The sequence below is a fragment of the Zonotrichia leucophrys genome, chromosome Z (assembly GCF_028769735.1).
Source record: "Zonotrichia leucophrys gambelii isolate GWCS_2022_RI chromosome Z, RI_Zleu_2.0, whole genome shotgun sequence".
NCBI lineage: Eukaryota > Metazoa > Chordata > Aves > Passeriformes > Passerellidae > Zonotrichia > Zonotrichia leucophrys.
The window spans coordinates 53,203,603-53,264,550 of record NC_088200.1 but is presented as its reverse complement, the minus strand read 5'-3'; the positions used below and the strand labels follow the sequence as shown (position 1 = coordinate 53,264,550).

The 60,948-nt window shown below is 37.7% G+C and overlaps 1 protein-coding gene across 2 annotated transcripts; it reads left to right on the top strand.

Moving 5' to 3' along the window:
• Positions 1-1,305: 1,305 nt before the first annotated feature.
• Positions 1,306-17,347, top strand: DIRAS2 (DIRAS family GTPase 2). Of its 2 annotated transcripts, none has more exons than XM_064736325.1 (2): positions 1,306-1,434; positions 13,315-17,347. In XM_064736325.1, exon 2 carries the CDS (start codon positions 13,354-13,356, stop codon positions 13,951-13,953), a length of 600 nt encoding a protein of 199 aa, XP_064592395.1. In that variant the 5' UTR covers positions 1,306-1,434; positions 13,315-13,353; the 3' UTR covers positions 13,954-17,347. The 2 variants fall into 2 exon arrangements, with proteins under 2 accessions (XP_064592395.1, XP_064592396.1); XM_064736326.1 differs by lacking the exon at positions 1,306-1,434 and adding an exon at positions 1,464-1,620.
• Positions 17,348-60,948: the final 43,601 nt, after the last annotated feature.

Genomic DNA, 60,948 nt, shown 5'->3' with positions numbered 1-60,948 from the left:
AAAAAGCAAACGAAATATATTTTAAATGCCACTGAAGGTGCCATTTAAGCTGTAAGAAGCTAGCTGCTCAATTGGTCAGTCACAGCAAGCATAAAAACTGGGTTCTGGGTGCCACCAGCCCTCCACAGGGCAGTGCTCCTCAAGATGGACACAGAGCCCTTGTATGTCACAACTCAGCTACATGTTGGCAGCTGGCTTAGAACAGCCATAGTCCCTGCTATTTGCTTATAAAGGCAGCATCTCACAGATCACACAGTATTCTGATCCACAAGGATCCCCAAGTCCAACTCCTAACATTCTTCTTGTGGGATTGAACCCACAGTCCTGGTGTTTAAGGCACCATACTCTGACCAGCTGAGCAAATCGAGGGCTCCACACACCTTCCCTGGGGATTCACCCAGATTCATAGAGAGACCCTGTACCAATGCTTCCTTTCTGCAGAGACAGTTCAAAGACCTTCAGTGGACCTCACTGTTAGCCTAGAAAGAAAGGTGTTAGAAGCTGCTTTAAAAATAAACAGCTGAAAGAGACACTGGCTTTTGCATTTGGATTTTTCCACAAAAAAAAAAAAAAAAAGACCAAGCAAAAAAACAAAGCAATCAAAAAAAACCCCATCAAAACACGCCAAAACGCAAAATACCAAAACCAAACTAACAAAAAATCCCCAAGCAAACAAACAAACAAACAAAAAATCCACAAAAAAATGTCCACACCATTTAAAGTGGAGAAAACAATTTATCTTTGTCTATAAATCTCAGCAATCCTGTTTTATCCTGACAGTGCTGTCAGGAAATAAAAAAATCTGATTTGTTTCAGATGACTTAAATTCTGAGGTGCTATGTTGGACAAAAGCTATTTTTAAAGGCACGTTTTTCGCTCTACTGGTTTGGATTTTGGTTTTGGGGTTTTTTTTTTTTTTTTGGGGGGGGGGAGGTTTGGGTTTCTTGTGAATAAATATGAGACCTAAGGGATTAAATTTCCAAGTAATAAAAATCAGCACAGCTCCATTGATCTGAATAGGGCTATGCTGTTTTTTGCCCGGGGGATTAGCCTCACCAAAGGCTTTGTAAGCTTTTTTAACTTAAAGAGACAGGCTTGGTCTGTTTCAGAACTGAAACAAATGGAGAATTGTGAGCTCAGGTTAGGGTAATCTACAGCTTTAAATGACAAACTAGAGCGTGTGTCGAGGCTTTAGAGACTAATTGTAAAAATCTACTACATTGGTTGAGGGAACCTGAACATTACAGCCTATGTGCACATATGCCCACACATAGATATATTCCACAACTCTTCAGTAGGTGGCAGCTGAACGCCTGGACGAGCTTTGCAGTCGCCATTTAGGCAGCAGCACCGGCAGCGGCTGGAGTCAGCGCGCCCGTAGGAGCAGGAGGAGGGAGCTGCGATCCAGGAGCAGGAGCGGTGCCCAGGACCCAGGTACGGGCGGGCGGGACGGAGGGCGGGCAGCGGGCACAGGGCAGCGGGGCAGGGAAGCTGCGGGCGGCGGAGCGCGGCCCCCGGTGCCCCTCGCTGCTGGAGGGAGCCCCGGGCAGAGCGGGAGCGCAGCTGGTGCAATGACGGGCAGAAACTGAAGAGCGTTTGAAGCTTTCTGTTCCTACACAGGTAAATTTCTTTCCGTTGTTTTTTCTACACTGCCTTGCGCAATAGGCATAGCTCTGCATGGAATTTCGAGGTCTTCCCTTTCTTCAGCCAAAATCCACAATGCTCGCTCGGGCGGAATTTCCTCTGAAGTCGGTAGAGTTTTGCCTGAGTTGCAACTGAAGGATATGCTCTAAGCTAAAATCTTTTGTGGAGAACATGGCATGCTGTAAACTGGGGCTAGCAAGGAAGTCAGATGCTGGTCATAGACACACTGGCCAGTTAACTATAATTTTTCTCTGCGCTGGGGTGCTAGTAATGACCTTTTTTTCAAGCTGCCTTTCATTAAAACTCAATGTGCTGAATTTTGCCCTAGTTTATAGAACTGCCACTGCAGTGGCTTAAGGAGAGATTAATTTTTTATTTCTTTTAAATGAAAGCTAAATTTTAACTTAACTGATAGAAGAATATAAAAATGTGGAGTCTGAATAAAATAACACAAGGTGTTTCTTCAAGACAGATGCAACTTTGCAGCATCCCACTGACAGGCAGGATTTTTTTTCCCCTGTAGATTGTCCCTCTCCCAACTGAATGAAAGAAAATAAATCATGAAAGACCATTCTCAAGTGCCTGAGAGCTGCTGAATCAGATTTGATAACACTTTGTCCCTTTCTGTCCTCCCCATGAAATGTGGGATGCTCTGTATGCTGCACCACTTGAACACAGAAGAGTGAACACAGAATGGAGCAACAAAATTGGATGCATTTTAATTTTGAAGAATTTTCTGAATGTCCTGTTCTCATGAGTGAGACCCTAGTGAGAGGACTCACATATGCCTGTTTATAAATGCACACACATACAGCTATGTAGGCTGTGTACAGCTATGCACACCCCACTCCTTTCAGGGCAGACACGGCTGATGAAACTGACTGCTCTTGTATCTTTGCCAAGCTTTACAGTTTACCATTATCTGGAATGTTTGCAGGTCTCAACATATTTAACTCTGGCTTGTAGAGGGCTATCTTGGCTTGCCCCCCTCCCATTCCCTTTTTGACTTTTCTCACTAATGGACTTCAGTTATGCTCAGGAGCTGCTCTCTGGGGCTGTCTGTCCTCAATAAATGCAGTAGTACCCAATTAATGCAGAATGGGTTCTGTGCCATTGTTCTGGAGCTATGAAATGTGATATTCCTCCAGGCTTCATGCTCTCTCTCACACCACATACAGCATATCTGAGACTCTTGCATGAAGAACTGTACAAACATGAAACAAGTTCAGTCACACAGCTACAAATAAATGGTCCCTTGGGTCTGGGGAATGAGTGTGATGTGTAGCTATTTATCCTTACTCCTGGTAAGAGAGGAGAATGAATTGGTATAAATGAGCTGTGAATACACTTAAGCTGGAAGATTTCAAACCATTAGAGCAGCAAGGTTCTTAAATTACATTCTAGTTGAAGTAATATATAGAAAACCTTTTAAATACCTTTTAGTTGTAACTTGATGGAAGGGATTATGTGAAATGGTTGCCTGCAAAGCCAAAGCACTGAATCTGATAATCCAGTAAGTCTCTTCCAGTACTGAATACCATTTTTACTTTTCTCTGGAAGTTGCCTGCACTAAGGAGTCCCTTTGCAAACAAGTGAAGATACTCGGAAATACAGTTTTCCTGGCATGTCACATCAGTCAGATGAAAACATGTTTCTGCTCTGTGCTGCACTTTTGTTTACACCAGCAGACTCACAAGCGCTGATGAACCTCAGGCTGAGTAATATCACTTTCTCACAGTGAAGACCAGGGCTCTTAGGAAGTTGATTGGAGTTCAGAAGCTCCTTCTGGCCAAGTGGTCATGATTATGTTACACCAGCATTGCAGTCTCGGTAGTGCCAATAAAAATAGCTGTATATGAACTCATACTGCTGTCCTGAAGTCCTTACCAGCACTGTTTCTAGTTTCCTTTGAGGATAACCTGATAACTTTGTTTCCTGGATTTCTTTTGTGCTAACCAACGCAGCTACCCATGTAGACATCCCAGCATCATGTATGAAAAATCAGACTTGGACTTTCATTGTGACAGAGTATGTGCTATTTCTCCCACAGCCAGATTTTTAAATAAATGTGCAATAAACAATATTCTGGTTCAAAGATGCTCCTATAGAAAGACTGCATCCAATTTTATATTCTCTTTTTCTCTCATTATTTATGTTTATAAACTTATATTTTTTTCTTTTTTTTTTTAATGGTTTTATTTTCTACACTGATTGCATTCAATTCAGTGATCCTCAGTAATTCTTCTGTCATACATAATGAGCTGCATTTGAATGTGCCCTCTCCTACACTTACTGTGAGCATCAGGACATTTTTACATGTCAGCTGAAACAGTATTCACTGTGGGACATTTTGTTTGGTGTCTAGAGTGATTCCAAATTTTTATTAATTTTCCCTTAATATTTTGTATTACTACGACTAATTAAGCAATAATCAATATTAAATAGAGGAAGAAAAATGGCAATTTTGTAAAACATGGATAATAATATGATAATATTAATTTCCTTTTTAAATTACCAATATCCAAAAATGTACCAGGAGAAAATATTTCTAAAATTTTTTTTCCATTTGGGATTTTAACTTTAAATACAGATGTTTCAAAGTATCAAACAGATACTTTTCACTGCATTTTTATTGTGACATTAAAATTAAAACATGCATTAAATTATTTTACCTTACTGCTGGAAGAGCAGTGGAAAAGACCACCTGAGTGTCTATGCAGATGTACATACTAATTGAAGCAGAAAATGTTCTAGTTTACCTTGTTGAGAAAAGAAATATTGATTAGTTTTCAGTCACAAAGTATTGATAAAAGAATAATTCTTGAGATGGGTATCTAGTAAAAATAAAATGTGAAAAGGTGTGTGTCAAGTCTGTGACAAAGGCACTTTTGACTCACACTGAGGTCAGGAACACCTCCTCTTGACGAAATGACTTTAAGTTGAATGTTGATTTTCTCTATCTGCGATTAAAATCAGTGGCTCTGGCTATGCAGGTCTGCAATATGCTGTGGCAGGAAAACCCAGTCAGCATCAGCCTGACTGCAGATAATAAAATTGGTTTTAGCTGAATCTGAAAAGGTGTCTCAAAACTGAAGCTATTTCAGCCTTTCAGTTTCCTCATTCAAAATATGCATATATTAAAGAAACCATATGAAAAGGGCAAATCCATTCCTAGACTGGATTTTGTTGTTTCCTTCCCAAAATGCCCAATGGTTCTTATAATTAATCTGAAGCTAAGAAAAGAACACTTTCCCTTCTTTTATTTTTACTTGTTTGTTTTTTATATTCTTCCCTGAAAATTTAGCTGACAAATTTTATCTCTTCTGAAAGAGTTAATTATTTAAATAATCAAATATTGGCTGCTATCAGTAACTAAAATATTGCAGTTTACCCAAATAAATAACATTACCGCTTTCCCAGTCTGTCCACACAAAGCTTACAGTGTGTTACTCAGTATGTTTTTATCTTCAAAATATAATTTTTATGAATTTTTTTTAACACTACAATGAAAAGAAACATGCATCTAGAAAAAAATTCTCTTAAGGCTAAACCTACTTGTCTTACTTCAGAATTGAAAGTAGTGGAAATTGGAGTACTGAACATTTATAAACAATCAGAAAGGTGCTATTACTATATTGTAGTCCACAATTATAATTTATTACTGGTTTTCAAAATACTTGTATTTGCAGAAAAATTTTAGTAGAAGAACAGGCTTCTTAGTAGTGTCTGGAAACATATCAATAACTGCATTACATTGCTTAATTAATTATTAGGGATCATTTTGGGTCCTGAAACCCACTGCATTAACTGGTCCCAAGTTATTGGCCAACAAGCTTGTGGCAAAATGTTCTGTTTAAGCCATTGCTTTGAATGGAATATTGTGAAAGAGCATTAGAAATATTCCAGTGGTCAGGATAGCAATCTAGCTATCCTTCCAAGCCAGGCAAGGAAAATTAATGACAGGAGTTATGTCATAAAAAGATACTTAACCTTTAATAATTTTGCTTCTACAGAGGATTTACATAAGTAGTCTCAAATTACGTTAACATTACAGAATTGAGAACTACAGTGAAAGGCAAAATGGCCACCAGTCTTCAGTGTTTCCTCTGATGAATGGAAAACAGTCTTCCATGAATGTACAGTTCTTCTGTGTAAATACTTATACGGAAATAGCTTTTTGTCTATGCTGGGACTTTTATCTCACAATACTGAGATCCATAAGTCAGAACCTATTTTTTTTCGAGTGTACAGCTGGAGAAGCAGAAGTTCATGAAACATGTAAAGCCAAGCCTTTGCTCAATACCAGAAATGATTCTGCTATTAGAAACCAGAGGGGCTGAAAATTCACACTGAGTCTCTGATCCTGCATTTGCAGGTGTGACAAATTCTGGTTTCTAATCATACTGCTCTGTCCATTGGTATTATGTCTTACTTGTTGAAAGGCACACATATGATGTTTTCGTTTATCTTTCCATCTTTCCTTGGTTAAGTTAAATCAATTGAAAACTGAGGAACAACTACGGTATTTGGTTAATTAATTTGGGAAGAAAACTTAAAGCAGTTCCAAAGGGAGCTAAATAGAATTCTGGTTTTTTTTACATTTTTGTTTCTGTGTGTTAATTAATGCCTACCTAACTACACGTATGGAAACTCTTCTGTATAATTTCTTTCTGAGTTTTGATTATAAGCACTTAGAGATTAAGACACTGGTCTACCAAAATACTCAAGTAGATAAATCAAGAAAGTATCTGACATGCCTAAAGCAAAGCCTGAATTTAGACAGGAACTCTCATGAAATTCTCCCTTTTAAATTTTAAGATTAACCAAGCTGCTAAATAGGAAGTAACAACCAATAGGACACCTATGCATGGATAATCTTAGAATAATGTTTCTGGTTCTGCACAAAGTGAGGCTTTTTTTAATGTGGTAAATGTATTCACCTGTCCATCCTGGATAAACTTAGCATAATATTTCTGATGCTAACTGAAATTAAGGGGTTTTTTTTTGGGTTTTTTTTTGGTTTTTTTTTCACACAGTAACTGTGTTCAATGAAGCTGAATCTTGTTTTACAGTAATGGTTCATTAGTACATATCTGTTACAAAAGAGTTAGTTCTGGGGCAACAGAGCTCTCAGGCAACAACAGAGCAAACAATTTCAGTGTGTCCCTATGTGTAAAGCTCTTTGTTGGATCAGGTCCAGAACCTTCTTAATTTTCTGTACATGACCCCTCATCAGGGAAGGGAATCAACAGATCCTACTGCGTCATTCATTCTTCTGCCACCAGTCCTGCTGTCTTCAACAAGCAATGCCACTTTAGTTAAGCCTAATTCCAAAAATCCATGCTATCTGTTGTTCCTACAGGAAACATTGTCTATTTGTCTCTACCCTTTCTTTTTTCCAGTTCTTTCTTGCCTAGCAAAACTATTTCTGCCGCAACATCTGCTAGCCGTATGTTAGCCAAAGAACAAGTAAAGATTTTCCTACAGTCACAACTGTGCATGGGGGATTTCTTTCTTTTACCAAAGGTTTCATAATTTATTTCTTTTACCAAGCAATTTTGAAAAGGCATTGTTTTGGGAATGAGATTTTCAGCATAAGTGTGATGACTGCAGGACAGCACAGAGGCTGGCTTCTACCTCCTTTACATACAGCTGCTCTTAAGACAATAGTCTCCTGTAAATACAGAGAAAAAAATTGCAACAAATTCATCTGAAAACCTCCTGTCCTTTCTATTTCTCTTCTATGTTGGGCCAGGGTCTTGAAGGAAACCCACAAAACCTCTTAGGGAACTCTCTAAAAGACTTTGTGATGTTAATTTCAGTTTAAAGATTCTAAATTATTAATTTTCCATGCAAATTGAAACGTTTTCAACATTGTAGAGAACCTAGCTCTAAAATGAAATCTGTTTTGATTTAAACAAATTGAATTTTTATTTTGAATTTTTGCTTTCTATGAATACATTAAATAATAAAAATGTCTGATTTTATTCCTTACTTTCAGATAGTCAAGCAAATTTCACAATAAAGACAATGTGTCATAAAATCAGCAGGTTTATGACAGTACCTTTTTTGTGAAGAAGATGCCATTTTTCTAAGGAAATCTCTCTGGTCATCTTTCTATAGCTGGAAAGAAAAGCTATAAATGCTTTTCTCTCCAACGGTTGTTGAGAACAACATAAATAAAAAGTGCTACTGCATTTATGCAGTGAAAAAAAACCCATCATGATTTAGACTAGCTGGTCATCAAGAAGCAGACTTTCAAAGAACATTTTGTTTCACATAAGAATAAAAAGTTCTTTCCTTATGCATTAGAACCTCATGTTGTAGGAAAAAGTAGTTTTAACAGTTATCATTTGGTCTCCAAATGTGTCCAACTTTCCCTTGGCTTGAGAAGACCAAATAACACAAGCGAAGGAATAGAATGAAAAAGCAAGTCTTACATTAAAAGATGAAGGCACTGGAAGTAGCAAAGTCCCCATTCTTAAAGTGCATATTCATAGCAGACATTGTGAAAATACTCTCTGAGAAATGCCTCTTTATATGCACAACAAGAAAAAGATCCTTGCGGAGCTCTTTTCCTCTTTCATATAAATAATGTGACATTTTTCACCTTTGATATTGGGAAATGGACATTGATCTTACAGTCCTGCTGTAATCCATCTTATCTATAGCTACATTCTTCACCTTGCACCTCTTATCTTTGTGTCGTGGTGTCATCACTGGATAGCCTTACGGACTGTTAATTTAAACTGAGGCAAGATTTTGAACTAAATGTATTGCCTGTACTTTATTGGTTTTTCACAATAACAATGACAATATAAACAGAGACATCGCCTTAGAGCTTAAAAAAAAAGAAAAAAAAAGTCCATGACTGACATGAAATGGTTTTACCTGAGGAAAAAAAAAATTCAGGAAATTAATACACGGCATCTGACAACTGCTGAATTTCATATCAGACTGACATCTCAGTAGGACGTCATAAGACCTCAAGAAACTGGATCAGTTAAGATGTAATCAAAGCCTCTGACTCCAGAAAGCAAAGGCAACATCACACTGTTTTTTAAAATTAATGCGACACTAAAAGATATAATCTAGTAAAACAAAAATCAACTAAACTTACAATTTGTGACATTTTGTGGTAGTCTAACAATGCAAACGTGGTAAAAATCTTTTGCAACAAAACCCAAGACTGGAAACATTGGAGATAGGTTGATTTCTTTTCTGTGTTTATTTTCAAGCATAAACTGAAAGAGTTCACCAGCTGTGAGATTCTAATCTCAGATTGCTCTAAGAGTACTCAAGTAGATTAGTTTCAGAAGTTATTTTTCAGGCTTCCTATAGCTTTTGGCTGTTGTTGCATATGCTGTCTATAGCCTAAATACCCACATTGCAGGCAAGTCATAAATACATTTGACAAAAAAGTTAGACTATAAAAAACCCAATTAAAGATAAGAGAGAACTGTGGAGGTGCAGTGGCTAAGTAAAGGATCAGTATAAATGATTTCTTAAATGCTAGTATACTCACATGTAATTAATAAATAGCCAGTGAATGTTAGGAGTTTAAACTATGAAGAGCATAATCTGTAACATGAGTTACTTTATTTAGACATTTAAAATACATATATTTAATAATAAAATGCACTATATAATTAAATAAGTCATTTTATGTCGTAATTACTCAGACCTTGAACTGTTTCCTTCTGTCAGAAAAACATTTCAATTCTTTCACCTGGCATATCAGAAATATCTAGGGAAAGCATGCAGACTGACATAAAGGCCTGCAGCTAAGTTGGAACTGGAGGCAGTGGTTAAATATGTTGCCCCAGTGAATAGCCCATCAAGCTCACCTGCAGCAGCTGAACTAGAGCAGCTCCGGCCTTGTGCTAGCAAAGTATCTGCAGGAAACATAGCTAAGTCAGCAGAGGTACCGACTCACTTGTTTTGTGAGACTCATTGCTGACCTTCGTAGTCAGACAATTCAAAATGAAGGATATGAATGTATGTTATGAAGATTGCTTTGGCTTTTCAAATAAGTGTAATGTTGATAAACTGACACTTTAGAGATCATGTTTTCACTGTTGTAGTTTGTGAAAGCAGAAAAGGCAGCAAATGCTTCATTACAGAATAAGTCCATTCTAACATGTAAAAAGCAGCTAACTTTTTCTGTGTGAATTATGAAAGACTGGTTTTCTGAATCAGAAATTATCTTGTACGGAAAAATCAGGCTTTAAAGTTAATTTTTCCATACCCTCACTGGCCATAATGCCACAAGCTGATTAAATAATGCCATGCTTTATTTTGTCCTCCTGTGTGTTTCAGTTAACACATTTTAAGACAAAGAAACATCAGTAAGGTAAGAGGGTGGTATAAAAAGCATTAACAAATGAACATTTGTGTGCAAGTCCAACATTCATATAGAGAAATTGTCCCTAGAGGAGACTGTGAGCAGATCCACATAGAGAACACAAAAAAGTTATAAACAACATTGCCGGGAAACAGCTGAGACACTGCAGCAAGGGCAGGGGGGCACTGAGGGGTCCAGGCCTCTGCAGGCTCAGGGACCAGGGCCAGCTCAGCCTGGGGAAGGCAGAGTTCAAGGGACAGCAAAGCACAGCCCTCAGCACCTGCAGGAAAGCCATCAAAAAGGTGGCATTGCGCTCTTCACAGGAGTAGATGCTGGGAGGAGAGACAACAGGTATGGGTTGAGAGACTACCTTAGATTAGGTATAGGAGGGGAAAAAAAAATCATCCTGACAGTAATTTTGCATTGGAGTTTGTTTCCCAGAGAGACTGTGGGAAAGATTGGGGATTTTCACATCTCTATAGGATAGACAACCTTCTCTGGTGTCATGGCTGACCCAGCTGCGATAAGCAGTCTGGACCAGAAACTACTCAGGTCTATGCCAGTTGGAATTATCCTTTGATACTATGGCAATCTCTGAAGAATATCTGCAAAATCTCCCTACACATTAGACCTGCTATTCTTACCAGTGTGAAGTTTTCCTATTGTCTGATGTGAATTTGTTCTACAATGCAAGCACATAACCTTTTGTTTTTCACTACACTCTTGGTCTTTGCAACAACTTGCTATGTTTTGAAGATTGTTACCATGCTGTTTCAAGACCCCTTAGAACTTTTCTGTATGCTTAATACTTCAGACCATTAAGTGCCCCATTTAAATTTGTTCTATTTTTTGGGCTACCATATGTGTCAGTTTTCTTGGAGATTTCTGAGTATTGTTAGAGTATACAGTGTAATACAGCGGGAGTACAGTCAGCTAGCTTTTAAAATTGTACTTTTCTAGTCCACATTTCACTGATTTTCTTTGTGAAAGTTTTCATAGTGCATTTTTTCTCCTAGTGTTGTAGTTCCTAGGATACATATAATATGACTGTGCAATGCTTAAGCTGCTTCTGAAGTGGAATTTGCAGATATTGCTCTCTTGCCTTTTTACTTACAAGAAATTATTAAACTGTAATTCTTATGGTAACTTATTCTGTGCAGTCATCCACAACTGTAAGCTCTAAGACTGTTCCAAATTTGCATGCCTGCAGTTCTTACATACAGATTTATTCTCAGTGGAACAGCATTATGCTAGCTTCTTCCCCTCATTTTTTTTTCCAGCTATGTTTTTTCCTTTCTTTTTTACATAATGAGCTGCTCACTCATTTTCTTTGTTCCTCAGAGGGTTTTGCATCTTCTATAAACACATACACGAGCGTTTTTTCTGAGGCTACCTTTTCTTTCCATTCCTTCAATTCTGCTGTCAGAAAAACAATTTTGCTTCAGTGCCTGAGGATGAACACTTTTATATATCAGCCTTTCCTATATTTAAACAAGCCTCTCAGAGTGACAGTGAATGTAGCACAGGAGAGATTGAAGGGGTGAAGCTGCCTTCTGCCTGAAGCCAGGCTGGGTAGACAGAGCTGTGGCAGCTCTGCACTTTGCCTCGGGATCAGCATCCCCAGTTGCACTGGTTATTCTGCCTGTGGTATGGCAGATGAGGAAGTACAAATCCTTCATCCAACAAATTATGTAAGGACAGATGTTTGCAGCTTACTCAGACATTAATATAAGGACACTATAGGATGCCCTGTAAAAGGAAGAGAACTACATCAGGATGTGCTTGAGCAGAAATTGGAGACGTTAGTGCAGCATGCATTGCCGTAGCTTAAAGCCTAACTGGCATAATGAGCAACTGCATCAAAATGCAGAAACAGAAAATTTGGCATGAGCTTGCAACAAGAATAAGGGCATGGGAAGTCCACTAAGATCCACACCTCTAAACCATCAGTATTGTCTTGCTGCTAGACAGGTAAAAGGTAATTTGAAATCACCCCCTGCAATGCAGTGACTCCTTCCGCTGCATTGAAGAAATAGCTTGAAGGCTTGCTTTCAAAAGGGAAGAAATTCTTTGGGTTCTTCTAGATTTATTGCTGCCCGAGCAAAATTACAACAGGCAAATTTATTCACTTGGTGCCATTAAGGCTCTTGGGCAAAATTCCCTATAAAGCCTTGCCCATTTTCTTCAGAACAAATACAGGTGCAGCAAATTTTGCATTTTTTTTCCACATGTACCCCTTATATATACCAGTTTGAAGAGTCACAGTACCCTATGCTTTCTTTGGTTTTTAGGGTTCATTTTTAAAGTGTTTATTGCCTAAATCTCATTAAATAGAAAAAGACTTTATGTACTGATGTGCTGTGTACCCATTGAGCTGATACTGATGGGAGGACAAATTAATCTTCACTTTATTTAAATGAAATCTAAAACATCTACAGCTTGTAAAAATGTGAATATTTTACCATTTCTCTTATTTAAAAATTATTTCCATATTTGTTGTCTGACTATACACAGATGGATTTTGTCAACGGCAGGTGATTGCAGGAATCACAGAATTTTGTGACCTTTGACATATGCCCTTTCCAAGCAATGCAAGCCACTAAAAATGTTATGAATATGTCTGCAGAGCCTCTCTGATAAGTATAGCTAGTCTGGTGTCAAATATCATCTACTGCAAGATAAATATTGGAATAAAAAGGCAGACTGAATGTGAGCAATCTGAGTTTATCAAAATGTACTCTTTGACCTGCAACGCCAGTGGCAAAACACACTGAAGTGGGATACGTGCTCCCATGGAGTTAAAAACACAGGTCAATAAATGCTGTTGCTGAATAATCCACAAATACATCTTAGTTGTCATTTAGAACTGTAGTCTAGTCATAGTGGGAATAAATTCCTTAAATATTGAAAAGATGGAATATTCAGAGTAATTGACTGTCATACAGTGATCAGTTTTGACTATTATTTTAGATCTATTTAAGATATAGAAGGATAATTCCCTTTCTACAATTTGTTCAAGCCAAGGCCCTCTAGAAATTCACAGATGCAACTTTTTAGTTATGTTAATATTAGTCCAGTAGGAAGAATACTGAAACACATCATGTTAATTAAGAATCAACCATGAAACAACAGAGATGTCCAGACTGGATTGCAAACGCTAATTGAAATAAATAAATCTGTAACCCCCTGCAAGACTTATTAAATTAGTGCAACTGCCATCACTCACATTATATTTATTTCTCTTAGTGGGAAGGATATCACAGCATGCACTCCACACTTGTACCTGTAGTAATGTCTCTCTCCTTGTTTTTTTTTTTCTCTCCTAGGTTTTCCCCCCTAGCTGAGCAAGTGACACACAGAGAAACATGCCTGAGCAAAGCAACGATTATAGGGTAGTTGTGTTTGGAGCTGGAGGAGTGGGAAAAAGTTCTTTGGTCTTGAGATTTGTGAAGGGCACTTTCAGAGAGAGCTACATCCCTACCATTGAAGACACCTATCGGCAGGTGATCAGCTGTGATAAGAGCATATGCACTTTGCAGATAACCGACACTACAGGGAGCCATCAATTTCCAGCCATGCAACGTCTCTCTATTTCTAAAGGACATGCTTTTATTTTGGTTTACTCTATCACCAGCCGACAGTCCTTGGAGGAACTCAAGCCAATCTACGAGCAAATATGTCAGATTAAAGGAGACATAGAAAGCATTCCAATCATGCTGGTGGGGAACAAAAATGATGAGAACCAAAATCGAGAGGTAGAAAGCAGTGAAGGAGAAGCCATGGCTAAGAAGTGGAAATGTGCCTTCATGGAGACCTCTGCCAAGACAAACCACAATGTGAAAGAGTTATTCCAAGAATTGCTAAACCTGGAGAAACGCAGGACTGTGAGTTTGCAAATTGATGGCAAAAAAAGCAAGCAACAGAAAAGGAAGGAGAAGCTGAAAGGAAAATGTGTGGTGATGTGAAATTGCACTGTCAGGAATCAGCTGTGAAGTCTCATCTGACAATACGCATGTAAACCCATAGACAGCAAACAACCATGCAAGATCCTATTTATTAGTATCTGTTTTAAAAGAAATACTTGGAAATTGAAGAAATAAGGTACTGTAATTGCTTTGAAAAAATGGAAAAACAAAAATATGTGTAGTCTCACAATCAATTAAAGCATATCAGGAAGAAAACAAAAGATTTCCTGGAATACCTTATTTTGTAATTTACAAAAAAGAATTGTCATCATTCACATAATATGAAAGATTGGAAAAACAACTTAATATTACCTGCATTTGCATATAATTTCAAGAGAAAACAATGTGTAATATCAGAAGAAAAACAAAGTGGTAGTAAAGAAACCTAGAACATACAAATACATGCTGGTGGTGTTAACCATTTCCTTAAAGAATGCTGTGGATGAAAAATTCTATGTCATTTTAATTACTGACTGGTGGGAGAGTGTGCATAAGACAGTCTTGGATCACCTGTTGCACATTAACTGTTGCACAGTAAAAGGAAGTGTGGGGATAGCAGCAGAAAGGGACAGATATTGTCTCTATGCCCCCAGCATGATACTTCTTTCTAGTATGATGCAGTGTTTTAACTGAAGATCGTGGAAAAGCCAAGTCCTGTAAGTTGGAGATCATCTTTTCTGGGCTCATTGTTTCAAGGATGACCTGAGTTTTCAGCCCAAATATATTTCAGAAGAACAAACATTTATTTGTGGAGAGTGCCAGATGGAATGGTGTACGTACAAAACTGGAAAGTTTCCCCAGGGAGAACTGACTGGGTCGTCGCCTACGAAAGGCTCTGTGGGAGAGACTCAGTTCTAGTGCTGCTGCCAGTTAGGTGAACACATGGTGTGGTTAGTGAATGAATGCAATGTCTTTTGAACTGGCAGTACCCTTGGAGTGGGGTTGGCATAATATACAAATTATCGTATTAGCTGACTGATACTTCTTTACATTACTGTATTCCTGTTAGAAGGGTTTATGCTCATGCCCTGCAAGATCTATTGCCTTTATATTGTCTGAAGTATTTTATATCTGCCATTTAAACTAATGATTTGAACTGCTGTGACTATAGAACCAAATATATATCTGAAGTTAGTGACCACAAGAGTCTCTAAAATGGGGTTTTTTTGGGATAAGCACTACAGGATCTGGAATATTCTGCCGTCAGAAGTGTTACAATGCAATACAAAGTTCAGAATAGAAAACACATTGTTTAAATAAAGATCCTGTCAGGGAAAAATTATCTTCTCAAAACCTTTGAAAGGGAAAAAAAATTGTGAGCTTTCCTGGATGTCTGTCCAAAGCTTTTTAAAAAACTAATATGAATGACTGAAGTACCTATCCTAGTGATGAAAAAGGCCATCTATAATAAAATAAGCACATACAATTTTTAGACGACGCATTAAAATTATGTAAGTCTCAATTTGTACCTTAGGAACTGCTTTGAACCAATAAAAAGAGCCTACCATATTTTTAATAAATGTTTATGTTAAGAAACATGGGAAAATGAAGTCAAGTACTAATATTATTAGCCTGCATGCTAGTGCATTATAAATATTTTCCAGGGGATGTTCAAATGCAGTGTTTGCATTAAAGTTTGCTACCTTGTTCCTTTCGAAGTTATTGCTTGCTTATCTTCCACATTTCTAGCAAATGTGCAGATATTTCAGAGGTAGATAATAGCATACAAAAGAATTGCTACTAGTGCTGTCTAGAGGGGAGCACAACTTCTGTCATGCAGTCAGAAGTGCTGGCACCTGTAGAATTGAATGTGAAACTCCTACTGATTTCAAAGAGACAGATTTTTTTTTGCTCTTTATTTTATTGTTTTAAGAAGAGAAAACTGGAAAGACCATGGAAAAATTAATGCTCTTCATTAACAGCAAATTCCAGGCTCTTACACAATACTCTTTCTTCATAAATCTCAGAGCACTTTGCAAAAATGACGACATCATTTCCTTAACTTCTCAGGTGGTGAAAGTGAGGCACAGAGAGGGGAAACAACTGCACTTAGATCGCCCAGCAGGACCGTGGCAGACCCAGGAACAAAGGCAGGTCTCCTCTGTCACAGTCCAGTGCTCATTCTGTGTTTTGTCAGACTGTCTCTTCGCATTCTTAAATAGTTCCTTGAAGAAGCCTGGTTTGGCCTATACAGCCAAGTGCATCTTTCTTGATAGTTTGTCAGTAGATCAAAATATATTTCCACATCAGGGATGCAAAACACTTAAAAGCACTATATTTAGTAAGACTTTTATAAATATTTATACATTTACTCTTTGTAAAAATCTTTGCTGATGATGCTCAACATCACAGCAATGGATTCCATGGATGAAGCTGGAAAATCAGAAAAATAATCAACGTTAAGGCATAATGGGTCACATACAGAGGTCAAAAGCCCTCAGATGCTAACACACCGGTGCCAAAGGTCATCATGTGTGGCACATGCCTTAGCAGCCAGCATAGTATTATGACAGAATCTCAAAGAGAAAAATAAAAGCTATATATAGAACCTTTTAAGATTATTGCTTGAACTGGAGGAATTATTTATGTAGTAAAATATCTTGCAGAAGTACAATATAGGGGATCTAAATTACTTAAAATGTACTGACTGCAAAGATATTACAGGCTGAAATTTAGCCCTGGACTTTTTTTTTTTGAATGTGCCTCATAGCAAGAATAGAATAATTGTATAGCAAAGATGGAAATAAACCAAGTACCTGCCAATGTTTAGGCTTGAGGACCATATTCCTTTAGTTCCCAGCTGACTCCTCACCTGCTATGTAATAAGCCATGAAGTATTTCATGGACTTGCATGTATCAAAGCAAGGCCAGAACAGAAGCAATATTACTCAAGGACCACAGACTCAAAAGAGAGCATATTTTATACCCTTGCATTGCCATCCTTGTTTCTACTATTAGATTTTACATATCTTGCATACGTGTGAGCTGGTTCAAAATGTTTGTTTTGCTATTACAAATAGAATTATTTTTTTTAATATGGAAAAAATAAGGTAGAACAAGAAAATTTAAAGATTTATTACATTTTGTGTTTTACTTGGGAATGTGGTATGACTATAATAGCCTGTTCAAAATGTTTATGCAAAATATTTAAAACATGTAAGTTCCACAGTGAATTTTAGCACCCAGAAAACACAGTCTAGCCAAAAGAGATCTTTAAAATGCATGGCTTTTATATGTAGATATGAAATATTAAGGTATGTTCTTGTCATGAAAATGTGTTGTTGCAATTTCTTTAGCAAACGTTTTATTTCAAAACTGAATAAGAAGTCATTTGTGTCTACTAGTTTCCATGTTTGTGGTGATCTAAACATTCAAAATAAAGTTTTAAATCTTAACACAAGTTTGGGAGAAGTCTTGTTGTTGCCTGCATTTGTTTGATTCGTGTTATATATTTTTTGAAATTGCAAAGGCAATTCTCTAAATCAAAACAGACTCTAACATGCTAGTCAGTGTCCCAAAATCTTCAGCTATACAAATCAGTGCTGAGAGAGCTAGAGCAGTATTACCTTACCTAATACTTCTTCTATTATACTCTGGCAAACACACAAAGAATTCTACCTCCATTAAAAAAAAAAAACTGAGCCAAAAAAACCAAACCAAAACAGCTTATCAGTGTATGCTCCTTTTGGCCAACAAAAAGCAAAATAATTCTGGAAGCAAAATAATTCTAGTCTGTATTTTATTACTTTCTTTAAAATAATGGCAGATAGAACTATATGGTTATGAAAAATTAATAGTTAACGTATGGATCCTGCTCTTCCTGCTCATTTCTAAAAAATTCCTGATCTTGCAAAACTTCCCACTATTGCATTCATATTGTATTACTACCTGTTGAAAAAATGACAAAAATAATAGTTTACCACTTCTTGCAATTCAGAAGATGCAGCCAAAGTTGTTCAGTTAAATAATTATTTTCATATGCAAGCAATAATTAATATTCAACAGAGGAAAGGATCCACAAACAATCTGGAGTAAATTGACACAGTGATAAGCACTTGAACCAGTGATGAAATATTGAGCATTGAATGTAAATTTAATATTACTGTGAAGTAATTACATTTGTCAGCACACAATGATTTTTATTTTTAGTAAAGAGTTCTCATGAATTCTTATTATTTTATCTTTTCTTCTTCTTTCAGTATGCTGTCAGTTACTGGTCTTGGTCCTTATTCTGACAGAGTCTATGGCAAAGCCGTGGATGTGCCAATTCATTGTCTGGGGTTTTACACAATACAGTCACAAATTACTTTCTAGATGTTATCATATTCTGCAGAAATACCAGAAATGTTACAAAATTCCCTTGCTTTTAATATTTTTCCCATTGGTTACTAGTCCTGTTTCCCAATGGAAAATATTTTAATTTTTTGCTCATACACCCATTCAAATTCGTGAATACCTGCCACACTTATTTCACTAGTAATTTAACTGACATGTTTCACCTATCTTTGAAGCACATTTTCTAAGTAATGCACAAATTTATTTCATGTCATCAAGTGTGTCTAAAGTTTAACTCCACTAAAACTGCAAAGAGGGAGAGCAGAGCTTTGAAAATACATGGTGGGTGTTCCTTGTGAAGGACCTTGTGAAGGAATGCAGATTCTTCTGTAAGTTAACCAGATGTATTTGCAGTTTAAACAAAGAATTAAAACTCTTCTGTTTCCTATGATTTATCTTGGTTGAGTACACTATTTCCTAGTGGGTCATAGGGGTTATGAAACCATAAAGAAACTGAAGTTCGAAGGAGGAGCTGTTACTCAGTCTGCTATATTTATTTCATACTCAGATGACAACAAGCGGCCCACAATGGATCCCACAAGAGCATCTCTATTCTCAGATTCTCAGATCATGTTGCAGCTGGCCAGGAGAAGGGGCAGGGCAGGGATGCAGCACCAAAATCCACCCCAAAACTAAAATCAGCTTCTCAGCCTCCACACCTTGTGCTCTAAAAGCTGTGGATGACAGTGTCTGTCACATGGAAATTACCACTGTATTTGTATTAATTTCAGTAGAGAAAGCAACAAATAAGGAGAATTGGTGTTCTTTCATTAGGCATGTATGGCAAATTTTTTTTTTTTTTAATTATATCAGAGGAGAAAGGATGTTCTACATTGTCTTTCAAAGAGAGATGGGATGACCATTGAGGGGCTATTCATCCCAATGTACATCTGCTTTGCTGCCACTTCTGTTCAGTGTTATTGAAAAGATACTTTGTCTTTGGAATTTGCCTTCCTTCTTTACTGGCTCAGACCTTGCTTCTGACCAGGATGGTCCTAAAAAATTATTCTTGGCCTCTTTGTTACTTTTTAATTGCAATAAAATAATTCTGTATACTTAGGCACATGAATTTGATTCCAGATTTTCCCTGTAGGCTAGATGTCTCCTGTGCAGTGGGCTCATTCTAATAAAGTAGAAGTAGGAGGATTATAATTTCGGAGGTGAGGTAGACCCAAAGAAAATTGGAATACCAGAAAATTTAACATTTTACAGAACTTACTATTTCCCAGAATATTTAACATCAGTAAGGACTCCTAAAAGTATTTTCAAAAGAAAAGGCAATTTAGAGTGGTTGTGCTGAGCAATACCAATGAACATGGCCCTTTGGACCATCACAACAGTAGGTTCCACAAGGAGAGCAATAGCTTCTCCCTCAGTGATCTCATCAAATCTTTAACTCCTGATAAAAGCAACTTTACCTTGGGTAGATGACTTACATGCCTGTATAGAACACACTCTATAGCCACAGGGTTTCAGCTCTCTTTTTCTTCCTCTTGGACTAGTTTTGGCTGAGGTAGAATTAATTTTCTTTCACAGTCGCTGATATGGGTGTGTGTTTTTGATTTGTGCTGTGTAGGGATCTCTAGCTGGTCAGAGTGACCTCGAGATACTCTGGAAAGTCTCTTTTCTCAGCTCGGCGCTTGAAGAAAGAGTCAGAGTTCTTAATTTCTCAGTATCAAGGTTATTTTTTTGTATCTTATCTCTAAAATTCTTTCTCCTGTCTTGCCAAGGTCCACTCAGCAAGACAGTCAGAGGCACTCTGCCTTCCCCGGGGTAGTGTTATGTCTTTATACTAAAAACTACATGCACAATATTTACCATTACTTTGCAATACCTATCATCTATGTTAGACAGTGAGCTTCTACTCTAAACCAATCTAAAAGTGCCAACATCACAGCAGAGGATAGAGGCCAAAAATGAGAAGGAGAAAGGCAGGGCATGCTCAGACCCCTTCATCTTGCCTCCCTGAATCTCCATTCTAAAAACCCCAAAATCTTCTTTTTCACCTTGTGATAAATTCACTATCATTCTACTTAATTTGTCGTGGCTTGTAGATCTTCATCTAAGGTTGGTAACTTGCTCCATGGGACAAAATCAAAACCACAGGCATCTTGGGCTCTGTGCCAGGGTCTCTGAGCCCCCTGGCAGGGGTCTTGGCTGCTCAGGACAGCCAGAGGGATGTCCTGGGTCCTGACAGTGTTGAACAGTGTGCTGATAGTATAGAGATGGTTTTGTTATTGCTGAACAGGGCTTACACACAGTCAAGGCCTTTCTTGCTCCTCGTACTGCATGCTGGTGAGGAGGGTAGGAGTGCACAAGAAGCACAAGAAGCACGAGAGGCACGACAAGCTGGGAGCAAACAGTTGATCCCAACAGGCCCTACCAGGCCATACGGCATCACGCTCACTATGCAGAGCTGTGTGACGGGAGGAAGGCCAGGGACATTTGGGACAATGATGCTTGTCTTCCCAAGTCACTATCGTGTCACTGTCATGGCACTATCATGACACCATCACAGCTCTCCTGGAGATAGCAGAAGACCTGCCTGCTGTGGAAGGAACAGAATTCATTCCTTGAGAGGCTTTGCCTGCATGCACAGCTTCCACTTTACCTACCAACCCATTAATGTCCATTTCATTCCCGTGATTTTTTTCATTTGTACTTTCACTATCCTCTGCCCAATCCCATTGGTTGCAGGTGTGAGGAAGCAGCTGCTGTGGTACTTACTTGCCTGCTGGGGATAAGCCACAATACCTATTTAGTCCAGGCAGTCCTCTTTCCCACTACATGGAGAGAGACAAGATGTCCTCCACAATGAAAGGAGATGACCTGTACAAGCATGAGCACCACGCCCTTTTCTTCTGCAAACCTCGCACTGAATCAAGGCTTGCCTTTTAAAATGAAATTAAAACCCAACTGGAGCAACAAAGTCCAATACAGCACCAAGAGGAAGCAAGATAATCCCATAGAAACACGTCTGTAAGTGACCAAATAATAGTATCTTTATATGTAGCTCTAGGAAGTGCATGTTCATGTTCCAGCAAATGGTAAAACATTTTGTTAGCATACAGAGGCTGAATTACAGACAATGGCTTTTCTGGGGATGCCGAATGCAGAGAAAAAGTGAGTGTGTTTATTTATAGTGTTTATAATATTTCAGAAGGTTGAAAAAAACGAGGACAAAACCAGTAACATATCCTTGGAATTATCCTAATGATAAAATTTATTAGGTCACAGGTGAATCACTCAGAGCAAGTAGCAGTCAATATGAACCTTAGAAAAAGATTGGGGTAAAAGAAACAGTCTTAAATTCTGTCCTTTCTTTTTACTACCATAGCCATATTTGTCCATGGTTGCTCTCCTGTTTCTTTTGAAACTCAAATCTGAATTGAAGACTCCTTAATTCTGTAAATTTGTCCTTCACCTAATTGTTTCATCATCTTTTTGTTTGCCTAGTGAAAAAATCTGAGTACCATTTTGCAAAAGTACCAAGTTACCCCACCGTGGTAGAGAGCAATTTAAATTTGTTTATTATTTACTAGAAAACAGTTCAAAAGAATGTATTAATAATGTAGTAATCAGAGTGGTCAGTAGGCAACAACTCTGTTAAATCCTTTCCATGAAAGAAAAAAAAAAAATCCTATCAGTTATGTAACCATGCATAAAGCATGCCCACATTGTGGATCTGGAAAATACCATGAAAGCCAGATGGATACAAATTCAGAATTTCATTATGGTGGGACAGGGGGGCTGGCAGGCTGGAGGGAGGGTGGGGCTTGGACAGGGATGTGCATCTGTCTATCTCTTTTCCCTGCCTCTCCATGCTCTGGGAAAAGCCAGAAAAGTCAGTCAGCCACACCGCCTTTGCCACAGCCAAAGCACCCACTTTTCAGCTAGAAAATATTTATAGAGCAGAGAGAAAAATCAAAAGAGCACCATTTGTGGCATAAATAACTGATGTATAATGATGGCCTGTATGGTGATATGTGAGTGGATTCAAAAATGTGAGTCAAAAGTTGTTGGAGATTTTTTCAGAAATGGCTTAAAAGGCAGCTGTGAGGAGCAAATTCTCACAGCCTGTTTCTGTAAACAGCAGGAGTTCTCAGATTGTTTTTAATAACAAGTAAATCTCTTGTCCTTGGATAAGGTATGGGAAAGCAAAAGTAACAAACATGAAGGCCTTGAGAACCTTTCATACCAGGGTTCTCAGGCAGTTTTCTCATAACAGGTAAATATTCTATCTTTGGCTGTTTTGGGAAAGTAAAAGTAAGTTTTGAGAACACGAATCTTGGTATTGAAAACAAAAGGAGGGGTTGGTCTGTAATCTCTGGCCTATTGTGACCTCGGATTTTGCAATATGCATGAACTTAGTTAACACGGTTATAAAAAGTGACTGATTGAATCAATAAACGGAGTCGATGCTGACCAACAAAGGTGGGTCGTTTCCCTTCACTTCAATAAAAAGTTATATTAAACTTCAGTGTTATGGTATGGCCTTCAATGCCTGTGTATTAAGACATAGTTCTGCATCTCTCAGAAGTTACCATGTCTAAACATCGTTGGGTCCATTCGATTACACAGCACCACTTTTAACTATTTATGGAAGACAAATTGTCTAATTTTAAAGGATCATTTGTAATCAAGAAAACATATTGTTCTGCACTATGTAAATGTAGGAGATAATGTATTGTTAAATGCCAGCTAGTAGTTAAAACTGTATTCTGTTTACTGTTGTGATTTGTTTTAACATGTAGGTTGTGTTTCCTTAGAAGCTTGAAATTAGTGCTCTTCTACTGGGTCCTAATATGAGTTAGGTTAGGAAAGCAAACTTTCATATCAACATCATTTTCAGCAAGAGATCTTTAAATTACATTCAGTGCCAATTAGAGTTTGTAATTCAACGGAAATTTTTAACAGTCATTTGTAGAGACAGTAATAGTCATCCTTTTCTCCCACAAATATGGCTTATGGTTTGAAATATCACTAAAACACGTATGTTAGAGCATCAGAAGTTCAACCAGTAAGTTTGAATAGGGGCAAGTTTAGCTTGTATTTTTAATTTCAAATACATGGAAACATGTGCAAGTTCAGTTTTCCAAATGCTAGGGACCAAACTTGTTATTGGTTTAGTTTGTAATAAATTTGTCCTGAAGTTTTCCAGTTTGTTTTCAATAACACTGTATTTTGTGTGGTCACAATGCAAGAGAGAGATAAACCTGTAAGTTACAATAAGAGACTCCTAGGAAATGTTTTGCTTTTCAGTTCTCTAATTCAAACTTTATTTGAACTATAGCAAAGTAACTAATACCCGTGTATCCAAATTCCTCTAGTATACAACTGTAGCAACTTTTTTTTGTTCTTGAGGTTGCAGGAAATGTACAAAGCATATAAAGTGAAAACTGTATTTCTCTATGTGCTTTAATACTGTTTTATTAAATAGGTGTTAATTTTTCAAAGTCTATCATGTCTTCCAAACTTTCAGCACAGGGTGAAAATCTATTTCCTTTGGATACATCGGTGCATACTCCCATGGTTCTCATGCTCAAGATGTGTTTAGTTTCTAAAATATGGTGTTATTTATGTATTCTTTGGAGAAGGTTTCCATAAAAATAAAATTTTAAAAAGAGATGAAATGCCTTGTTCGATGAAAGCTTTCTTGAGCATTCATTTGAAGATAGCTTTGCTGAGAAAAAAAAAACAAGAAGTGTTCTCATCTCAGTCTCAAAAGGAACAACAACAGAAACCTATTGACTTCTGCTTTCATTGGCATGATTGGCTTTGCATATGGGAAGTAAAACTGAAATGAAACTAAGTCTGAATTGCACCATGATGTGAGAAAGTCAGAAAGCAACTGAATGGTAAAAATCCCCTGCACGAGATGATGGTGTCTACAGACTTTGCTTTTAATTCATTGTCTGTGGGAAAAGAGGCCATATTCCCATTAGAATTGTAATGCAATTTGTAAATTGTAAATGTTCAATATTTGAGAGTATTTAAGTAGAGAGAAGTTAAGTAGCCTTTAGCTTAGATTTGCTCATTGAATGGACATGGGCACTTACTGACCTATAGTTCACTTCACCTTTGATGAAGCGCCTATTTAAAAAAAATAAATTCATGGGTACCACTCCTCTTCTCTTATCCTATGACTTTGTACAGGATTATAAATAGAAAACCTCCAAATTAGTGGGAACAGGTCAGCTTTCCTTATTCTTGGAATGTCATATTTCCAACTAGCAAAAGTAGAACTTCCCAGATGCACCAAAAGCTGGGAAAGGTTTCGGTGTTTATTGGCACATCCATAGAGCTGGCTTTCAAAGACAGACAAATGAAGGAACCTGAATGGGTGTTCTTTCTGGGAATAACACTGGCCAATGATCTTCAGTGAAAATTACATATCAAATGTCTTCCCTTCAGTTTTTTCCTTTTGAATAATAAGAGTATCAGACATAAACAATTTCTGTTGCTATAGTTGAATGAGATATGAATAGCATAAATATTTTTATAAGACTTTCTACAACAACATACTAACAAGAAAATTTTTATTATTTAACACCCAGGGATAATATCACACAAACACTTGGTCTTGGATTACAAACTAGTGAATGTTCAGATGTAATTCAGCTTTTCTGTCTCAGTGTAATACTTTCTCTCCAATGGAGGCAACAGCTGGAGCACTGTGTCCAGTTCTGATCTCCAAAGTACCAGAGAGACATGGAGCTCTTAGAGCAGGTCCAATGAAGAGCAAGGAGGATGATTAAGGACTGGAGCACCACTGTGAGGACAGGCTGAGGGTACTGGGCCTATTCAGTCTTGAGAAGCGAAAACTGAGAGGGGATTTCTTTCCCTAATTCCAAAATTCTCAGCTGAAATGCCAGAGGAAATAGAGTTTAGACTTTGTTAAAAATAAAAACAGAAAAAAAGAGAAAGGCAACTCTGAGACGGTATTTTTGATGCTGTTTTTTCTTTTAAACTTATGTTATATTGCTTAGACTTTTGCTCTTTTGCTTCTACCTCAATTAAAGAGAAGATCCTGGGAAATCCTAGTAACAATTCATAATTATTTTCATCTCTCTTCACCCACCTCTGTGTAGAAAGCGAAGGGAGACGACCCATCCTCTGATCAGCATCGAACTCGGATTTATTGATCCACCAGGCACATTTTATAACAGTGTTAATTAAGTTCATACATATCGCAAAACCCGAGCTCATCATAGGTTACAGATTACACATTAATCCCTCCTTTTGATTTCAATATCTGTGGTTTGTTATTGAAACCAAGATTTGTTTTCTCACCCTGATATGAGGTTCTCAAGGCCTTCATGTTTGTCACTTTTGCTTTCCCAAAACTTATCCAAGGACAAGATATTTACTTGTTATTAAAAAACAACCTGAGAACTTCTGCTGTTTACATAAACGTGCCTGAGAACTTTGTTGTTTACAGAAACAGGCTGTGAGAATTTGCTCCTCACAGCTGCCTTTTACTTTTCCATCAGCTGTATATTTTCATGGCCTTTTTTACCTTCAAGCCATATCTGAGCAAAATTCTCCAACACCTCTACAGCTAAACTTTGGAGAAATAATACATGCAAGGTTTCTTTCTTCAGGAATTACAGTTTCCATGTTACTGGACTTTTTCTGGCATTTGGACATACTGTGATAAAATAGAAAAATCCCCACCTGGCAACAGAGGTTGCCAAGTTGGCAGCAGTGTGGCAGGATAATCTTGCTTCACTGCATTTTTTTATCTTTTATTTCATCTTGCACAGAGAAGGAGGGTATCTGCCAGATGAATTACTTTCTGGATTTTTTTTTTTGTTAGCTTTTATATTTCCAGATATGGGGAAAAACAGACTGGATTTAGTCATTTATGAATCACAAATGTGTTTTCCATCAAAAATGATGGCGCATTTATTTTATGAAAAATCTGAAGCATGGATGAATAAGAATCTTAGTAGTCTATAAATTACTTTAATGCCATATGGACAATATGATTAGTATAGCAAGCAATCTCAAAGGGAGATTAATAATGAGATATTCATTGAAAAAAAAAAAGCCAAACCTGTAAAAACAACAAAATAACCGATCTAGAAAGTTGAATGCCTCTCAAAAGTGTTGATAGTTTTTGTGAAACTATTCATTTGTTTCTTAACATCTTCAAGCATTCTTGGAAGGGATTATGCCTGGAAGGGACATGGAAGATCTCATAGAATATGAGGATGATAATTTTAATTTTTTAAAATTCTGCTTTATTTCAGTGACTGAGAAAATAAAAGCTTTGACTTACTGCATTGGTTGCAATGGTTCTTTTTTTGCCTTCTGTAAATAAGAATTCTTCATGGGCTTGAAAAGGGCAAGTCTTGTTTCAGCACTATATGTGTCTTCTTTGTTTTAATGAGCCTGCGCATTCAAACACATAATCTGATACTTTGATGTGTACTCTACTTGAGACAATGCTAACCAATGCAGCTTACAGGATTGCAGATTAAAGATTTTCCATTTTATGAACAGTTGAAAAATTTTTTTATGGAGAGCAGTAAAAGCTAGAGTACATTAATTTCTTGTTCGTTCCTACTAAAACTCATTTTCTGTTACCTATATTTAGTTACAGTAGGTTATTAAATATAATTATCTAGTAATTTTGAAAGTCAGTTTGCTATGGAAAAGTAATGTAGAATGACAATTTTTTTAAAATGTACAGATTTAAATGCACTATCTAAAACTTCAGAAAAAAATAAAAGCTGTACCACATTCATTCCCCAACGTACATGAAATGCTTCTGTGTATATTACATGAAGTATTATTGATACCTAAAGAGACAGAAAATTATTAATATCCAGGTGTTTTTTCATTTTCCTGTGCTTTGTTTTCAGAAGATGTGTGATGGTTTCCAGCATTCACAATACTCTTCTGCCTATCTGAAGAATAGATGGTCAGGTCATTTTATAAATTTGTATGTAACTACAAAGACGAGACAATTCACTTAACTCAGAACCAGGAAGATAAATGTTCAAGATCTTCAGGTTCAAACGTTCCTGCTTCCTCATTCACTGCTACTTGAGCATCTGAGAGAAAGGCAATTGCTTTTTCCATGTTTGGTAATATCAGGGCTTGGTGAAATAACTACTGCTTAAAATGTCACCTTCAAGTACAAATCAAACATGTTATTTAATTCAGGATTTCTAGTCAATTGTTCAGACTGCAAAATAATGTAACATCCAGATTCACCTATTCTAAAAGCACAACTTTTTGAGGATTTAGGGTGAGAATAGCCATAAAAAATTTCAAAATTACCTGAGGAGTTATCTCACAAATATTTTTTCAGACGTCACTAACTGATAATCAAGAAATATACCGATAATGTAGGTAGCAATATTTCATCTAGATAAATATCAGCTTGCTGTTTTGGTTTGATGCCATGCAGTATTACTATCAGAATTTTTTTTCAAGATAAAACACAAAAAACCCTCAGAAAACCCAAAAAAACACAAAACAAAACAAACCTCCTAGCTTCCCAAAAAACAAAAAGACCCAAACAAACAAAAAAAAACCCCAAACCAAAACCAAACCAACAAAACCCCACAAACACACAAAACAAACAACAACAAACCCCCAACCAAACAAAAAACCCCCAAAACCAAACCAAAACAAAGAAACAATGAAACAAAAAAAAACCTTTCACAAAAGCAGGGGAAAAATAAAAAAGGACAATCTACGCCATTTAGACAAAATTGAGATTTTTGCACTGGTTAGACAGGTCCAAATTCTAGATGAGGTAATTCAATCTGACTAGATGAGTTGTCTTCCTAAATTTAGATTCACATTTCTGGACAGCATGAGATGTGGTTGACATGTCCCACTACAAGAGAAGCATATCACTTGTATGTGGTGGGAACAAATTCAGTCAGCAATATATTCTCCTGGGATTATTGTCAGTGACAGAATATGCGCTTCTAACAACTGTCATGCTCTTGGAAGAATGCTCTTATGCAATCCTTTAAATTTGAGTTTTAAAACAGTATCGCAGAGAAATCCCAGTTTCTTGTTAGGAATACAGTATCGCACCAGCCCAGCCTCATCAAGAAGAAAGCAAGAATTTGTGTTGTTTAGTGCTCTATTTTCACTGGTCGGTGATGCTACTTTTTTGTTAGTTCATTGACAGGTTTTCTTCACAATCTGAGATAAGCCAGTTTTCCTTCTGTGGGGTTCCTGCCTAAACTTCTTTGCAGAGGATGTAATGAATAGGAAGCCATGGGTGACAGGTTTCACTCAAAAGTTTCTCCTCATAAAGGAAAAATGTGCTTCCAAGTTGAAGAGAACCAGCAAGTTCATGAGCCAGTTGCTGTCCAGATGTCCTTGATGGGATACTGTTGATCTTGCCATCACAGCCAAAGGTGAAGAGCTGGGAGACCCTTGCACCAGGACAGCAAGCTCCTGGCTGACATAGGGAAGTAACTACATCTTAGGTTCAAGGAACTTTATGGAGTCTTCTTCTAGGAAACCATCGCACATCCTGAGTTGTGAATGGGGACTTCTTCAGGGAAGGAGAGAAATAGAGCAGCAGCTGTGCCAGAAATTAAACTTTAGGTATTTGCAAGATGTGAAAACTTTATAACTAATTATTTTCTAAGAGCCCATTTACTGACAGATGAATAAATACAATTATAAAAAGTTTGTCTGAAAAATACTACCACTTGAAATAATGTCCTATTCAATTACATGGCATCAAATCAAGTGGAGAGCTGAAAATATCTGACATGTAGAAGGTTGTGGCCAGCAAAGCATAATGCTAAATGTCAGGAAAAAGATACAATAAATCTGAAATCTGTTGTATCAAACAGAAAAGTAGTATTAACACTTAAGGACATCCAGTCATCTATTCCAAAATCTTTGGGAAATACACAGTGTGAATGTTATCACCCAACTAAATATGTTTTAATAGATTTACTTTAACCCAACTATTTTTAGTTGGTTGAGGTGATGTGAGATAATATAATTATTGCTGATATCAAGACAAAATTGTGTTGTCTGCAGCTCTTAAAAGGCAGCCATAACTTGCTCTGACAGGGGCAGGATCCACACAGAAGATGCCTGCAACATCTGGAGGCAATTGATCCAGTTTTGCCCAGTATCCAGCAACATTTTACACCCTCCTGCAGGCTGATGTTTACCAACACCAATGCCAACCATCACAGCTCCCTCCCACCCTGGCAGAAGGTGTGTGTAGGGACGCACACACAAATCATTCACACACTATCATTCATTGGAGTCATAACACATCCCAAAGTGCCCCAGCCTACACACTTTTAAAACTCTCCTAGGGAAGGCAGTAGCACCACTTCCCGGGGAAGCTTGTTTCAATGTTGGTCCACTGTTTCAGTGAGGAATCCTTTCCTAATATCTAATATAACCTTTTCTGTTGCATCATGAGTTCATTTCCACTTATCCTGTCACTCACTGCCTGGGAGAAGAGACTGACTTTCACCTGGCAACATCCTCCTTTCAGGTGGTTGGAGAGAGCAATAACGTCCCTTCCCACCCTTCTTTTCTCCAGGAAAAATATCCCCAGCTCCTGCAGCTGGTTTCTAGACCCTTATTCAGCTTCACTGCTCTTCAAATAATACTATGGGTATAGTTCTTGATACACAGTCAATGGACTTGCAAACTCAAGTTGTTGGAAGGATAAAGTGTGACTATTGCAGAATAACTTTACTCTGAAATTTTATGTACAAATCTCAGCACTAATATTAAAATCAAATATTGAACACAAATATTGAAAGTACTTGTTTTAGTATGTATAAATTCTTTGATGAGAAGGGACCAGATTAGTACCTTTTGTTCTTATTGTGATTTTCCTAGATTTTTTTCACTTTATCTGACAAGTTAGAAAATGTCTGGCCCTGAAAAATTCACAGAATCACAGAATCAATTTCTAGGTTGGAAGAGGCCTTTAAGATCATCAAGTCCAACCCATGTTCTAACACCTCAACTAGATCATGGCACCAAGTGCCACATCCAGTCTTTTTTAAAACACATTGAGAGCTGGTGACTCCACCACCTCCCTGGGTAGATGATTCCAGTATTTGACCACTCTTTCTGTGAAAAACTTCCTCTTTAATTCTAGCCTGTATCTCCTTTGGCGCAGCTTGAGACTGTGTCCTCTTGTTCTGTCTGTTGTTGCCCAGAGAAAGAGACTGACCCCCAGCTCACCACAGCCACCCTTCAGGAAGGTGAAGAGAGTGATAAGGTCACCCCCGAGTCTCCTTTTCTCCAGGCTAAACAGCCCCAGCTCCCTCAGCCATTCCTCACAGGCCTTGTGTTCCCAGCCCCTCACCAGCCTCGTTGCCTCCTCTGGACACGCTCAAGTGTCTCAAGGTCCTTCCCAAACTGAGGGCCCAGAGCTGGACACAGCACTCGAGGTGAGGCCTCACCAGCGCCAGTATAGGGGCAGAATGACCTCCCTGCTCCTGCTGGCCACACTATTCCTGACACAGGCCAGGAGCCATTGGCCTTCTTGGCCACCAAGACTCACTGCTGGCTCATGCTCAGCTGGCTGTGGACCAGCACCCCCAGGTCCCTTTCCACCTGAGCACTGTCCAACCACATTGTCCCCAGCCTATAATGCTGCAGGGGGTGATTATGGCCAAAGTGCAGGACTCGGCACTTGGACTTATTGAACTTCATCCCATTAGATTCTGCCCATCCATGCAACCGTTCCAAGTCCCTCTGCAAAGCCCTCTGTCCCTCTAACAGATCAACACAAGCTCCCAGCTTAGTGTCATCTGCAGATTTGCTAATGAAAGACTATAAGCCCTCATCCATGTCATCAGTAAAAATATTGAACAGAACTGGCCCCAGCACAGACCCCTGAGGGACACCCCTGGTGACTGGCCCCAGCTGGATGCAGCACCATTCACCAGAACTCTCTGGGCCCAGCCATCCAGCCAGTTCCTAACCCAGCAAGGAGTGCTCCTGTCCAAGCCCTGGGCTGCCAACTTTCCCAGGAGTGTGCTCTGGGACACAGTGGCAAAGGCCTTGCTGAAGTTCAAATAGACAACATCCACAGCCTTTCCTGCATCCACCAGGTGGGACACCTGGTCAGAAAAGGAGACCAGGTTGGTTAAACATGACATACCGCTCTTAAATCCATGCTGGCTGGGTCTGATACCCTGGCCATCCTGTAAATTCTGTGTGATGACGCTTAATATAAACTGTTCAATTATTTTGCCAGGTACTGAGGTCAGGCTGACTGGTCTATAATTACCAGGATCCTCCTTTGCACCCTTTTTGTGAATGGGCGTCACACTGGCCAGTTTCCAGTCATCCAGAACCTCACCACTGACCCAGGACTGTTGGTAAATGATGGAGAGAGGCTTTGCAAGCTCGTTTGCCAGCTCATCACCCTGGGGTGGATCCCATCCCATAGGTCTATGAACATCCAAGCATTTCAGTAGTTCTATGACTGCCTCCTCTTGGATAATGTGGGGACCATTCTGCTCCCTGACACCACCAACCAGCCCAGGTGGGCAGGTGTCTTGAGGGCAAGTCATCTTCCCACTGAAAACTGAGGCAAAGTAGGCATTAAGCACTTCTACCTCCTCCTCATCTACAGATACTAAGTTCCCTCCCTTGTCCAATGAAGAACAAAGGCTGGTCTTACCCTTCCTTCTAGCATTAATGTATTTGTAAAAACATTTTTTATTATCCTTTACAGAAGTCGCCATTCTAAGTTCAAATTGAGCTTTGGCCTCCCTAATTTTTTTCTGCATGCTCCAGCTGCTTTCTTGAATATTTCCTTAGAGACCTGACCCTCCTTCCAATGCTGATACATCCTCTTTTTATTCCTGAGTTCTTCCAAAACCTCCTTGCCCAGCCAGGCTGGACATTTACCCCATTGACTGATCTTTCAGCACACAGGGACAGTCTGTTCCTGTTCCATCAAGATCTCTGTTTTGAGGCATGCCCACCTTTCCTGAACTCCTTTGTTTTTAAGGGCTGCTTCCCAAGGGACACTCTGAATAAGTCTCCTAAACAGGACAAAGTCTGCCTTCTGGAAGTCCAGTGTAAGAGTCTTACTGGTGCTCCTCCTGACTTCACCAAATATTGAGAACTCTATTATTCATGATCACTCTGCCCCAAGTGACCTCCAACCACCACATCTCCCACCAGCCCATCTCTATTTGCAAACAGGCGGTCTAACATAGTCCCTCCCCTGGTGGGTTCACCCACCAGCTGCAACAAAAAGTTGTGCTCCATGCATTCTAAGAATTTCCTGGACTGTCTCTTTACTGCTGTATTAAGTTCCCAGCAGATGTCTGGTAGGTTGAGGTCACCCACAAGAACAAGGGCTGGTGATACTGAAATATTACCTAGCTGCTTATAGAATAAGTGATCTACCTCTTCTTCCTGGTTGGGTGGACGATAACAGCCTCCCAGTATGGTGTCGGCCTTGTTGGCCTTCCCCTTAATTCTTACCCATAGGCATTCAACTCCATCTTCCTTAGTTTCAATTTCTACGGCATCAAAAGTTTGCTTAATATAAAGGGCCACTCCTCCTCCTATTCTTCCTTTCCTGTCTCTTCTGAGGAGCTTGTGTCCATCCAGTGCAGTATTCCTGCTATGTGAATCATCCCACCACATTTCTGTGATGGCAACTACATCACAGCTCTGCAATTGCACCATGGCCTCCAGCTCTTCTTGTTTGTTGCCCATGCTGCGTGCATTGGTATACATGCACCTCTGGGCTGCTGACTTCACCCCTAACTTGGCCTTGCAACCCTTGCGCCTGCTTCCAGATAGCTCAGTTGCTTCCTCTTCCCCTTTCAAACCTAGTTTAAAGCTCTCTCAATGAGGTCTGCCAGTTCATGAGCTAAAAACCTTTTGCCCTTAACAGAGAGATGTACCCCATCTGGTTTCAGCAGAGCAGACGCTGTAAAAGTTTCCCCATGATCAAAGAATCCAAAATTTTGCTGATGACACCAACCCTTAAGCCACTTGTTGATGATGCGGATTCTCCTGTTTCTTTCATCAGTTTCTTCCACCACCAAAGACACTGAGCAGAATGCTACTTGTTCTCCTGCCCTATCAACTACCTGACCCAGTACCCTGAAGTCCTTTTTAATTGCCCTGACACTTCTTTTTTCAATCTCATCACTGCCAGACTGAGTATCAGCAGTGGGTAATAATCAGGGGGCTGAATCAGCCTAGGAATATCATCTCAGTGATATTTCATACCTGGGCCCCAGGGAGGCAGCAGACCTCCTTGTGGGATGGGTCCGATCAACAAATGGGGGCCCTCAGTTCCCTTCAGAAGGGAATCACCTATTACAATTACCCTTCTTTTCTTCTTGAGTTAGAGGTAGTGATCCATCTTACAGATGAGTCATAATTGGGGGGGGTTCACTGGGCAGGCAATTTTCTTCTAAATCGTCTAGTTGGGTCTCTAGATCCAGGACCTCACACCTATTCTGAAGTGGTACCTGGCTGGATGATGGGGATGGGGAGGAGTTTTTGTTTGTTTCCATTTGTTTTCTTAAAATGGATCATACTACATTGTTGCTTTTATGTTAATGTTTGATGATAAGGTTGTTTTTTTTTTAAATGACAACTTTAAATTTAAAAGCAAAATTAACAAGGTCAAGAAATGCAGATTAAAATATTATTTTATATAGTATTTGCAAGTGTTCATTTCATAGTAAATAAATTACTATATAATTCAGATTATTAGAATGAATAAGGACATCCTAGGTTTTAATTGATGTAGCAAAATCAGACATATTTTTATATAAATCTGAAAATGAGGCATTCACTTAGATGTACAGTATTACTACTATGCTTAAAGACTTAGACTAAAAGTTTTCAATCCTTAAACATGAACAATGGCTAAATAAAATACAAATGTAATTTCCATTTTCACAGTGATGCTAACTAATTTGTGTGGTCTTCTTAACAGCATCATTTTAAATGAGACATAAGAATGTAATAGCAAAAATTAATTTCCATGCCCAGAAAGCTTCTTGGATAATCCAACATAGGTATAATCCCAGATTATTGATGATTAAAGACTGCAGGATTTTAAGTAAAATGAAGAAAAAAACTGCATAACATTTTTAAAATTAATACTCCTGTACTGCATGTGCCAATAAGTATGTTTAAAAGTTGCTATGGCAAATAAATTTTAAAGATTTTCATTTGACAGTCTTTGCCTTCACCACTTCTTCAAGGCCAGAAAATAATTTTCTCTTATATTTGAAATGGGTGACACTGTCTTACATTACAGATTGCTTTTAAAAAAATACCATAAAACCCACAGTGACAAATCACATGATAATCAGCTTAGTTTAGATTTTTCCCATATTTCAGAATAATATATTTCTATATACTTAATACAGATCATAAGGTTTCTTTTTTGAAAACAAATAATTCAGCTACATTCTTCAGGAAAATCACATCCTTTAATACTTTTCAGATTAATTTTTTCCTCTTAAATGTCTTTGAGATTAAAATATGCTAGCATATGTGACACAACAGTTTGTTCATATTGTTGACTGTCGGGGGACAGCCATAACACTACAAAAATGTAGATAAGGATTTTGACATAGAATTAAGAAGCATGTAATGAATATTGCCGGCAGACTTTTAGTGCTGAACCACCACACGGCCATAAATTTTGTGCCAGACTGATCAACTGAAGAAAAATTCAGTCTAACAAGATCAAAAAACATCTTAGAAACATAGTGCTTTTTAGATTAAAACTGTTGTAGCATAGCATGTGTGTGTCTGAGATTTGTTTTCCCCCACTTTTCTGTTTATTCTTTCGTGTTCTGTATCATCTTATTATTTAGATGTCTGGAACACAAGTCAGAGAATTTAGCTGTAGGGAAAAAAATAGGTTTTTTTATTCAATTTGGAGGGAAGAAAATAAAGTCTAAAAAAGCACTTGACATACTCATACAGGCAATTTATTAAGCATCTATTAGCAAAACCAGGAAGTGCATATGCACTGGAGATATATACAATGCTACTACAGTATCTCTCTCACAGCACTTCTACTGAATGTAATCAGAGTAGAGAAGCCCCATTACACTTCCTCACAAAGAGTTGTCCTCTGGGCAGAGGACCAGCTGACACAAACAAACTGAAACAAAGGCAGGACTTTCATTCACATGATGTGGCTACTGTGCTGGTGGCTTGCACATTCCACTTGATTTCACTAGAGTAAAGAAAAAAATAAAAGAAACTTACAGCCACTGTCCAGCTCTGGGTGGAATATGGTACCACAACTGTCTTATCTCCCAAAAAAGATGACTTCCAGAGGTGGATGCTTTGGGCTTTGTTTCTGAGGTACATCTACAGATTTAATTAGCCTTCACCCTTAAAACATGTAACTCCTGTGAAAGCTGCCGGTGCTAATCATGTAAATGTAAAAGTATGTAATGTAAAAGTGTCGACACTCAAGCAAAGGTAGAAGGTGAGAAAAAGTAGTCAAGGCTAAGAGAGAAGTACAAATTACTGCCACTGGAATTCAAGGTACAATTTGCAGGTAAATGAAGGATTTTCTTTTCAGAGCTTTTTGCTTTTAAGTCTCGAACATTGTTGTACAAGTATCTGCTCAGAAATTAATATCCCAAGTGGAACTATTATATGCTGGGCAGGTAATGGGTTCATTTGTGTATAGAGATTGACAAAGGATGAAATTACATAATTTATGATCCTGTCCGTTTATGAAAACCTCCTCCTTGGCTGGTAGGAGCAGTTGCAATGCTGAAGAGAGTTGCAGCATGCAAGTAGTAGTAGCACATGAGCTATGGAAGTCTGTGAGATGGATATAGAAGATGGAGATAGGGAAATGCTGATATGAGCAAAATTTTGGTTCAACCAGACAGCCACTGGCTGTACCACCAGGAGTGTGGGTTGAGGGTGCTGCAGTGCATAATCACAGAAAGCATTGGTTGGAAGGCACTTCTGGTGGTCGCCCAGTCCCATCTCCTGCTAAAAGCAAAAAATCAATGGTGTATTGTGCTAATCAAACCAATTTTTCAGTCAAATCTCCCCATCTTCTAGGTTAGAAGTGCTACAGTGGAAATTTTTAATTTTTCCCTTGTTGTAACTTCAGCCTGACACCTTTCATCCTGTTCCTGCTTACTTCTGCCTCCTGGCATGCCTGGATCTCACTATACATGTTCAGCCAACCCAGCGCTCTCAGTCTTTCCAGCTAAATGTGCTCCAGTTCCCAGTTATCTTGGGTGGGCATCTTAAAATTTGTCAATATCTTGTTTGAATGGGGAGGCACAGACCTCAGAATAAAGATACAGTTGAAGTTTATATAATACTGGATAGAGGCAAGCAGCCACTTCCTTAAACCTGCTTCCTACATTCAGACAGTGCAACCTAGTTTGCAGTTGGCCCTCATTACTGCAAAGACAGACTGCTGAACCATCTTCAATCTTGTTGTCCACTAGGACCCTCAAAACTTCTTCTTCAAAGTCCCTTTCCAGCTGTCATCTGGGTGTATTGAATTTGTTCATCAGATGGATATGACTGCAAGTGTTGTTGCATTTTGCAATTCTGTCTTCAGATAATAGTCTTGAGTTCCCTTTGACCTTAGCTGGTCACTTTAAACAGCACTGCTTTCTAATTTATCAATTACTCCACACAGGTGAGGCTCATTTGCAAACTTACCAAGGAAATACATCCCATCATGTGAGTTGCTAAAGACATTAAACAGTGCTGTCTTCAGGATCAGCCCATCAAATGCCTGACAGCATTTGTAACCAACCTTCCAGCTGTCAGCACTAGCCTTTGAGCATAATGAACCTGCCACTTTCTGACCCCCTAGCAGTCCATTTATTCAGTCTGCACCTCTCCCTGGTTAGGAGCATGAAAAGCTACAGTGAAGATAAAAAATAGCTGCTGCTCTCCACCTGTCAGCAAATGCACCAAGCAATGGCAGTGGGGCTGGTCATACACATGATGCCCTTTATAAATCCAGGCTGACTATTACAGCCTTCTTATTTTTGAGTATGTATGCTCTGTGGGTAGAGATTCTGTCATGCGGTGGAGCATGTAATTAAAACCCAGGTATCCTGATATTTCCTTCGAACACAGCAGCTAATCTGTGTGTTTTGAGTGTGCCCCCAATAGCTAGGTGCATCAAGGAGTCAGTAAATAAAATGCCCTCAAAGATGCCTGCAAGGAAGTGAGAGTTCCTCCTCTGGGCCAAGTTGGACCACACTGGTTAATACAGCTATGTGTGACCAAGAGGTACTTCTTTCAGTTTAGGTAGAAGCGCTCTTCCAAATTACTTGGCTTGGCTCATGCAAACTGGATTTAGGCCATAAATCATGGAAGTGCTTCTTTGGGTCTTGGATTTAAAACCTCTCTTTTAAATGCTGCTGTCTTGCACTTCATTAAAATGTATAAATAGTTACTCTGATTCTCTATATCTTGCAACATTCCAATTACCTCAAAGAGTGCATAATTTTACATGACCATGTGGAGATTTTGTAAGGAGAGTGATCTCACATCCTGTACATGTTGCATTTTTAACATACTGACTGATGGATGGTGTATTTTCAGCACAGAATTTGGAGCAAGACATACTATATAGATGAGAACAAAATTTACAAAGCTTATAATAATTTTTTTACTTGCTTCAATTGCACTTGGAGCCCAGCCTGATGACTAAAAAAAAAAATAGTGCTAGAAAAAGATTTCAAAATTAGGTTCCACACAGTTTTTTTCTTTCTCTTCAAATAATACTGGTGCTCCCATACTTGTTCTGAAACGGGTATCTTGCCCTAATACTACATAATTTTAAACCTGGACTATCACTGCCCTCAGTTAAATTACAAAATTAATTGCATGGGTTACTTTTGCACAATTAGTCTGTGCTGCTGGCATATACATTTCACATTTTGTTAGAATAATTAGGTTAGAATGTTTTACAGGGTCAATATTAAACATTGTTAAAAAGAACATTCTTTTTCCCCAACTGCAATTTGTAGCAGCTCACTACAAAAAAAGAAATTTAATTTCATCTAGCAGGAGATTATACATCCGTTAAAGTAGTCTTCCAGGACAGCCTTAGATGAAATGTGGTGTTTCTAGTTTGCAAGGAACTTATTTCAGTATTTTGCAATTCTGATCCAATTTATCAGAAGATTTTCTTTGTCTCTGTGTGTGTGTTTCATAGAATACAGTTTATATATACACCCTAGTAAGGATTAGGAAGCTCTGTCGCAGGAACTTGAAGTCTTCTGGTTCTTCAAGAAGGATCTAGGTCACCCAGGACTTCCAGAGAGTCCACTGTATTTTCAGGAGCCAAAATCCTGAAACTCAAGAAGGAATTTGAGGAGTGTAGGGATTCTTAAACTGCTTTTTGGAAATGATAGTTGTCATGAAATACTGACTCAAAAAAACCCCAATCAATAACAAAAATAAATATTATCTTCTATTAAATAGAGGAATCTAAATATTTTGTCTTCATCCTAGGATCTCTATCAATAACCATGAAAATTATACATCAATGTTCACTTTAACACAAAGTTGTCTACATCCACAAAAAAAAATTTTTACTCTAGACATGACCCAGAAAGACAACACTGATTATACTGGGGCAGCAAAATTAGGGGGAACGCAGCAGCTCCATGAATAACAGTATGGGTTTTGACATATGCACCGTGCATTCCACAAATGAGTTGTCTAAACCAGCCAGCTCTAAGAGCAGGAATGGGCTAAAGCAGAGAAGGAAATGTGTGTAGGCACATACCATAATAAGAGATTTTTCTGCCAAATTACTGTTGAAGTCTCCTGCCACAAAGCAAAGGCACATTAATTTTAAGTATTTAATTTTTAAAATGAAGTTGTGTACTGAAATGCAGAGAGATATTTTCATTCCATGCGGGAAGCAGTTAGCATACCAAAGTGTGAGAAAAGCGCTGTGAATCTCCATTTAAGAATACCAAAGAAATAAAAAAGAGGTGAATGTAAGGTTGGAATATATCAGAACTGTATAGAATAATAAAATAGTTTGAGTTAGGAGAGACCTTTAAAGGTCATCTGCTTTAAACCACGCTGCCAATAGATCAAGTTGCCCAAAGCACCATCTGACGTGGCCCCTGAGCACTTCCAGGGCCTTCCCTCTTTGACTTTGTTATAGGTCCCCTTCAGGTACTGGGAGGCTGCTGTAAGGTCCTCCTGAACCCTTCTTTCTCTGGCTGAACAATTCCAGGTCTTGGCATCTTTTCTTCACAGAAGAGGTGCTCGACCCTCAGATCATCTTCACAGCCCTTCTCTGTACTCACTTGAATAGGTCCATGTCCTTTTCATTCTGAGGAACCCAGAGCTACACACAGTACTCAGGTGTGAAGGCAGAGCAGAGGGGCAGAATCCCCTCCCTGCCCTGCTGCCCACGCTGCTCTGGATGCAGCCCAGGACACGTTTGGCTCTCTGGGCTGGCTCATGTCCTTCTCATCAGGGCTGCTTTGCCCAGCCTGTATTATGTTTGCAGCTGTCCTGATTATGGTACAGGACCTTGCACCTGACTTTCTTAAGCTTCGTGAAAGAATCTTCTCAGAGACCTGACTCACAGGCCTTTTGGTGTCCCTCTGGATTGTGCCCCTTCCCTACTGCATGCCTATTTTACCACACATCTAGTACAACCCCCTTGCAGCAGTGGGCAGCGAAAGAATGATATGATAGATGAAATAATATAATTTCTAAATAAAGCTCCCCTTATTATTTTACAACCTTTTACTTTTTTTTTCTTTTTTTCTTTTTCTTTATAGAAGCCATAAGTTTTCAGGAGCAAGAAAAAAGATAAAAGAGAATATTATCAATTCCAGGACTTTGACCTGCTTTTTTCACAAGTAACAGCCTTTCTAGAAGAAACAGAAGATTTTAAATTTATTATTCATCCAATCCAGAGTGGGGGTGGGGGGAGGAATCAGAAAACCTTATGGTCGTGACAACCAAAAAACCAGCTTTCAGGTCTGACTTCAAATTGAAGAAATACATTTTATGCACTAAATCTTTTAAATTTTAAAATAATTCTACCATTCAAAAGCAAATGAAAGGCATAACTTCTCAGGGAAAATCCTTCATTAGCTTTAAGCAGGCCTATCTGTATAATAGTACTGTGTTATTAAATATCATAATTTAAGATTGTGGTCTGAACATCAATTTGTGGCTGAAGTGAACCTGTTCCTCAACAGAACATTTATGCATTATATGAGAAAAGAAACAGAAAAACTATTCTCAATCTGTTGTGGAAGTTATCGGGTGTTCTTTTGCTGGAATACTTCATGAACTCAAGTCCCCTTCAGGCTTTTGAACTTCAAGCTTGTGGCAGCAGAAATAAACAGGGTGCTTTGACATATAATGTCATTATATTTTGTCTCTGTAGCATGGCCTCAGCTCTTGAGCATTTCCTTATTTTAATGTGACTGAGAACCTGCCCTGCTCTTTTCTGCCCATTGTTGCTCATTCTGTCGAACACTTCTGAAATGCCGTGGAGATATTCCTCCCGAGGCAGGGAGCATAAAAGCTCAAATTTTGACAATAATGTGATGTAACCTGACAATGCGTCATTAAATGTCATCCACTGTAAACCTGAAAAAAGGCAAATAGCTCTAGCTAAGATTGTGTAGGAGCACAACACAGGCCTACTTCACTATAGAGAAAACATCACTATCCTCATCTACAATAAAATGTCACATTTTACCCTTGCAATGCCTTCTCTCTGTTAGGAACACTGAACTTCTTGCTGCCATAAAACCAAAAAATTCCTGAAAGTGAAAAATAATGAATAAATTACTGGTGGAAAAATAAGCACATTCTATTGAGAAAATTCTTCAACTGTCATAAAAACCAGCAGAAACAAATACTCAATCCTATTTTCTCCCATGTGATATCCTTTACCTTAGGTTAAACTTTTTTTTGCTGTTGATTTTACATTCTTTTCCAAACTAAATGCAACCATCATGTTTGATAATAATGAGAATAATGAGAATAATGAGAATACTTCTTTTTTTTTTTCCTTTGCATACATTAGAAATCTGTCAGAGGCCTTCATTTCAGCTGGAATAAGTAACATCCTGTTCTTATGCACTAGGCTACATTTCTGATCAAAACCTCTTCACTCCTTTGTGGAAGGAGGAAAATGGCTGGTGAAACAGCATAAAAATTCCTTTTTTTTTAGTTATCACTGCTTTATTCTTTGCTTTTATGTGGTATTAAGGTTGTGAAGAAGAGATATCTTATGTAATAGTTTCTTTGATACACTTTAAGCGCCTCAACTGGAGATTGTCTGGGAAATCTTGTCATAATAAACAGTTTCTATGTAAGACAAAAGAACCTTTTGACTAATTCTTAGTCAGACTAAATAATTGTCTGAAATATGATTTTTTAAAAAATATTCTGGATTTCTACCAAAGCAGATGCCAGCTTGAGGAGATCAGTTCTATTTTACAGTTTCTCTTCATTATTAGGTCAGAATTAGGCTGCTGTGTCCATTCTCTAAAAGAGTAATTTAGATTAAGTTTTATAAAGATACATGTTATAAAATGGGGACATAAGGCTAAATCTGCATGTTTTGGCATAATTTTCATTTGCAAAATGGCCTTTTTTTTTCATGTCTTCCATCACATCATGTAACTGAAGGGTTTTGAAGCTTGGCTTCTACCTAATGAACTTTGACAAAGAAGCAAGGACAGCTGCATAATTCTGAAATTAATGAATAGCACTGAAATTAAAAGTTTATACGAGGTGCATTCTCCTCAGGCTGACGAGTGCACAGTGTCCTTTCCCAAGGAGACACCAACTCTTATTGCAAGACTCCCTCAGATCTTGGGGTAATGACCTGGCTGGTGCCACCCAAGCTTCCCACCACGCTAGAAATTGCTGGATCTGCCGCAAGGTCTCCTCCTACACATAGCTACTGATCTCTCTCTTCTTCTGCCTTCCTGCCCCTTCCCTAATATTCCCTTTCCCATTTTGTAGAGCAGGCACAACCCCACAGGCCCTAAGTTTCAAAACTGTCCCTGTGCCTCCTTGCAATACTTAAGGCCACGGTGCTCTGTGCTTCAGAAAATACAGAAAAGATAACTGTCTTTTCTGAGTGCTATTTAATAATTAAATTGGAAAGAAGTATTCATCTTCTTCCTTGGCTGAAAGAAAAGAAACTAAAAAGAACACGGAGGCAAAATGTGAAAAGAACAAAGTTGAAGAATATCCATAAATTAAAATAACTAAATATATATAATATTATAACTCTCTCTGTATAATAATATATAATATATATAATGTCATAATAAAATAAAATAACTAAAATATCCATAAATAGAAAGGAACTATTATACAATTTTAGATGGAAATTAAAAAAATTATTTATAAGCCAATTAAATTACCTAAAATTAAAAAAAAAATAATACTTCCTTTCCCTCTGCTCTCAAACACTGTGATAACTTCTTTCAGAGTCATATATCACAAACATCTATCTTTTACAAATATGAGCACACACAACATGTAGCAAATTTGTACACTCTTCTATTAAAGAACTATTAAATATTGAATGTTAGGAGATAAATGCCTAAGAAAAATAATTAAAAATTAATAAATTATTTGCTGGTGATCAGATTCAAATATTTTAGAGCAAAATTAGGAAAAGTAATCACCCAGCATAATTATTTTTCATCTTTTTTCTTTAGAAGTTTCACAAGTGAATGGATCACTCTAGCTGAAGCTTTTAAATATTTTCATTCCTTGTATTGTAAGACTAACAGACTTCATAAATCTTAATGATTAGTTGTTTGCTCTAGAAGAACAGAGTGTAGGCATATGGCATCCTCAGAGAAGTACCAGCTTTGAGGAACAGGACTTGAGGTTCTTTCATGCAAATATTCACTTCAATTTGAGCAGCACTGATGCCTCATGACTATAAGAAATGAACTATAAGCTTTGTAGTTATAATTTTCCTAAAAATGGAATTTCGTGTTTAATTATGAGATATATTCACCAACTGTTAGTAGGAATACATATCGGTATAAACTACCTTATGAAAGTAATGAAATACTATGATTAAAGCAGTATTTGCTTATGAGGTACTAGATACAGTTGAATTAGAGCTGAATGCATTTTAATTATATCAGATATTTACATTTTACTTCAATTTCTTTATGACTCTGAGAAAATTAAAATCATTACATCTCTTCCCGGAATATCTATTTGATTTAGATTTGGAGTAGGGCTAAGCTGGGACTGTTTTGCATCAATGAGGAAAAAGAAATAGAAAAAAAATTGTTTACAGCATGTTTGCATTTCAAGAGTGAATAATTTGATAACAAGCAATTCTGAGACAATTAGTTATTAATCACCACCATCTAGTACACTTCAGTATATATTCTTCAACTCTACATCTATTTTTCATGGTAGAGGAAGCCTAAAAATGACACCTGTATATATCAGAAAAATTTTATTTGTGTATGTATTTTAAGTTGTATTTCTTAATTTAAGTTCCTCAATTAATTACTGTTCCTCAGGAATTTATATTTAGTGATAACGTGTATACCCTTGTCACCTAATACATCTGACAAGTCATAACTTCTGTATTTGAGCAGGCTCAGTTACTTAGACTCTCTGAGTTAAACAGTGATAGTCTGTCCCCCTGAACAGTTAAGTTCCAAAAACATAATGAGAGAAAAACCAAAACAAAAAATCTGAAAAAGCCATTTCAGAAAATACAAAATCATATAAAGTCACATATCAGCTACAAATTCAAGCAGGACTAATTAATTTAAATCATGACAGCAGCATCATACAGCAAAGTCATTATTGAAAGACTAGTTCAGTTCTACTTAATTCTATTTTCTGTGCAGATCAATTTCATGATTTTTACCCTCTGAATGAGACTTATCGGTGGCTAAGACAATATCTTCTAGAAGTCTGATTATGAGAAGGACTTTGGGAATAAAAAAAAATAGACAGCATGAACTTTTTGCTGTGTAAAAGGAAGTGAAGATTTCTCTTCAGCACGCACAAAAAGATCTGACTGTTCTTCCTCACCCAAGTTTTAAATTGAAGCAATGTCACTGAAGTCAGCCAGAATCACATCTATGTAGCCATAATTTATACAGTGGAGTGAAAATTCTGGACTTGGTTTTTATAGTTCATAAGAGACCTGCAGATGATGAGCTACTATTCTATTAGAGAATGAGATAAAGAAGGCAAATAAGAGAATAAAAATATTAAAATATTATTGCACTGTTACAAGGTATAGCTCTATAAATCTTGGCTTGTTTATGAAAGATTAGGCTATCTTGAGATCATCTCCCTACCCTATGACTCAGATTCAAGACTGGTCATATCTAACATCTGAAAAAGTGTGGTTAACTTTTATTTCCTATTAATTTTCATTTTTTAGCACCCCCAATTCCGGAATTTGGCCAGGTCCAGTAGGGAAGTGCTTTAGTATCTCAATAGGCTCTTCCCTAAACATCTCCACAGTAAACAGCTAGACAGAAAAGAAACCTAAACAACCCAACTAAAAACCAATAAAGTGCTCAACAAAAACCCAGTTAAAATGCTTTTTTCTTAGATGAGAGCCAGCTTTTACAGATCTGTGTACCTCAGCTAATTCTGTGAGCTCTTCAAAGGATAGAAGTGCCCTATCCCAGCTCTGAGAGCTGCTGCTTTATAATCAGCTTAGGTAAAAGTCAGCACAAACGTCCTTGATTCCTTCTTTGAAACTCAAGCCTGAGATCACCCATACAGCTTGTGGTCAAAACTAATTGCAATTAATGACTGAAGCTTCTTTTCTGTTCATTGTTTGAAAGACAGGTCACATCAGTGCTTTCAAAGACCTTGGGGTATCTTGTTGGAAAGTAATAAGGACTCCTGAAATCATAGCAGGATGGAGGCTCTGCAACATAGTCTGTATTTCAATAAAAGCACGCAGACAACTTGACCTCTAGCTGCCTGGATGTCTCTTACAAGACAGTGGTTTGACAGATTTTGTCAGTGGTGTAAGATTTTGGCATCTCTTGAAAGTACAACCAGAAACAGCTTGAACATGGCTTATGTTCAGTCGGTGGGAATCTTTCCAAAGTCAATGAACCTAGATTTGGTCCCGTTGCAGAGAACAAACCTGCAGTACTTGTTAGGTCGTGGCATTAGTATCTGCTAAAACAAATGAATTGTATGCAAAACTAATGCTAAGTCATCATCCTTCTGGTGCACAAAAACTCTGAAAATGTAGACTTGACAAATATTAACTTCTACTACACATTAACAAGGGAGGAAAAAATGAAAGCTTTGCCAAATGTCATAAAACATCAGTGGCAATAAGGTTTTTAAATCTCTGAAAAAGAGGAAATGGAGAATTCTGTTATTCCTATAATGAACTGTGATACTACTACCATTTCACTGAAGAAGAATTACTAAATGAAGTTCTGTTTACAGTTATTCTCATTTATGTACACATAGTCCTCTATGTACACTAGTCCTTTCCTTTATAGTCACAAAATGTTTAAAAAATCCAGTAATTTCTTTGAAGTATGTCTATTTTACCAATAAACAGTATTTGTAAGGCCAGCAACAATGTTGCTAAATTATCACAAATTAGACTTAATTTATAAGATTGTACCATTATCCTGTTGTATCATTCCTGTATTATGCTGCTATGTCTAACTTCTAGCTGAGCACGTTTTGTAAGTGTATTGGGTCTGACTGAGGCAAAGCTCCCAGCCCTCACAGCGCTGTGCTCTGCACTGGCTGTGGCAGGGTGCTGACAGCACACCCTGCTTTGGCTGCTGCCGAGCACCAGGAATGTCCCTGTGACATTCCCCCACCTCAAAGGGCTGGGAGGGGACACAGCCAGGGCAGCTGACCCAAATGAGCCAAAGGGATATTCCATATCTCGCCAGCTCAGATAGAAAAGGTAAGGGAGGGAGGAGGGATGGGCAGGCCTTTGTTGTTTTGTTCCACAATGTTCTCCTTCCGGAACAGCTGCTGTGTGTGCTGCAGCCCTGCTTCCCAGCAAGGGTCTGAACATCGCTCACTGATGGGAAGTAAAGATTGACTTTTCCTTCTGCTTATGTGAGCACAAACTTTTGCTTTTCCTGGTTTTTGCTTTAGAAAACTGCCTTATCTCCACCTACTAGTTGTTTTCCTTCTCTGTCTTCCCTGTCCTACTGAGAAAGGGAGTGATGGAGCACATGGCACCTGGCGCTCAGCCAAGGTCAAACCAACTACAATAGGTAATGGCAGAATGTGTATAGATATTAATATTTGCAAAAAATACAGACATTATTTTCAGGCATCAGGAAATGTCAGTAACACTTGAGGAGGAGATCATCTGACTCCTCGCAAAACTATTTTCCAAAGATCTTTCTCCCTTCTAAGAGACTATCCTCACAACTTCATTTTTGCATAAGGTTAAAGAAGCAGAATTAAATTATCAGACCTACTGCAAAGTATGCCGTTTGCTCATTCCTATATTTAAAAACAATGAAGCTGTCATTAAAAAAAAAGAGTATAGTCTTTTGAAATATGTATGCATAATTCAAACTGCTTCTCTTCATGCTTCATGGAGAAAGACATCACATATTCTTTTGCTATTTTTTTAACATAAAGAGTGCAATTATATTTCTATAATATCAGATAGACTTTTCTTTCGCAGTTTATTTCACAAAATAATGCTCTTAAATGAGAGCCAATTTTACCATTATCCTAGTTTCAATACCAGCCAGAAAATAGACTTGAAATAGCCACTCCCCTTCATCCACCTCTTCCAGTAGGGGAAGGACAAAAGCAAAGACTATGGGTTGAGATAACAATTTACTGAAAGCACAAAGCTATGGAATCAGATCCACACAAAAACAGCAGTATTAATAGCAAAAAATATACATAAAGAGAAGGTGTTTTATGCACCAAAGTGTGTTTACTGCTGGGAACACAAAGCCAAGATGCCACACACCCCTGAAGGTCAGGTCTGCGTCGCTTCCCCACACAGAGGTATTGTGGCGACTGTCCCCACGTGCCACCCAGGTGGCCATCAGGACCTAGGGCAAGATGGGGAGGGGGCTCCCACAGCTTCCCCTCCCCCCAGACAAAAACAATGGCAAACAATGGCAAACAAGCTCCTCCAGAACCAAGTCATCCCAGTCAGGACATCATCCCAGTCACACCAGTGTTCTGTTGAGCTCAGTTCCATGCAGGTGCCTGAATCACCATTTTTGTTACTGTGCTGCACTGGAGGGCAATCCCATGGGTGGGTGCCCCTTTTTCCAGACATTCTGATGCATGCCTTTTGGCTTGGATTGTCTGGGTTCATCTGGGCTTCCTTCCACATGGTTCAACCATCCTACCTGGGCTGGGATTCCCACTCTGCACTCCTTTTCCTGTGGCAAGCTCTGTGCCAGTGTTGGCAGTTCAGCACTAGAAGGAATTTTCATTGTTTCTGCTCTCCTTTCAGCAACATGTCTTGCATCTGTGCTCTGGAGAAAATGGCCAGGGGAAGGGGAGGCACCAGCAGTGGGAACCAGCTGTTGAAGGGTTCTGTGTCAGGACCTTCCTGCTGGAGAGGAGGAGGCAAAATGATGCACTTTTGGTGGGGCACTCACTTTTCTCCCTGAAACCAGGCTCCCCAGCGATGGTGTGCCAGATATGGAATAATGGAATAACAACATGGCCATGCCCACACTGCACTAAGTGCCCCCATCCCCCTGACACAAGGGCAGGTACCAATTCTGATCTGCTTGAGATACAACCTGTTTAAAATCCTCAACCATACATCACTTTGTTCATTCTCACCACTTAAATTACAGACTTTTTTTTTTTTAAATTCTGTTTGTCTTACTTTTTGCTGAATTAATAATTGTAATTTAGCAACCACTAAAAGCAAACCAAGATGTTGCAATTGCTGAAAGTTTGGTGACTCATTAAAACAGACACTAAAAGGATCAAATAGTGACAAAAATCATAAGACCAAACATGTATAATGACAACAAAAGTTCTTAGTAGAAGGTGTACCTCACAACTTCTATTTGTGATACTGCTATTAAATACTCTTACAGAGACAATATGGGTCAGACAAATTGAACCAAACCTATTGCTAAATTCTCCCCTGGAAGAGTCATCTACCTCTCACCATGCTTCAGATTTCACACTGGAAACAGAACTCAAATAATAGTGAGCTGTTTTAAGTAGACCACATCTTATTTAATTAACTACTCCCACATATCAGGTCTGTCACATCTGGAATGGCCTTAAATCTGCTACTATCAACCATCAGCTCTGTAACTTGAGAACAAGTACTGCCAGATGAAAGAAGAAAGTGCAACTGGGTGCTTCACTGAAAGCCTCTGCTGCAGCACTCCTGTTTAATTCCCTACCCCCACACACAGATACCTCTGATTAAACATCTAGTGCCTCAGGAGTAAGTGATTAGTAAAATGTATGCATGAAGGCATATTTGTGTCTTTGACCTTTCTATAAATTTTGTGTTCTGTATAAGAGAAAACAAAATCACAGAAAAAAATGACTCAAACTTTAGAAAAAACAGCATGACAGAGTACCTTCCAAATTCTCTTTTCTATGGGAAAAATCCTTCCAAAAACTTCAAGGACAAAGTTGTACCTTTTTCCCTAAAAGAAATGGAAGAATGGGCCAGACAGTTGAGTGCAGATATACAGAAAGGCATGCTTCCCTTTACAAGAAAAATGAATAGCAACCTTTTTTTTTTTTTTTTTCTGTGAAAACCTGTTTAATTTAGACAGCAGTAAAACTAGTAAATCACTGAGTCCTGAATGTATTATCTCACAGTTACCTTTGAATATTCCCAAATGCTCAATTGCCTACTTTAGGAGAGAAATGTGGGTGCAGTTATGACTTGTGGAGCCCCAAGAGTCTCAGTATGTGTGACCTGCAGCAGTACACCATCATTTCCCTCTGTCATTTACTCCTGGTATGCTATATAACAATTGTATTCTTGTCTGAGCTCAACGCTTGTCAGTATTCACTGAGTTTCACTCATTGGCGCTACTCTTGGTAAACTCCTATCAGATGCACAGGACCTGTCTTTATTAAAAGTCACACTTTTAATGAGATGAGTAAATGGACTCATTTCCAATTAGGGGTTTTGTGTTCATGCATAATTAATCATATACAAAATAAATGCGGAAATATAGGAGCTTCCACTCTTCATTTGGAATTTGAATGCGCACTCTTCAGTATAAATTTTGCCTATTATACTTTCTCAGGACAGGAATGCTTTATTAAAATATGTATGGTATAGAGAAACCCACTTCTGAGGGGAATATGTAATGCCCATATTTGTAAGGCTGTTGATGAAAATATATTTGCATAAAAATTAGGTTAGCACATGATGCAACCTTAATTGCACTTGCACTCAAGATAATTCTGAATGCATATTCACAAATATCACATTTAGGCCTTTCATAATCATTGCATTAAATACATCTACTTACATAAGAGATTAATTAAGTAAAGCTATGTGATACTTAAGTAAAAAATTCAACATGAAGTTCTTGATGATCTTTGGATTTAATTAAAATAATACAAAAGAAGAATGTCAAATGACAATATAAAGTATAATTTTAATTTTGGCTTTGTAGGAAAATGACTTCCAGCATAGTAGCTACTGATGAATAGCTGTTATATACAGAACTAAAGGGAAATGCATAAATACCATGAGCATTTCCACATCACTAAGCAGCCCTCTGAGCCGCTCTTTCTTCCACTTCAGCTTTGCCTCTTTTCTGGTAGATGGTGTTCAGAGACTGTGAAAATGAAGGAAAGGAAAAATGAAAGTAAAAAGATGTAGCATGAAACGCAGAGAAGGGAATTAACTGGAGAAAGAATTTGCAGCATTAGTAATCAGGAGGGAAGAGCTCAGCCAGTCCTTGAGAGAAGTCTGGCACACTATCAATACTTAAGTGCAATAAGGAATAATTCAATCTAAACACCTTTGCTGTCCTTCCTTTCCAATTATTGCTCACCTGTAGACCTCAGTTTTGACAGCAGAAAGAGTTTTAAGGAAAGCAGGGGACAGTTCTGTCAGGTCATGGTCACTGCTCCTCCTGCTCCTCTCTGAAGCCGAACTGTATCTCAAAGAATGGGTAGCCATGCCCAAACCATTTCCACATATTAAGGATACAAAATGAGTGGAAAACAAAGGTTACATCACACACTGCTGACTATCATGGTAGTTAGAACTGAATTGGATTTCCAGCAGGACAGAAAGCAAAGCAAACAGAAATGACATATGTATGAATACTATAAATAACTTATTACTGATGAAGTGATTTGTTCTGACTGGCTCACTTGACATCAAGCATGGCACATTATCTTGGCAAATATCTCATTTGTCTTTGCAGGAGAAGCCTGGACTGTCAAGAGAAAGGGAATACTCGCTACTCTTGAAATACTGTGTACGGGGTAAAGTAGAAGGAAATAAAAACCCTGCCAACACCTCATATTTTCTTATGTTCTTTTTATTTCTTAGCACCACATTTCCTTTTGTGAAATAAGCAAGTTAATTAAATCATAGAATAAAATTAAAATTAAAAATTAAATTCAATTAATTAAATAATTTTACTTTTTAAAAGCCACACAAAACTGTGAAGGAAGAAAAAGCTCCTCCAGCCCTCTCCTTTTGTTCCCTGATTTCCACGGGATTCCATTAAACCCTTCAACTTGCAATGCTAATCACACTCCTGTAGGTGTATCTCTGTCTTAAAAGAAAAAAACTGTACTTCAACCCATAATTACCAATAATTCAGGTAATTTTGTAAAAAAATATCTCCTGATATGACACCATATATGCTTTAGCATGACACAGTCTTTCACAACAGCCAGTCAACTCCTGTATGATCTTAGAGAGCAAGGCTCCTTTATTCTGAGGCACATTTTTAACTGAGAAAAATGTGTGGAAGAGAGTCTGGAAATCTGTATCTGAACTTATGGTTCTCATCTTGAGCATTGGGTAGATGGAAATTGTTCTGTCCCATGTAGCAACTCCTTGAATAATGTCTCTATTTGATAAGGACTTTATCCTTCAGTAAGAAATGTTGTGGTAAGACATGGCAACAGAAACTTTTGTTCCTTAGTGCTTTCCAGATTTGTCTAGAGACTGACAGGTTTTCTTCTTTGTGATACTGTTTACATTTTATCACATTTCTATTCAAGCCTGATTTTATTTGGAATATAAAACAGGCATTTCAAAATTATTCACAGGGAAAAGTCTGCAAAAAAGTAACTGTGTCAACTAAAACATTCTGATAAAATTTGAATTGACACTGCTTCACACTGTTGGGATTACTCCACCTTAAGTACTATTATGGTAACGCTGAAGAATTATTCTTTCGCAAAACCTTTACATATGGGCAGAACTTGGTTGGAAGATAAATCTGCTGAAGCTTCTTAGGCTGAGCTCCAATATTTTTCTGTCTATGGATTCAGTTCTTCTCTTACCCATTGGAATGAATATTGTTTCACAGGAGATACTGAAAGGAGCATTGACTCCATAGCAGTAAACTTATAAAAATAAATAGGAGTGGATGACTGATTCCAGCAGAGCTGTAAAAAAAACTTTGTCATAGCAAGTGTGAATGCTGTGCAGAGGAAGGAACTCCCATAAGTGGGAAAAGTAACATGCATAGGTGTAAGTTTAAAATAAGTTTTCCAACAGAATATGTCCACATCATCTCATTTTGAAAGGACTTCTCAAGCACAAGATTAAGTTACATCAAAACTCTGGAAGTATAAGGAGAACACCCAGGTGTTTTCCCATGGTTATTTAACATGTGTGCTTTGGTCAAGCAATAGCAGAGATGACATGATGCATTGATCTTAACACAAACTAGCCAAACATTCTTATCCAAATGGGTTTCAGGGTTGCTCAGCCACGGTGATTCCAGAGCCATGAAGTCTATGCCACCCAAATTAGTTAAACTCTTTAAAAAAGTATACCTCTCTGTTACAGTCATAATTTCAGTTAGCAGCAAAGACATGTTCTGTAATCAAATATGTGTCTTTTAATTTATTTTTTTTAACTAAGCCAGTACTGAAATAGCATTATTTGCCCTTATATGATTTTTATGTCTGATGTACCTATCCTTTGTGGATCGATTGGAAAAGATGGATCTTTTCCAATCTTGAGGGAGCATTAAACATCTCCATTAACGATGAAAAGGGATTAAAATCATAAAAGATGCAAAAAGTGTTCTGTATTTTAAAAATTAAATTTTAATTCAATTCTAATATAATTGAATGAACATATCTTAATTAAAACTAATAAACATTTAAAATTTTACAGTAAAAAGTGCTTTAGAGACACTGAATGCTCCATTTTTAGGTTTTTAAGGTTTGGTTTTTTGTATTAAATTTAAGAAACTTTTACAGAGATGGTATAAAGACCATGATAAATTTACTTAAAATATAGGTATAAGTTAAGAAGCACACATTTAATAGAAACTGATGAGCATAGATTGAAATATCTATAGTATTAAAGCAAAATTTTGGTATTTCATGTTCCCTACACATTCACATGCAAGCTGTTTCTACTGTTAAGTCCCTCAGAAACAGAGTTTGACACTTCTCATTTTCAGAACATATTTATTTAGAAAAAAGAAGGGGTTAATTCTTCTCTTGAATCTCTAACTTGCACTCTTAGTCTGAAAGGAACATTTAAAAGCCCAACTAGGTCTGATGTAGGGCTGTAGTCCATTTTTTGCATTTCAGTCTTCCCTGCCAACCTGTGTGGCATGCTGGCCCCTAACCTGCAAGCTTAGCATCCTCCTTTGTAGACCTGTTTTGTTGTTTGTCCGTGATGAGACTTGTTTAGAAACCTAGCAGTTGCCATGTATTTGTAGTGAAATCCAGTTAGTTAACAACTGAAAGAGGTGAAAATAAGAAGAATATCTTTTACCAACTGCTGCTGAAGCAGAACATCTTAGAGACTACCTGACACAAATATGGAAGTGGCGTTTAGTAAAATGTTGCATCAACAACATTTGTTTAGTAAAGCGTTTAGTAAAGCATCAACTTACGTGTGAGACACTGGTCAGATGACACAGCATTCTTTACAGTTCCTTCTGTTTATACACAGAAGGTAATGGCTTCCAGACACCTCATGGGACTGAATGGCTCAGTCCCAAGGTTAGGCTGCTGTCTCTGGAGCTGCTATTTGCGGTGGACTATGCAGCAGGATCCTGAAAGCAAACTTTGAAAAACGTTCTTTTCTTTTGTGAGCGTAAGCAGAAGTCCAGACTTTTTAACCTGGCTCATCAGAAAAGCATTTAAATAGCCAGTAACAAAGATGAAGCCCTTTAGTGGTGCTAAATTTCTAGCACAGAAGCTGAACCAATTAGCTGAATATAGCCTCTGAGTAGAAAGTAACTTTTAAGAAGTACCTTCACCTACTATTTGTCTCCCTGAAGACATCACTAAAATCTTATGCACTTATGACACAGGAAGCAGGAATGCAAGCTCTTCTTTGCAAAATGTAGCTGCCACTTTCTAAAAGGTACAGTCTCTTATTTGAAAAAGGAAAGGCCTTTTTGGCATCATTTGCATTATCTACTGTTCAGCACTTTGTACAGCGCACAGGTTTCACATGCAAGTCAGTTTAAGCTCCCTTCATTGGCTGAGCTCCTCTAAGTGAATTTTAAGTAATTGGATTATACAGGGAATTCATTCTATTTGTCATTAAGTTAAAAAGAGGAAGTGTTTCTTTGTAAAATAGGCAAGGATATTATCAGCAGTAGAAAATAAAACTAAGAAAAATGTAAGGAATTTGTTAACAAAACAAGATATAATCTTGATATAGTTATAAAATATAATTTTGTTAACCCAAGTGCCACAAAAAAGCAGCATAAGTTCAGATTTAAGAAATTTTAAAATCTTTATGCATACACTGCTCAGAAAAATTGCTCTTGATACTGCATCAACCCCTATAGTCCTTACATTAATAAATTAGTAAATAAGGAGTATGGCCTTTATTTTCTGTATATTCCTTATTCCTGTAGATGAGAGTAAGCAAGAAATATTGCATTTGGGCTAGAGGATAGCAAATTTTCTGGGATCACTGAGAACTCAGAGCAAGGAAGTGAACCTCTGTGAGCTCTTTATCATCGACCTAACTTTCAGCCCATAAAACCATAAAAACAGCCAAAGCACTGAAATGTACAGCTTAGGTAACAGAAACCAGAGTGAAAAGCATGAATTTGACTGGAAAAAACCTCCACCCAAACAAATATATACTCACATGACTTTTATCTCAGCTTAACAATACAGCACAATCGGCTTGCTTTTACCTGGCAGTGTGCTGATCTTTTCAAAATTTCATCTTTTTTTTTATTCCTCATCCCTTTATAGATATGAGACTACACTACTAGAAAGTATGAATATGTTTTTAAAAGGATACATTCTGAAATTCACGCTTACAGAGAAAACAAGAAAAGATGAGTCTTATGTTTGTGTATCACTAATAGAAATATTTTTCTTTAATTATATAATTTGAAATCACATTGGTTAAGAGTCATTCAGATGTCCTAAATTTTTTGAAAGCACAAGAAGAGCTTTGGTAAAGTATCAAAAAAATGAAATCCTACAAAAATTATCTTATAAATAATATACAGAAATTACAGCAAGTAATTACAACAAGAAAAGTCCCTTTGTTGGAATAGGGCACAAACAAGGTTACATCTGCAGCAGCACTAAATGGCATGGGCAGTCTACCTCTCATATCCACATACTATGTTTATGTTCTGCTGTTTTCAAACAGAAGACACTTCTGTCACAAGATAATTAGGCAAGAAAATTATGTTCACTCCTGTTTTTGTTTTCTGACTTTAGGCTATTTGGCAGTCATGTGCAAAATGGAAGGGGAATGAACACAAGAGCAATGTCTAACTTATCTATACACATTCTCACCTCACAAGAGGAAGGCAAGGCTTAAGTGCCTCAGACTGGAGAGTTAGCTGGCCACGGGACTCCCACACCCCAGGTAAACCTTCCAGTTACTGAATTTTTGAAAAAAAAAAGGAAACCAGACATGGAAATATCGCACTTGGTTTGTGTCTGCTTCTCTATTGCTCCAGAAAAATAACTTTTGGTTTGATATCATTAAAACACTAAACACCAAGACAGATGCTTAGACATTTGGCAGAATTGGGGTTGGCATGCTCAGTGCACTCTCAGAAACAACCTCCATGGTAAATATTAGAGCGAGATGCTTAAACTCCTAGGAGTTTGCAGTTCTAACTGTGCTCAGAATCATACCACATGGCTTTCCATATCCCTTATTCTGTAGCAATTTTAGTGCAAGGAAGAATACAACAGTTGTAGCTGAGGCACCTAAGGAAGAGGACAATGACAGCCTTTCTTTTTAAGGCCTGTAGTTTTCATGGTCTTGTATCAAGGTCCTTGTATAGTAAGTGAATTCTCAAGAGAGTGATTCAGATTATCCAAATTGGATGCTTACCTATTGTAAATGTCCACTCTAGAGTGAGAAGTAGACAGGAATTATGTGGTTAATTATTTACAAATCTTCATCTACCATTGCAATACAAGAAGATGTCAAAATCATATCCTTATTTCCTTTACCTTTATATTGGGAAGGGAGAAAGGACAAATAATAGCATTTACTTCTATTATCAAATTGATAGTATAGAATGCCCTAAAAAATTGAACCCTTGTTAAAACTGCTTCTCTTCAGATGCTTGATACACAGTCTATTAGAACAGGGTTGTTTTTCACTCAGACTCTCCTAGGATACTTCATGGATGAATTGCAGAACGGATTTCTGTAGAAAATTGCAAGACTACGTTCATGGTACCTGAAGAAAAGTTGAAGTGGTTTGAACTCCAAAACATGACTGAAGAATTTACTTTATGAACAATGTACTGGGGGTCCTTCAAATGTCAAGAGAATATTATCTATAAATACCAGAGATTTTTACATCATTTCAAGTACTATAATTTTTTCAGAAAGCACTCCACATAAAATGGAATAGTGTATTGTATATTATTTGTCATCTTTCCTAAAGTAATTTTTCTTTTTTTTTTTTTAAGGCTGTTGGGAAGAAAACAAAAACCAGAACCCAACAACAAGAACCACATTTTTATTTATGAATGATGCAGAATAGGTGTTTGTACAAAAAAGAGAAATGTATTAAAATCATGCCTTTATTTTTCTCATAACTTCTGCTTAAATCTGTTAGAAAAAGGCAAATTTACTTTTTCTATACAACTTCAAATGATCATCTTCTGGTAAAGTTCATGCACACATTCAGTACAAGTAGAAAGCTAGTATGGATCCAGTAGTTTAAGTCAAAATTTAGACTCAGTCAACCAGGATGCAGTTTGACATTTAAATAGCTGACCTAATTTTTAAATGAGCTGCATGCATGCAATTAATGTTTTTACAAACAAACCTTCTGTAAAGAATTTTTATTATCATTAAGCATGCACAAATTCTTTATAAAATGGATTCAGAACACTAAAGTAAGCATAAAACTATTATGGCCTGTAAAAAATCCATTTCAGAAAAACAAGCAGCTCTGACATGGGCCATCTAGCCAACAGTGGGAGAAAATTTGAGCCAATAATAAGAAAAAGTGGTGTCCAGGTCTTCTCTGTTGTCAACAGTTTCATGAAAGACTGAAATCCAGTTTTCCCCTTGCATTCTTTCTGATCCATCATGCATCATCCAGATATGTTTTACCCTAACAAAACTGTTGAAAGATACCTTTAAAAGTAAACAAAGACCACAGCCATCTGTCCAAGCCTATAAAGGTATAGAAATTTACACATTTTTTCCTCCATTGTATACAAATGTATCAGGAACCAACAAGTGAATTATACAGTCCTCTGGCCAGAGCCCTTGAGACTCTGATGACATGTTAGAAACTCCAGTTTCCAGACTGAGGACCAATATATGTCTTACACTGCATCCATGTAATCATTATTTTCAGTTCCATGTGTTAAAATGAGGCCACCTAAGTCTTAACAATGCTTGTAAATATCTCTATTTTTGAGATAAATTGTCAACCTACATACCCAATGTCCCAGTATAGATAAGGATAAGGAGGTCATACTCCATTAAAAATGATGTGGATTGAATTTGACCCAAGCACAGATACTCACATCTCTTACAGCATATAGACTACGGATCATTTTAGTCACCTTCTGCATGCTTATGCAGGGAGGAAATGGGAGCATCCATTGCTACTCCTGAAGTCTCTCTGGGGAAAAGTATTCCTCTCTCTTTGTCCTGGGTAACAAGCACATGGTGAAACCTTCCATATAGCTCTTGTACAGAAAAAATGCCTGCTCAGAAACATAGATCCATAGAAAGTTATATAAAAAGACTAAAAATATTACCTCAGAAGATGGTGTATACAGACATCTGCTCATCACAGAAACATCTTGAAACAACTTCAACATTTGTTTCTTTCCAAGCAATGGTATCAAACAAAACAGGAAAGTAAGGAAACACTCAAAAGTAATAAGGAAGATCACACTATTTCCTCAACTGTTTCTCAGAGAAACCTACTCCTGCGAAAAAGAACTCTCTATCCTAAATTTCTAATTTAGCAAAAGATACTGAGTTTTTTATATTACCTCTGCTGGACCTTTTCTGAATTGCTGTCTGCAATTCAACTTACTGGCTACTGAGCACTTTTTTAAAGTTTTCTACAAATATTCTGATTTTTATTAGGAGTATTTTTCATTAGGAGAGATGTAATATCCATAACATGGTATACTCACTGACCTGCCCATATGACCCTCAGTGTGCTGTGGTAGGGCCAGCACAGTGAGGGTCATATGGGCAGCTAAAACACGTTGCTCTTCTGTGGCTACCAGTTTTCCAGATTGTCTATTACTGTAGATGAAATCTTGATTAAAAGGCTCTCTTAGATCTTATCTGATTGGAATCAGAGTCCTGGCCATTCCTAATTTCAACACTGGGTTGCTATTTTTCAGTGTTTCGGGAAGGATGATAAGACTGTGATGTAATGGTGATAGCTGAAGTAATGGGTTCAGGAAAATTGAAGGAAAAAAGTGAAGTGTCACAGATAATATGATATGAAGTGCAGTCATACAAATTGCATCCAGGAATATAAAAGGAAAAGAAGAGGAAAAAGAACCCCAATTAGTTAGTATTTACAGAAGAAGCACACTTCTGCTGCGTTCAGCCTGTGTAAGAGAATGCTGCATAACAATACTTTAAAATTATTTCTTATCACTACATCTATTCAAGTACTGTTGGTTTGCAGCTGCTATTTAGAGGACCATGGGACAAAAGTGACACTTTTGGGCATTGTTTCACTACAACAGGCAGTAGTACAGGCAGTTATACTGGTTTTTGGGTAGGAAACCTGTCCATTCAAAGGTTCCAAAAATGTACATGCAAAAAATGGGAACAAGGTCTCGTCTGCAAGAACAAAAAACCAATTTGTGGAAAGCATATTCTCACCTCTGTGACTGCTTGCCACTTCCCTCTCTCTGGATCCATGAAAAAAAAAAGGGTTTTCTGAGCTAGCCCAATAAGTTTATTAATTACACATCTAGTATATAACTATAATAGCCCTGTACTCCACATGTGGTGTTTTAAGGCAGTCAAATAACATCACCAATACCATTAATCCCTTTGGTAATTATAGTGATCAAAGAAACAGAGAAAAATTGCAGGTTTCAACTGAGGAAGCTGCTGGTTAATTTGTTTGCTCCCTGGGATGTGTTGAGGGACTAATTAGCTAAATCACAATGGGTTTTAAATATGTATGTGTTTCCTAGAAAATAATTAGTTGTTTCATTAAAAAAATAATGAGGTACCATGTAGATGGATATGCAATGTTTGAAATTAGTGGACAACAGAATTAAGGTTCTTGGTTTACTTAACAGTGCCACTTCATTCACATGATGCTAAGTCTGCAGCTTTGATCACTTGCTGTCTCCCTATACTGGATCTAAATCTGGAATTGCATTGGCTTCTGCTAACATTCCACTTTGACTCCCTTCTCAAAGACTGATTTTGCTCCTAGCTAATACCAGCATGCAAATAGCATGATCTTTTCCCACTGCTGATTCTTGAACCACTCATGGCAGTTTTTGAGAATTTCAGAGGGCACAACCCAAAAGCACAGGTGTCACTTCAAAAATTTACCACCATAAGCAAGATCACTGCTCAACCTGAGAGTCCAGAAATATGCTTACAACTGGTCAGCTTGCTAGCTGTGATATAAGTTTAGGTTTGTTGAGTTCTATAGTTAGACATGTTTCTATACCACCTACTAAGTCTTTGGATACTAGAAACTTTCCTCACTGGTTAATATTGATGTTGTTATAATTTTTGCACTGAGCATTTAGGCATGATTAATATTTTAGAAAATAGGAAAGCAAGTTTTAATGAAGTGTTGTTGAAGACATAATCTGTGGAGATTGATTTGCAGGTAGTGGACTTCTGCTGTTGCAGAGGCATGCTCCCTTCTGGTGAGGAATGTAAAAAGGCAGTAGAGTAGATGCAAGTAAGACACATACAATACGTGTAAATAAAATATCAAGACAAGATTGTTATAAAATGATAAACATAGATGAAAACTGGGGGATGAGGAAAAATGGGATAGAGAAAGTTAATACCCAGCTAGCCAAAAGAAAGAAAAGATGTAATAGCTTTCATTTCAGGTGCAACTCTAGCTGAGGACATGATTTTGGACATTATTATATCTCACAAAGGTTAGAGAAAATGTATATGGATCTCTGAAGAAAATACAAATAGATTGATGCTAACAATGAAAACTGGGACCATTGTTTTGTGGCAGTTGTTGAGTGCATTTGGACTTGTTTCTTACAGAAAGAAGAACTGCCTAAGCAGTTGTTAAAGCCAACTGTGTTTCCTCTCTTTGTGTGAAACTTTTGCTATACATACAAAAAGGAATTTTGTGAAAAGGACCCACATAACATGAATGATATATAGTAAAATTATTGTCAAGACCCACATTGAGAATAACTAATTATATTCCTGGATTTGGACAGTGAAAGCAATGGTAAGAAACTTAAATATCATTCTATTTTGAATTAAATATCTAAAAGACAGAGGAAAATAAAACCAGGAGTCCTAACCTGGTGGTTTGGGTTGGTTGTTGAGTTTGGGGTTTTTTGTTAGTTCTGTTTGTTTGTTCTGGTGATTTTTGTTTAGGTGTTTGTGTGTTTGAATCTTGTCTATTTTTGCTTGGTTTTGGTTAGTTTGGTGGGGTTTTTATATTTTTACAGGACCTGGACTACAGGGAATCAGAGTAAAATGAAGTCTGTTTGGTTGAAAGGCCTCAGTTCTTCAAGATCAGCCCTGGCAGGTTAAGGGGGCCTACTGCCTGACCCTGCAAAAATGTGTAGGAATGTCTGAGGAACACTCAACCAGAAGCTATAAGCATTGTAGGGAATGAAAGTGGAATATAATTTAGAATATAATTTAGAAACCACAAACTCAAGAGAAGCATTCAAGACATTCACCTATCTATCTCCTTCTCCTCTCCATACTAAACTCATAGGAGTAAGTGAGTGGTGGGAATATCATGGTGCTCTGGGATTGTATGACTGCTCTGGATTATTTCAGCTAAGGTAACTTCCTTTTGCTAAGTATTTC

Excerpts from the sequence above, each read along its gene's own strand:
- DIRAS2 (XM_064736325.1), top strand. The coding sequence starts at position 13,354 with ATGCCTGAGCAAAGCAACGATTATAGGGTAGTTGTGTTTGGAGCTGGA.